The sequence below is a fragment of the Agelaius phoeniceus genome, chromosome 19, assembly GCF_051311805.1.
Source record: "Agelaius phoeniceus isolate bAgePho1 chromosome 19, bAgePho1.hap1, whole genome shotgun sequence".
NCBI classification, from domain to species: Eukaryota; Metazoa; Chordata; class Aves; order Passeriformes; family Icteridae; genus Agelaius; species Agelaius phoeniceus.
Genome location: NC_135283.1, coordinates 6558565 through 6630054, shown reverse-complemented (window position 1 = coordinate 6630054; position 71490 = coordinate 6558565). Strand labels below are relative to the sequence as shown.

Below are 71490 nucleotides of genomic sequence, written 5' to 3'. Positions count from 1 at the left end.
GCTTGGTTCCTCGCCTTTGGGAAGCTGCCTCTCTCTCTGTCTCCCTGAGGCGAAAGAGCGGCTTCTTCGAGCACAGAGCTTTGTGCCAGTCGCAGGCAGCTCCGAAGAGCACCTTGTGCCAAACGTGCCCGGGTCCGACACTTAGCTTCGGAGAGCTCTGTATCTCCGTCTTCTTCCTCTCTTGTCGCCTAACAGTCAGCAAAATGCGTTTCCACTGTATCTTGCAAGGAGAAACTGTGCCAGTACAGAAAACACCCTATCTCTCGTTCTAGAAGTCTCACGGAGGTCTGCAGAGCGTTTAGCAAGAAGCAAAAATAGTTGTCCAAAACTCCTTCTTTTCCAGTAGCATGTGAATGCAAAAGCCAAGAGAGTGGTCAAGTACTGTTTTCTCTCTGTTTCAATGCTACCCACACTATACTGGTCTGGTGCGGCTTGCTTGTTCGCCGTTGGGAAGCTGCCGCCCTTTCCCGCTCCCGGAGGGGAAGAAGCGGCTTCTTCGCGCATACAGTATTTGGCCGGTCGCCGTGCGTTCCAGAGAGCGCCTTGTGCCGAAAGACGCCCGGGAGCGGCACTTAGCTTCATGGAGCTGCGTATCTTCGTCTTCTGCCTCTCTTGTCACCTAAAACATACTAAAAAGCATTTCCACTATATCTTGCAAGCAGAAACGGTGCCAGTACAGAAAACACCCATATTTTGTTCTAGAAGTTGCAAGGAGGTCTACAGACTGTTTAGCAAAAAGCTGAAGATAATTGTCCAAAACGCCTTCTTTTCCAATAGAATATGAATTGAAAAGGCATAAAGTGCTCAAATACTGTTTTCTCTCAGATTGAATGTTACCCACACTATACTGGTCTGGTGCGGCTTGGTTGTTCACTGTTGGGAGGCTGCCACTCTCTCTCTGTCTCCCGGAGGGGAAGCGGCTTCTTCGCGCATACAGTATTTGCCCGGTCGCAGCGCGTTCCAGAGGGCGCTTTGTGCCGGGCGATGCCCACGACTGGCACGTAGTTTCAGAGAGCTCCTTATCTCCGTCTTCTGCTTTTCTTGACACCTAACACTTAGCAAAAAGCTTTTCCACTAACCTTGCAAGGAGAAACGGTGCCAGTAGAGAAAACCGCCCATATCCTGTTCTAAAATTGCTAAGACCTCTGCAGAAGGATTGGCAAAAAGCAAAAGGTAAGTTGTCCAAAACGCCTTCTTTTCCAATAGCATGTGAGTGGAAAAGGCAGGAGAGTGGTAAGGTGCTGTTTTCTCTCAGTTGGAAAGCTGCCCACACCACGGGTGCGTGGTGAGGCTTACTTCTTCTCCTTTCAGCAGCATCCGCCCTCTCCGGCTCCCGGAGGCGAAGAAGCGTCTTCTTCGCGCATAGAGCATTTGGCCGGTCGCCGTGCGTTCCAGCGAGCGACTTGTGCCAAAAGACGCCCTGGACGAGCACTTCACTTCATAGAGCTGCGTATCTCCGTCTTCTGCCTCTCTTCTCACCTAACACATAGCAAAAAGCTTTTCCACTATATCTTGCAAGGAGAAAATGTGCCAGTACAGAAAACACCCCATCTCTTTTTCTAGAAGTCTCACGGATGTCTGCAGAGCGTTTAGCAAGAAGCGAAAATAGTTGTCCAAAACTCCTTCATTTCCAGTAGCATGTGAATGCAAAAGCCAAGAGAGTGGTAAAGGACTGTTTTCTATAAGTTTGAATGCTACGCACACTATGCTGGTCTGGTGCGGCTTGGTTCTTCGCCGTTGGGAAGCTGCCGCTCTCTCTGTCTCCCGGAGGGGAAGAAGCGGCTTCTTCGCGCATATACTATTTGGCCGGTCGCAGCGCGTTCCAAGAGGGCGCTTTGTGCCGGGCGATGCCCACGACTGGCACTTAGTTTCGGAGAGCTCCGTATCTTCTTCTTCTGCCTCTCTTCTCACCTAACATATAGCAGAAAGCTTTTCCACTATATCCTGCAAAGAGAAACTGTGCCAGTACAGAAAACACCCCGTCTCTTGTTCTAGAAGTCTCACGGATGTCTGCAGAGCGTTTAGCAAGAAGCGAAAATAGTTGTCCAAAACTCCTTCATTTCCAGTAGCATGTGAATGCAAAAGACAAGAGAGTGGTCAAGTACTGTTTTCTCTCTGTTTCATTGCTAGCTACACTATACCTGTCTGGTGCGGCTTGCTTGTTCGCCGTTGGGAAGCTGCCTCTCTCTCTGTCTCCCTGAGGCGAAGGAGCGGCTACTTCGCGCACAGAGCTTTGTGCCAGTCGCAGGCAGCTCCGTAGAGCACCTTGTGCCAAAAGATGCCCGGGACCGACACTTAGCTTCGGAGAGCTCTGTATCTCCGTCTTCTTCCTCTCTTGTCGCCTAACAGTCAGCAAAATGCTTTTCCACTGTATCTTGCAAGGAGAAACTGTGCCAGTACAGAAAACACCTTATCTCTCGTTCTAGAAGTCTCACGGATGTCTGCAGAGCGTTTAGCAAGAAGCGAAAATAGTTGTCCAAAACTCCTTCTTTTCCAGTAGCATGTGAATGCAAAAGCCAAGAGAGTGGTCAAGTACTGTTTTCTCTCTGTTTCAATGCTACCCACACTATACTGGTCTGGTGCGGCTTGGTTCTTCACCGTTGGGAAGCTGCCACTCTCTCTCTGTCTCCCGGAGGGGAAGCGGCTTCTTCGCGCATACAGTATTTGGCCGGTCGCAGCGCGTTCCAGAGGGCGCTTTGTGCCGGGCGATGCCCACGACTGGCACGTAGTTTCAGAGAGCTCCTTATCTCCGTCTTCTGCTTTTCTTGACACCTAACACTTAGCAAAAAGCTTTTCCACTAATCTTGCAAGGAGAAACGGTGCCAGTACAGAAAACCGCCCATATCCTGTTCTAAAATTGCTAGGACCTCTGCAGAAGGATTGGCAAAAAGCAAAAGATAAGTTGTCCAAAAGGCCTTCTTTTCCAATAGCATGTGAGTGGAAAAGGCAGGAGAGTGGTAAGGTGCTGTTTTCTCTCAGTTGGAAAGCTACCCACACCACGGGTGCGTGGTGAGGCTTACTTCTTCTCCTTTCAGCAGCATCCGATCTCTCTGGCTCCCGGAGGCGAAGAAGCGGCCTCTTCGCCCATAGAGCATTTGGCCGGTCGTAGTGCGTTCCAGCGAGCGACTTGTGCCAAAAGACGCCCTGGACGAGCACTTCACTTCATAGAGCTGCGTATCTCCGTCTTCTGCCTCTCTTCTCACCTAACACATAGCAAAAAGCTTTTCCACTATATCCTGCAAGGAGAAACTGTGCCAGTACAGAAAACACCCCGTCTCTTGTTCTAGAAGTCTCACGGATGTCTGCAGAGCGTTTAGCAAGAAGCGAAAATTGTTGTCCAAAATTCCTTCATTTCCAGTAGCATGTGAATGCAAAAGACAAGAGAGTGGTCAAGTACTGTTTTCTCTCTGTTTCATTGCTAGCTACACTATACCTGTCTGGTGCGGCTTGGTTCTTCGCCATTGGGAAGCTGCCGCTCTCTCTGTCTCCCGGAGGGGAAGAAGCGGCTTCTTCGCGCATACAGTATTTGGCCGGTCGCCGTGCGTTCCAGAGAGCGCCTTGTGCCGAAAGACGCCCGGGACCGGCACTTAGCTTCATAGAGCTGCGTATCTCTGTCGTTTGCCACTCTTGTCACTTTACGCATAGCAAAAAGCATTTCCACTATGTCTTCCAAGGAGAAACGGTACCAGTAGAGAAAACATCCCCAATCTTGTTCTAGATGTTGCAGGGAGCTCTGCAGACTGTTTAGCAAAAAGCTGAAGAGAGTTGTCCCAAACGCCTTCTTTTCCAATAGCATGTGAGTGGAAAAGGCAGGAGAGTGGTAAGGTGCTGTTTTCTTTCAGTTGGAAAGCTGCCCACACCACGGGTGCGTGGTGAGGCTTACTTCTTCTCCTTTCAGCAGCATCCGCTCTCTCCGGCTCCCGGAGGCGAAGAAGCGTCTTCTTCGCGCATAGAGCATTTGGCCGGTCGCCGTGCGTTCCAGCGAGCGACTTGAGCTAAAAGACACCCTGGACGAGCACTTCACTTCATAGAGCTGCGTATCTTCGTCTTCTGCCTCTCTTCTCACCTAACACATAGCAAAAAGCTTTTCCACTATATCCAGCAAGGAGAAACTGTGCCAGTACAGAAAACACCCCGTCTCTTGTTCTAGAAGTCTCACGGAGGTCTGCAGAGCGTTTAGCAAGAAGCAAAAATAGTTGTCCAAAACTCCTTCTTTTCCAGTAGCATGTGAATGCAAAAGCCAAGAGAGTGGTAAAGGACTGTTTTCTATAAGTTTGAATGCTACGCACACTATACTGGTCTGGTGCGGCTTGGTTCTTCGCCGTTGGGAAGCTGCCGCTCTCTCTGTCTCCCGGAGGGGAAGAAGCGGCTTCTTCGCGCATATACTATTTGGCCGGTCGCAGCGCGTTCCAAGAGGGCGCTTTGTGCCGGGCGATGCCCACGACTGGCACTTAGTTTCGGAGAGCTCCGTATCTTCCTCTTCTGCATCACTTCTCACCTAACACATAGCAGAAAGCTTTTCCACTATATCCTGCAAGGAGAAACTGTGCCAGTACAGAAAACACCCTATCTCTCGTTCTAGAAGTCTCACGGATGTCTGCAGAGCGTTTAGCAAGAAGCAAAAATAGTTGTCCAAAACTCCTTCTTTTCCAGTAGCATGTGAATGCAAAAGCCAAGAGAGTGGTCAAGTACTGTTTTCTCTCTGTTTCATTGCTAGCTAAACTATACCTGTCTGGTGCGGCTTGCTTGTTCGCCGTTGGGAAGCTGCCTCTCTCTCTGTCTCCCGGACGCGAAGGAGCGGCTACTTCGCGCACAGAGCTTTGTGCCAGTCGCAGGCAGCTCCGAAGAGCACCTTGTGCCAAAAGATGCCCGGGACCGACACTTAGCTTCGGAGAGCTCTGTATCTCCGTCTTCTTCCTCTCTTGTCGCCTAACAGTCAGCAAAATGCTTTTCCACTGTATCTTGCAAGCAGAAACTGTGCCAGTACAGAAAACACCCCGTCTCTTGTTCTAGAAGTCTCACGGATGTCTGCAGAGCGTTTAGCAAGAAGCAAAAATAGTTGTCCAAAACTCCTTCTTTTCCAGTAGCATGTGAATGCAAAAGCCAAGAGAGTGGTCAAGTACTGTTTTCTCTCTGTTTCAATGCTACCCACACTATACTGGTCTGGTGCGGCTGGGTTCTTCGCCGTTGGGAAGCTGCCGCTCTCTCTGTCTCCCGGAGGGGAAGAAGCGGCTTCTTCGCGCATACAGTATTTGGCCGGTCGCCGTGCGTTCCAGAGAGCGCCTTTTGCCGAAAGACGCCCGGGACCGGCACTTAGCTTTATAGAGCTGCGTATCTCTGTCGTTTGCCACTCTTGTCACTTTACACATAGCAAAAAGCATTTCCACTATGTCTTCCAAGGAGAAACGGTACCAGTAGAGAAAACATCCCCAATCTTGTTCTAGATGTTGCAAGGAGGTCTGCAGACTGTTTAGCAAAAAGCTGAAGATAGTTGTCCGAAACGCCTTCTTTTCCAATAGCATGTGAGTGGAAAAGGCAGGAGAGTGGTAAGGTGCTGTTTTCTCTCAGTTGGAAAGCTACCCACACCACGGGTGTGTGGTGCGGCTTGCTTCTTCCCCTTACAGCAGCATCCGCTCTCTCCGGCTCCCGGAGGCAAAGAAGCGGCTTTTTTGCGCACAGAGCTTTGTGCTGATCGCAGGCAGCTCCGTAGAGCACCTTGTGCCGAAAGACGCCCGGGACCGGCACTTAGCTTCATAGAGCTGCGTATCTCTGTCGTTTGCCACGCTAGTCACTTTACACATAGCAAAAAGCATTTCCACTATGTCTTCCAAGGAGAAACGGTGCCAGTAGAGAAAACATCCCCAATCTTGTTCTAGATGTTGCAAGGAGGTCTGCAGACTGTTTAGCAAAAAGCTGAAGATAGTTGTCCGAAACGCCTTCTTTTCCAATAGCATGTGAGTGGAAAAGGCAGGAGAGTGGTAAGGTGCTGTTTTCTCTCAGTTGGAAAGCTACCCACACCACGGGTGTGTGGTGCGGCTTGCTTCTTCCCCTTACAGCAGCATCCGCTCTCTCCGGCTCCCGGAGGCAAAGAAGCGCCTTTTTTGCGCACAGAGCTTTGTGCCAGTCGCAGGCAGCTCCGTAGAGCACCTTGTGCCGAAAGACGCCCGGGACCGGCACTTAGCTTCATAGAGCTGCGTATCTCTGTCGTTTGCCACTCTTGTCACTTTACACATAGCAAAAAGCATTTCCACTATGTCTTCCAAGGAGAAACGGTACCAGTAGAGAAAACATCCCCAATCTTGTTCTAGATGTTGCAAGGAGGTCTGCAGACTGTTTTGCAAAAAGCTGAAGATAGTTGTCCGAAACGCCTTCTTTTCCAATAGAATGTGAGTGGAAAAGGCAGGAGAGTGGTAAGGTGCTGTTTTCTCTCAGTTGGAAAGCTACCCACACCACGGGTGTGTGGTGCGGCTTGCTTCTTCCCCTTACAGCAGCATCCGCTCTCTCCGGCTCCCGGAGGCGAAGAAGCGTCTTCTTCGCGCATAGAGCATTTGGCCGGTCGCAGTGCGTTCCAGCGAGCGACTTGTGCTAAAAGACACCCTGGACGAGCACTTCACTTCATAGAGCTGCGAATCTTCGTCTTCTGCCTCTCTTGTCACCTAACCCATAGCAAAAAGCTTTTCCACTATATCCAGCAAGGAGAAACTGTGCCAGTACGGAAAACACCCTGTCTCTTGTTCTAGAAGTCTCACGGATGTCTGCAGAGCGTTTAGCAAGAAGCAAAAATAGTTGTCCAAAACTCCTTCATTTCCAGTAGCATGTGAATGCAAAAGCCAAGAGAGTGGTCAAGTACTGTTTTCTCTCTGTTTCAATGCTACCCACACTATACTGGTCTGGTGCGGCTTGGTTGTTCGCCGTTGGGAAGCTGCCTCTCTCTCTGTCTCCCGGACGCGAAGGAGCGGCTACTTCGCGCACAGAGCTTTGTGCCAGTCGCAGGCAGCTCCGTAGAGCACCTTGTGCCAAAAGATGCCCGGGACCGACACTTAGCTTCGGAGAGCTCTGTATCTCCGTCTTCTTCCTCTCTTGTCGCCTAACAGTCAGCAAAATGCTTTTCCACTGTATCTTGCAAGGAGAAACGGTGCCAGTACAGAAAACACCCATATTTTGTTATGGAAGTTGCAAGGAGGTCTGCAGACTGTTTAGCAAAAAGCTGAAGATAATTGTCCAAAACGCCTTCTTTTCCAATAGAATGTGAATTGAAAAGGCATAAAGTGCTCAAGTACTGTTTTCTCTCAGATTGAATGTTACCCACACTATACTGGTCTGGTGCGGCTTGGTTGTTCACTGTTGGGAGGCTGCCACTCTCTCTCTGTCTCCCGGAGGGGAAGCGGCTTCTTCGCGCATACAGTATTTGGCCGGTCGCAGCGCGTTCCAGAGGGCGCTTTGTGCCGGGCGATGCCCACGACTGGCACGTAGTTTCAGAGAGCTCCTTATCTCCGTCTTCTGCTTTTCTTGACACCTAACATTTAGCAAAAAGCTTTTCCACTAACCTTGCAAGGAGAAACGGTGCCAGTACAGAAAACCGCCCATATCCTGTTCTAAAATTGCTAAGACCTCTGCAGAAGGATTGGCAAAAAGCAAAAGGTAAGTTGTCCGAAAGGCCTTCTTTTCCAATAGCATGTGAGTGGAAAAGGCAGGAGAGTGGTAAGGTGCTGTTTTCTCTCAGTTGGAAAGCTGCCCACACCACGGGTGCGTGGTGAGGCTTACTTCTTCTCCTTTCAGCAGCATCCGCTCTCTCCGGCTCCCGGAGGCGAAGAAGCGTCTTCTTCGCGCATAGAGCATTTGGCCGGTCGCCGTGCGTTCCAGCGAGCGACTTGTGCCAAAAGACACCCTGGACGAGCACTTCACTTCATAGAGCTGCGTATCTTCGTCTTCTGCCTCTCTTCTCACCTAACACATAGCAAAAAGCTTTTCCACTATATCCAGCAAGGAGAAAATGTGCCAGTACAGAAAACACCCCGTCTCTTGTTCTAGAAGTCTCACGGAGGTCTGCAGAGCGTTTAGCAAGAAGCAAAAATAGTTGTCCAAAACTCCTTCTTTTCCAGTAGCATGTGAATGCAAAAGCCAAGAGAGTGGTAAAGGACTGTTTTCTATAAGTTTGAATGCTACGCACACTATACTGGTCTGGTGCGGCTTGGTTCTTCGCCGTTGGGAAGCTGCCGCTCTCTCTGTCTCCCGGAGGGGAAGAAGCGGCTTCTTCGCGCATATACTATTTGGCCGGTCGCAGCGCGTTCCAAGAGGGCGCTTTGTGCCGGGCGATGCCCACGACTGGCACTTAGTTTCGGAGAGCTCCGTATCTTCCTCTTCTGCCTCTCTTCTCACCTAACACATAGCAGAAAGCTTTTCCACTATATCCTGCAAAGAGAAACTGTGCCAGGACAGAAAACTCCCCAATCTTATTCTAGACGTTGCAAGGAGGTCTGCAGACTGTTTAGCAAAAAGCTGAAGAGAGTTGTCCAATACGCCTTCTTTTCCAATAAAATGTCAATGCAAAAGGCACGAGAGTGCTAAAGGACTGTTTTCTCTCTATTTCAATGCTACCCCCACTATACGGACGTGTTGCGGCTTGGTTCCTCGCCTTTGGGAAGCTGCCTCTCTCTCTGTCTCCCTGAGGCGAAAGAGCGGCTTCTTCGAGCACAGAGCTTTGTGCCAGTCGCAGGCAGCTCCGAAGAGCACCTTGTGCCAAACGTGCCCGGGTCCGACACTTAGCTTCGGAGAGCTCTGTATCTCCGTCTTCTTCCTCTCTTGTCGCCTAACAGTCAGCAAAATGCGTTTCCACTGTATCTTGCAAGGAGAAACTGTGCCAGTACAGAAAACACCCTATCTCTCGTTCTAGAAGTCTCACGGAGGTCTGCAGAGCGTTTAGCAAGAAGCAAAAATAGTTGTCCAAAACTCCTTCTTTTCCAGTAGCATGTGAATGCAAAAGCCAAGAGAGTGGTCAAGTACTGTTTTCTCTCTGTTTCAATGCTACCCACACTATACTGGTCTGGTGCGGCTTGCTTGTTCGCCGTTGGGAAGCTGCCGCCCTTTCCCGCTCCCGGAGGGGAAGAAGCGGCTTCTTCGCGCATACACTATTTGGCCGGTCGCCGTGCGTTCCAGAGAGCGCCTTGTGCCGAAAGACGCCCGGGAGCGGCACTTAGCTTCATGGAGCTGCGTATCTTCGTCTTCTGCCTCTCTTGTCACCTAAAACATACTAAAAAGCATTTCCACTATATCTTGCAAGCAGAAACGGTGCCAGTACAGAAAACACCCATATTTTGTTCTAGAAGTTGCAAGGAGGTCTACAGACTGTTTAGCAAAAAGCTGAAGATAATTGTCCAAAACGCCTTCTTTTCCAATAGAATGTGAATTGAAAAGGCATAAAGTGCTCAAATACTGTTTTCTCTCAGATTGAATGTTACCCACACTATACTGGTCTGGTGCGGCTTGGTTGTTCACTGTTGGGAGGCTGCCACTCTCTCTCTGTCTCCCGGAGGGGAAGCGGCTTCTTCGCGCATACAGTATTTGCCCGGTCGCAGCGCGTTCCAGAGGGCGCTTTGTGCCGGGCGATGCCCACGACTGGCACGTAGTTTCAGAGAGCTCCTTATCTCCGTCTTCTGCTTTTCTTGACACCTAACACTTAGCAAAAAGCTTTTCCACTAACCTTGCAAGGAGAAACGGTGCCAGTAGAGAAAACCGCCCATATCCTGTTCTAAAATTGCTAAGACCTCTGCAGAAGGATTGGCAAAAAGCAAAAGGTAAGTTGTCCGAAAGGCCTTCTTTTCCAATAGCATGTGAGTGGAAAAGGCAGGAGAGTGGTAAGGTGCTGTTTTCTCTCAGTTGGAAAGCTGCCCACACCACGGGTGCGTGGTGAGGCTTACTTCTTCCCCTTTCAGCAGCATCCGCCCTCTCCGGCTCCCGGAGGCGAAGAAGCGTCTTCTTCGCGCATAGAGCATTTGGCCGGTCGCCGTGCGTTCCAGCGAGCGACTTGTGCCAAAAGACGCCCTGGACGAGCACTTCACTTCATAGAGCTGCGTATCTCCGTCTTCTGCCTCTCTTCTCACCTAACACATAGCAAAAAGCTTTTCCACTATATCTTGCAAGGAGAAAATGTGCCAGTACAGAAAACACCCTGTCTCTCGTTCTAGAAGTCTCACGGAGGTCTGCAGAGCGTTTAGCAAGAAGCGAAAATAGTTGTCCAAAACTCCTTCATTTCCAGTAGCATGTGAATGCAAAAGCCAAGAGAGTGGTAAAGGACTGTTTTCTATAAGTTTGAATGCTACGCACACTATGCTGGTCTGGTGCGGCTTGGTTCTTCGCCGTTGGGAAGCTGCCGCTCTCTCTGTCTCCCGGAGGGGAAGAAGCGGCTTCTTCGCGCATATACTATTTGGCCGGTCGCAGCGCGTTCCAAGAGGGCGCTTAGTGCCGGGCGATGCCCACGACTGGCACTTAGTTTCGGAGAGCTCCGTATCTTCTTCTTCTGCCTCTCTTCTCACCTAACATATAGCAGAAAGCTTTTCCACTATATCCTGCAAAGAGAAACTGTGCCAGTACAGAAAACACCCCGTCTCTTGTTCTAGAAGTCTCACGGATGTCTGCAGAGCGTTTAGCAAGAAGCGAAAATAGTTGTCCAAAACTCCTTCATTTCCAGTAGCATGTGAATGCAAAAGCCAAGAGAGTGGTCAAGTACTGTTTTCTCTCTGTTTCATTGCTAGCTACACTATACCTGTCTGGTGCGGCTTGCTTGTTCGCCGTTGGGAAGCTGCCTCTCTCTCTGTCTCCCGGACGCGAAGGAGCGGCTACTTCGCGCACAGAGCTTTGTGCCAGTCGCAGGCAGCTCCGTAGAGCACCTTGTGCCAAAAGATGCCCGGGACCGACACTTAGCTTCGGAGAGCTCTGTATCTCCGTCTTCTTCCTCTCTTGTCGCCTAACAGTCAGCAAAATGCTTTTCCACTGTATCTTGCAAGGAGAAACTGTGCCAGTACAGAAAACACCTTATCTCTCGTTCTAGAAGTCTCACGGATGTCTGCAGAGCGTTTAGCAAGAAGCAAAAATAGTTGTCCAAAACTCCTTCTTTTCCAGTAGCATGTGAATGCAAAAGCCAAGAGAGTGGTCAAGTACTGTTTTCTCTCTGTTTCAATGCTACCCACACTATACTGGTCTGGTGCGGCTTGGTTCTTCACCGTTGGGAAGCTGCCACTCTCTCTCTGTCTCCCGGAGGGGAAGCGGCTTCTTCGCGCATACAGTATTTGGCCGGTCGCAGCGCGTTCCAGAGGGCGCTTTGTGCCGGGCGATGCCCACGACTGGCACGTAGTTTCAGAGAGCTCCTTATCTCCGTCTTCTGCTTTTCTTGACACCTAACACTTAGCAAAAAGCTTTTCCATTAACCTTGCAAGGAGAAACGGTGCCAGTAGAGAAAACCGCCCATATCCTGTTCTAAAATTGCTAAGACCTCTGCAGAAGGATTGGCAAAAAGCAAAAGGTAAGTTGTCCAAAACGCCTTCTTTTCCAATAGAATGTGAGTGGAAAAGGCAGGAGAGTGGTAAGGTGCTGTTTTCTCTCAGTTGGAAAGCTGCCCACACCACGGGTGCGTGGTGAGGCTTACTTCTTCTCCTTTCAGCAGCATCCGATCTCTCCGGCTCCGGGAGGCGAAGAAGCGTCTTCTTCGCCCATAGAGCATTTGGCCGGTCGCCGTGCGTTCCAGCGAGCGACTTGTGCCAAAAGACGCCCTGGACGAGCACTTCATAGAGCTGCGTATCTCCGTCTTCTGCCTCTCTTCTCACCTAACACATAGCAAAAAGCTTTTCCACTATATCCAGCAAGGAGAAACTGTGCCAGTACAGAAAACACCCCGTCTCTTGTTCTAGAAGTCTCACGGAGGTCTGCAGAGCGTTTAGCAAGAAGCAAAAATAGTTGTCCAAACTCCTTCTTTTCCAGTAGCATGTGAATGCAAAAGCCAAGAGAGTGGTAAAGGACTGTTTTCTATAAGTTTGAATGCTACGCACACTATACTGGTCTGGTGCGGCTTGGTTCTTCGCCGTTGGGAAGCTGCCGCTCTCTCTGTCTCCCGGAGGGGAAGAAGCGGCTTCTTCGCGCATATACTATTTGGCCGGTCGCAGCGCGTTCCAAGAGGGCGCTTTGTGCCTGGCGATGCCCACGACTGGCACTTAGTTTCGGAGAGCTCCGTATCTTCCTCTTCTGCATCACTTCTCACCTAACACATAGCAGAAAGCTTTTCCACTATATCCTGCAAAGAGAAACTGTGCCAGGACAGAAAACTCCCCAATCTTATTCTAGACGTTGCAAGGAGGTCTGCAGACTGTTTAGCAAAAAGCTGAAGAGAGTTGTCCAATACGCCTTCTTTTCCAATAAAATGTCAATGCAAAAGGCACGAGAGTGCTAAAGGACTGTTTTCTCTCTATTTCAATGCTACCCCCACTATACGGACGTGTTGCGGCTTGGTTCCTCGCCTTTGGGAAGCTGCCTCTCTCTCTGTCTCCCTGAGGCGAAAGAGCGGCTTCTTCGAGCACAGAGCTTTGTGCCAGTCGCAGGCAGCTCCGAAGAGCACCTTGTGCCAAACGTGCCCGGGTCCGACACTTAGCTTCGGAGAGCTCTGTATCTCCGTCTTCTTCCTCTCTTGTCGCCTAACAGTCAGCAAAATGCTTTTCCACTGTATCTTGCAAGGAGAAACTGTGCCAGTACAGAAAACACCTTATCTCTCGTTCTAGAAGTCTCACGGATGTCTGCAGAGCGTTTAGCAAGAAGCAAAAATAGTTGTCCAAAACTCCTTCTTTTCCAGTAGCATGTGAATGCAAAAGCCAAGAGAGTGGTCAAGTACTGTTTTCTCTCTGTTTCAATGCTACCCACACTATACTGGTCTGGTGCGGCTTGCTTGTTCGCCGTTGGGAAGCTGCCGCTCTCTCTGTCTCCCGGAGGGGAAGAAGCGGCTTCTTCGCGCATACAATATTTGGCCGGTCGCCGTGCGTTCCAGAGAGCGCCTTGTGCCGAAAGACGCCCGGGACCGGCACTTAGCTTCATGGAGCTGCGTATCTTCGTCTTCTGCCTCTCTTGTCACCTAAAACATACTAAAAAGCATTTCCACTATATCTTGCAAGCAGAAACGGTGCCAGTACAGAAAACACCCATATTTTGTTCTAGAAGTTGCAAGGAGGTCTGCAGACTGTTTAGCAAAAAGCTGAAGATAATTGTCCAAAACGCCTTCTTTTCCAATAGAATGTGAATTGAAAAGGCATAAAGTGCTCAAGTACTGTTTTCTCTCAGATTGAATGTTACCCACACTATACTGGTCTGGTGCGGCTTGGTTGTTCACTGTTGGGAGGCTGCCACTCTCTCTCTGTCTCCCGGAGGGGAAGCGGCTTCTTCGCGCATACAGTATTTGCCCGGTCGCAGCGCGTTCCAGAGGGCGCTTTGTGCCGGGCGATGCCCACGACTGGCACGTAGTTTCAGAGAGCTCCTTATCTCCGTCTTCTGCTTTTCTTGACACCTAACACTTAGCAAAAAGCTTTTCCACTAACCTTGCAAGGAGAAACGGTGCCAGTAGAGAAAACCGCCCATATCCTGTTCTAAAATTGCTAAGACCTCTGCAGAAGGATTGGCAAAAAGCAAAAGGTAAATTGTCCGAAAGGCCTTCTTTTCCAATAGCATGTGAGTGGAAAAGGCAGGAGAGTGGTAAGGTGCTGTTTTCTCTCAGTTGGAAAGCTGCCCACACCACGGGTGTGTGGTGAGGCTTACTTCTTCCCCTTTCAGCAGCATCCGCCCTCTCCGGCTCCCGGAGGCGAAGAAGCGTCTTCTTCGCGCATAGAGCATTTGGCCGGTCGCCGTGCGTTCCAGCGAGCGACGTGTGCCAAAAGACGCCCTGGACGAGCACTTCACTTCATAGAGCTGGGTATCTCCGTCTTCTGCCTCTCTTCTCACCTAACACATAGCAAAAAGCTTTTCCACTATATCTTGCAAGGAGAAAATGTGCCAGTACAGAAAACACCCCGTCTCTTGTTCTAGAAGTCTCACGGATGTCTGCAGAGCGTTTAGCAAGAAGCGAAAATAGTTGTCCAAAACTCCTTCATTTCCAGTAGCATGTGAATGCAAAAGCCAAGAGAGTGGTAAAGGACTGTTTTCTATAAGTTTGAATGCTACGCACACTATACTGGTCTGGTGCGGCTTGGTTGTTCGCCGTTGGGAAGCTGCCGCTCTCTCTGTCTCCCGGAGGGGAAGAAGCGGCTTCTTCGCGCATATACTATTTGGCCGGTCGCAGCGCGTTCCAAGAGGGCGCTTTGTGCCGGGCGATGCCCACGACTGGCACTTAGTTTCGGAGAGCTCCGTATCTTCTTCTTCTGCCTCTCTTCTCACCTAACACATAGCAGAAAGCTTTTCCACTATATCCTGCAAAGAGAAACTGTGCCAGTACAGAAAACACCCCGTCTCTTGTTCTAGAAGTCTCACGGATGTCTGCAGAGCGTTTAGCAAGAAGCGAAAATAGTTGTCCAAAACTCCTTCATTTCCAGTAGCATGTGAATGCAAAAGCCAAGAGAGTGGTCAAGTACTGTTTTCTCTCTGTTTCATTGCTAGCTACACTATACCTGTCTGGTGCGGCTTGCTTGTTCGCCGTTGGGAAGCTGCCTCTCTCTCTGTCTCCCTGAGGCGAAGGAGCGGCTACTTCACGCACAGAGCTTTGTGCCAGTCGCAGGCAGCTCCGTAGAGCACCTTGTGCCAAAAGATGCCCGGGTCCGACACTTAGCTTCGGAGAGCTCTGTATCTCCGTCTTCTTCCTCTCTTGTCGCCTAACAGTCAGCAAAATGCTTTTCCACTGTATCTTGCAAGGAGAAACTGTGCCAGTACAGAAAACACCTTATCTCTCGTTCTAGAAGTCTCACGGATGTCTGCAGAGCGTTTAGCAAGAAGCAAAAATAGTTGTCCAAAACTCCTTCTTTTCCAGTAGCATGTGAATGCAAAAGCCAAGAGAGTGGTCAAGTACTGTTTTCTCTCTGTTTCAATGCTACCCACACTATACTGGTCTGGTGCGGCTTGGTTGTTTGCCGTTGGGAAGCTGCCACTCTCTCTGTCTCCCGGAGGGGAAGAAGCGGCTTCTTCGCGCATACAGTATTTGGCCGGTCGCCGTGCGTTCCAGAGAGCGCCTTGTGCCGAAAGACGCCCGGGACCGGCACTTAGCTTCATAGAGCTGCGTATCTCTGTCGTTTGCCACTCTTGTCACTTTACACATAGCAAAAAGCATTTCCACTATGTCTTCCAAGGAGAAACGGTACCAGTAGAGAAAACATCCCCAATCTTGTTCTAGATGTTGCAGGGAGGTCTGCAGAAGGATTGGCAAAAAGCTGAAGAGAGTTGTCCCAAACGCCTTCTTTTCCAATAGCATGTGAGTGGAAAAGGCAGGAGAGTGGTAAGGTGCTGTTTTCTCTCAGTTGGAAAGCTGCCCACACCACGGGTGCGTGGTGAGGCTTACTTCTTCTCCTTTCAGCAGCATCCGCTCTCTCCGGCTCCCGGAGGCGAAGAAGCGTCTTTTTCGCGCATAGAGCATTTGGCCGGTCGCAGTGCGTTCCAGCGAGCGACTTGTGCTAAAAGACACCCTGGACGAGCACTTCACTTCATAGAGCTGCGTATCTTCGTCTTCTGCCTCTCTTCTCACCTAACACATAGCAAAAAGCTTTTCCACTATATCCAGCAAGGAGAAACTGTGCCAGTACAGAAAACACCCCGTCTCTTGTTCTAGAAGTCTCACGGAGGTCTGCAGAGCGTTTAGCAAGAAGCAAAAATAGTTGTCCAAAACTCCTTCTTTTCCAGTAGCATGTGAATGCAAAAGCCAAGAGAGTGGTCAAGGACTGTTTTCTATAAGTTTGAATGCTACCCACACTATACTGGTCTGGTGCGGCTTGCTTGTTCGCCGTTGGGAAGCTGCCGCTCTCTCTGTCTCCCGGAGGGGAAGAAGCGGCTTCTTCGCGCATATACTATTTGGCCGGTCGCAGCGCGTTCCAAGAGGGCGCTTTGTGCCGGGCGATGCCCACGACTGGCACTTAGTTTCGGAGAGCTCCGTATCTTCCTCTTCTGCCTCTCTTCTCACCTAACACATAGCAGAAAGCTTTTCCACTATATCCTGCAAAGAGAAACTGTGCCAGTACAGAAAACTCCCCAATCTTATTCTAGACGTTGCAAGGAGGTCTGCAGACTGTTTAGCAAAAAGCTGAAGAGAGTTGTCCAATACGCCTTCTTTTCCAATAAAATGTGAATGCAAAAGGCACGAGAGTGCTAAAGGACTGTTTTCTCTCTATTTCAATGCTACCCCCACTATACGGACGTGTTGCGGCTTGGTTCCTCGCCTTTGGGAAGCTGCCTCTCTCTCTGTCTCCCTGAGGCGAAAGAGCGGCTTCTTCGAGCACAGAGCTTTGTGCCAGTCGCAGGCAGCTCCGAAGAGCACCTTGTGCCAAACGTGCCCGGGTCCGACACTTAGCTTCGGAGAGCTCTGTATCTCCGTCTTCTTCCTCTCTTGTCGCCTAACAGTCAGCAAAATGCTTTTCCACTGTATCTTGCAAGGAGAAACTGTGCCAGTACAGAAAACACCCCGTCTCTCGTTCTAGAAGTCTCACGGATGTCTGCAGAGCGTTTAGCAAGAAGCAAAAATAGTTGTCCAAAACTCCTTCTTTTCCAGTAGCATGTGAATGCAAAAGCCAAGAGAGTGGTCAAGTACTGTTTTCTCTCTGTTTCAATGCTACCCACACTATACTGGTCTGGTGCGGCTTGCTTGTTCGCCGTTGGGAAGCTGCCGCCCTTTCCCGCTCCCGGAGGGGAAGAAGCGGCTTCTTCGCGCATACAGTATTTGGCCGGTCGCCGTGCCTTCCAGAGAGCGCCTTGTGCCGAAAGACGCCCGGGACCGGCACTTAGCTTCATGGAGCTGCGTATCTTCGTCTTCTGCCTCTCTTGTCACCTAAAACGTACTAAAAAGCATTTCCACTATATCTTGCAAGCAGAAACGGTGCCAGTACAGAAAACACCCATATTTTGTTCTAGAAGTTGCAAGGAGGTCTGCAGACTGTTTAGCAAAAAGCTGAAGATAATTGTCCAAAACGCCTCTTTTCCAATAGAATGTGAATTGAAAAGGCATAAAGTGCTCAAGTACTGTTTTCTCTCAGATTGAATGTTACCCACACTATACTGGTCTGGTGCGGCTTGGTTCTTCGCCGTTGGGAAGCTGCCACTCTCTCTCTGTCTCCCGGAGGGGAAGCGGCTTCTTCGCGCATACAGTATTTGGCCGGTCGAAGCGCGTTCCAGAGGGCGCTTTGTGCCGGGCGATGCCCACGACTGGCACGTAGTTTCAGAGAGCTCCTTATCTCCGTCTTCTGCTTTTCTTGACACCTAACACTTAGCAAAAAGCTTTTCCACTAATCTTGCAAGGAGAAACGGTGCCAGTACAGAAAACCGCCCATATCCTGTTCTAAAATTGCTAGGACCTCTGCAGAAGGATTGGCAAAAAGCAAAAGATAAGTTGTCCAAAAGGCCTTCTTTTCCAATAGCATGTGAGTGGAAAAGGCAGGAGAGTGGTAAGGTGCTGTTTTCTCTCAGTTGGAAAGCTACCCACACCACGGGTGCGTGGTGAGGCTTACTTCTTCTCCTTTCAGCAGCATCCGATCTCTCCGGCTCCGGGAGGCGAAGAAGCGGCCTCTTCGCCCATAGAGCATTTGGCCGGTCGTAGTGCGTTCCAGCGAGCGACTTGTGCCAAAAGACGCCCTGGACGAGCACTTCACTTCATAGAGCTGCGTATCTCCGTCTTCTGCCTCTCTTCTCACCTAACACATAGCAAAAAGCTTTTCCATTATATCCTGCAAGGAGAAACTGTGCCAGTACAGAAAACACCCTGTCTCTCGTTCTAGAAGTCTCACGGATGTCTGCAGAGAGTTTAGCAAGAAGCGAAAATAGTTGTCCAAAACTCCTTCATTTCCAGTAGCATGTGAATGCAAAAGACAAGAGAGTGGTCAAGTACTGTTTTCTCTCTGTTTCATTGCTAGCTACACTATACCTGTCTGGTGCGGCTTGCTTGTTCGCCGTTGGGAAGCTGCCTCTCTCTCTGTCTCCCGGACGCGAAGGAGCGGCTACTTCGCGCACAGAGCTTTGTGCCAGTCGCAGGCAGCTCCGTAGAGCACCTTGTGCCAAAAGATGCCCGGGACCGACACTTAGCTTCGGAGAGCTCTGTATCTCCGTCTTCTTCCTCTCTTGTCGCCTAACAGTCAGCAAAATGCTTTTCCACTGTATCTTGCAAGCAGAAACGGTGCCAGTACAGAAAAGACCCATATTTTGTTATGGAAGTTGCAAGGAGGTCTGCAGACTGTTTAGCAAAAAGCTGAAGATAATTGTCCAAAACGCCTTCTTTTCCAATAGAATGTGAATTGAAAAGGCATAAAGTGCTCAAGTACTGTTTTCTCTCAGATTGAATGTTACCCACACTATACTGGTCTGGTGCGGCTTGGTTGTTCACTGTTGGGAGGCTGCCACTCTCTCTCTGTCTCCCGGAGGGGAAGCGGCTTCTTCGCGCATACAGTATTTGCCCGGTCGCAGCGCGTTCCAGAGGGCGCTTTGTGCCGGGCGATGCCCACGACTGGCACGTAGTTTCAGAGAGCTCCTTATCTCCGTCTTCTGCTTTTCTTGACACCTAACACTTAGCAAAAAGCTTTTCCACTAACCTTGCAAGGAGAAACGGTGCCAGTACAGAAAACCGCCCATATCCTGTTCTAAAATTGCTAAGACCTCTGCAGAAGGATTGGCAAAAAGCAAAAGGTAAGTTGTCCGAAAGGCCTTCTTTTCCAATAGCATGTGAGTGGAAAAGGCAGGAGAGTGGTAAGGTGCTGTTTTCTCTCAGTTGGAAAGCTGCCCACACCACGGGTGTGTGGTGAGGCTTCCTTCTTCCCCTTTCAGCAGCATCCGCCCTCTCCGGCTCCCGGAGGCGAAGAAGCGTCTTCTTCGCGCATAGAGCATTTGGCCGGTCGCCGTGCGTTCCAGAGAGCGACTTGTGCCAAAAGACGCCCTGGACGAGCACTTCACTTCATAGAGCTGCGTATCTCCGTCTTCTGCCTCTCTTCTCACCTAACACATAGCAAAAAGCTTTTCCACTATATCTTGCAAGGAGAAAATGTGCCAGTACAGAAAACACCCCGTCTCTTGTTCTAGAAGTCTCACGGAGGTCTGCAGAGCGTTTAGCAAGAAGCGAAAATAGTTGTCCAAAACTCCTTCTTTTCCAGTAGCATGTGAATGCAAAAGCCAAGAGAGTGGTAAAGGACTGTTTTCTATAAGTTTGAATGCTACGCACACTATACTGGTCTGGTGCGGCTTGGTTCTTCGCCGTTGGGAAGCTGCCGCTCTCTCTGTCTCCCGGAGGGGAAGAAGCAGCTTCTTCGCGCATATACTATTTGGCCGGTCGCAGCGCGTTCCAAGAGGGCGCTTTGTGCCGGGCGGTGCCCACGACTGGCACTTAGTTTCGGAGAGCTCCGTATCTTCCTCTTCTGCCTCTCTTCTCACCTAACACATAGCAGAAAGCTTTTCCACTATATCCTGCAAAGAGAAACTGTGCCAGGACAGAAAACTCCCCAATCTTATTCTAGACGTTGCAAGGAGGTCTGCAGACTGTTTAGCAAAAAGCTGAAGAGAGTTGTCCAATACGCCTTCTTTTCCAATAAAATGTCAATGCAAAAGGCACGAGAGTGCTAAAGGACTGTTTTCTCTCTATTTCAATGCTACCCCCACTATACGGACGTGTTGCGGCTTGGTTCCTCGCCTTTGGGAAGCTGCCTCTCTCTCTGTCTCCCTGAGGCGAAAGAGCGGCTTCTTCGAGCACAGAGCTTTGTGCCAGTCGCAGGCAGCTCCGAAGAGCACCTTGTGCCAAACGTGCCCGGGTCCGACACTTAGCTTCGGAGAGCTCTGTATCTCCGTCTTCTTCCTCTCTTGTCGCCTAACAGTCAGCAAAATGCTTTTCCACTGTATCTTGCAAGGAGAAACTGTGCCAGTACAGAAAACACCTTATCTCTCGTTCTAGAAGTCTCACGGATGTCTGCAGAGCGTTTAGCAAGAAGCAAAAATAGTTGTCCAAAACTCCTTCTTTTCCAGTAGCATGTGAATGCAAAAGCCAAGAGAGTGGTCAAGTACTGTTTTCTCTCTGTTTCAATGCTACCCACACTATACTGGTCTGGTGCGGCTTGGTTCTTCACCGTTGGGAAGCTGCCACTCTCTCTCTGTCTCCCGGAGGGGAAGCGGCTTCTTCGCGCATACAGTATTTGGCCGGTCGCAGCGCGTTCCAGAGGGCGCTTTGTGCCGGGCGATGCCCACGACTGGCACGTAGTTTCAGAGAGCTCCTTATCTCCGTCTTCTGCTTTTCTTGACACCTAACACTTAGCAAAAAGCTTTTCCACTAATCTTGCAAGGAGAAACGGTGCCAGTACAGAAAACCGCCCATATCCTGTTCTAAAATTGCTAAGACCTCTGCAGAAGGATTGGCAAAAAGCAAAAGGTAAGTTGTCCAAAACGCCTTCTTTTCCAATAGAATGTGAGTGGAAAAGGCAGGAGAGTGGTAAGGTGCTGTTTTCTCTCAGTTGGAAAGCTACCCACACCACGGGTGCGTGGTGAGGCTTACTTCTTCTCCTTTCAGCAGCATCCGATCTCTCCGGCTCCGGGAGGCGAAGAAGCGGCCTCTTCGCCCATAGAGCATTTGGCCGGTCGCCGTGCGTTCCAGCGAGCGACTTGTGCCAAAAGACGCCCTGGACGAGCACTTCACTTCATAGAGCTGCGTATCTCCGTCTTCTGCCTCTCTTCTCACCTAACACATAGCAAAAAGCTTTTCCACTATATCCTGCAAGGAGAAACTGTGCCAGTACAGAAAACACCCTATCTCTCGTTCTAGAAGTCTCACGGATGTCTGCAGAGCGTTTAGCAAGAAGCGAAAATAGTTGTCCAAAACTCCTTCTTTTCCAGTAGCATGTGAATGCAAAAGCCAAGAGAGTGGTCAAGTACTGTTTTCTCTCTGTTTCATTGCTAGCTACACTATACCTGTCTGGTGCGGCTTGGTTCTTCGCCATTGGGAAGCTGCCGCTCTCTCTGTCTCCCGGAGGGGAAGAAGCGGCTTCTTCGCGCATACAGTATTTGGCCGGTCGCCGTGCGTTCCAGAGAGCGCCTTGTGCCGAAAGACGCCCGGGACCGGCACTTAGCTTCATAGAGCTGCGTATCTCTGTCGTTTGCCACTCTTGTCACTTTACACATAGCAAAAAGCATTTCCACTATGTCTTCCAAGGAGAAACGGTACCAGTAGAGAAAACATCCCCAATCTTGTTCTAGATGTTGCAGGGAGGTCTGCAGACTGTTTAGCAAAAAGCTGAAGAGAGTTGTCCCAAACGCCTTCTTTTCCAATAGCATGTGAGTGGAAAAGGCAGGAGAGTGGTAAGGTGCTGTTTTCTTTCAGTTGGAAAGCTGCCCACACCACGGGTGCGTGGTGAGGCTTACTTCTTCTCCTTTCAGCAGCATCCGCTCTCTCCGGCTCCCGGAGGCGAAGAAGCGTCTTCTTCGCGCATAGAGCATTTGGCCGGTCGCCGTGCGTTCCAGCGAGCGACTTGTGCTAAAAGACACCCTGGACGAGCACTTCACTTCATAGAGCTGCGTATCTTCGTCTTCTGCCTCTCTTCTCACCTAACACATAGCAAAAAGCTTTTCCACTATATCCAGCAAGGAGAAACTGTGCCAGTACAGAAAACACCCCGTCTCTTGTTCTAGAAGTCTCACGGAGGTCTGCAGAGCGTTTAGCAAGAAGCAAAAATAGTTGTCCAAAACTCCTTCTTTTCCAGTAGCATGTGAATGCAAAAGCCAAGAGAGTGGTAAAGGACTGTTTTCTATAAGTTTGAATGCTACGCACACTATACTGGTCTGGTGCGGCTTGGTTCTTCGCCGTTGGGAAGCTGCCGCTCTCTCTGTCTCCCGGAGGGGAAGAAGCGGCTTCTTCGCGCATATACTATTTGGCCGGTCGCAGCGCGTTCCAAGAGGGCGCTTTGTGCCGGGCGATGCCCACGACTGGCACTTAGTTTCGGAGAGCTCCGTATCTTCCTCTTCTGCATCACTTCTCACCTAACACATAGCAGAAAGCTTTTCCACTATATCCTGCAAAGAGAAACTGTGCCAGTACAGAAAACTCCCCAATCTTATTCTAGACGTTGCAAGGAGGTCTGCAGACTGTTTAGCAAAAAGCTGAAGAGAGTTGTCCAATACGCCTTCTTTTCCAATAAAATGTCAATGCAAAAGGCACGAGAGTGCTAAAGGACTGTTTTCTCTCTATTTCAATGCTACCCCCACTATACGGACGTGTTGCGGCTTGGTTCCTCGCCTTTGGGAAGCTGCCTCTCTCTCTGTCTCCCTGAGGCGAAAGAGCGGCTTCTTCGAGCACAGAGCTTTGTGCCAGTCGCAGGCAGCTCCGAAGAGCACCTTGTGCCAAACGTGCCCGGGTCCGACACTTAGCTTCGGAGAGCTCTGTATCTCCGTCTTCTTCCTCTCTTGTCGCCTAACAGTCAGCAAAATGCTTTTCCACTGTATCTTGCAAGGAGAAACTGTGCCAGTACAGAAAACACCCTATCTCTCGTTCTAGAAGTCTCACGGATGTCTGCAGAGCGTTTAGCAAGAAGCAAAAATAGTTGTCCAAAACTCCTTCTTTTCCAGTAGCATGTGAATGCAAAAGCCAAGAGAGTGGTCAAGTACTGTTTTCTCTCTGTTTCAATGCTACCCACACTATACTGGTCTGGTGCGGCTTGCTTGTTCGCCGTTGGGAAGCTGCCGCCCTTTCCCGCTCCCGGAGGGGAAGAAGCGGCTTCTTCGCGCATACAGTATTTGGCCGGTCGCCGTGCGTTCCAGAGAGCGCCTTGTGCCGAAAGACGCCCGGGACCGGCACTTAGCTTCATGGAGCTGCGTATCTTCGTCTTCTGCCTCTCTTGTCACCTAAAACGTACTAAAAAGCATTTCCACTATATCTTGCAAGCAGAAACGGTGCCAGTACAGAAAACACCCATATTTTGTTATGGAAGTTGCAAGGAGGTCTGCAGACTGTTTAGCAAAAAGCTGAAGATAATTGTCCAAAACGCCTTCTTTTCCAATAGAATGTGAATTGAAAAGGCATAAAGTGCTCAAGTACTGTTTTCTCTCAGATTGAATGTTACCCACACTATACTGGTCTGGTGCGGCTTGGTTGTTCACTGTTGGGAGGCTGCCACTCTCTCTCTGTCTCCCGGAGGGGAAGCGGCTTCTTCGCGCATACAGTATTTGCCCGGTCGCAGCGCGTTCCAGAGGGCGCTTTGTGCCGGGCGATGCCCACGACTGGCACGTAGTTTCAGAGAGCTCCTTATCTCCGTCTTCTGCTTTTCTTGACACCTAACACTTAGCAAAAAGCTTTTCCACTAACCTTGCAAGGAGAAACGGTGCCAGTACAGAAAACCGCCCATATCCTGTTCTAAAATTGCTAAGACCTCTGCAGAAGGATTGGCAAAAAGCAAAAGGTAAGTTGTCCGAAAGGCCTTCTTTTCCAATAGCATGTGAGTGGAAAAGGCAGGAGAGTGGTAAGGTGCTGTTTTCTCTCAGTTGGAAAGCTGCCCACACCACGGGTGTGTGGTGAGGCTTACTTCTTCCCCTTTCAGCAGCATCCGCCCTCTCCGGCTCCCGGAGGCGAAGAAGCGTCTTCTTCGCGCATAGAGCATTTGGCCGGTCGTAGTGCGTTCCAGCGAGCGACTTGTGCCAAAAGACGCCCTGGACGAGCACTTCACTTCATAGAGCTGCATATCTCCGTCTTCTGCCTCTCTTCTCACCTAACACATAGCAAAAAGCTTTTCCACTATATCTTGCAAGGAGAAAATGTGCCAGTACAGAAAACACCCCGTCTCTTGTTCTAGAAGTCTCACGGAGGTCTGCAGAGCGTTTAGCAAGAAGCGAAAATAGTTGTCCAAAACTCCTTCTTTTCCAGTAGCATGTGAATGCAAAAGCCAAGAGAGTGGTAAAGGACTGTTTTCTATAAGTTTGAATGCTACGCACACTATACTGGTCTGGTGCGGCTTGGTTCTTCGCCGTTGGGAAGCTGCCGCTCTCTCTGTCTCCCGGAGGGGAAGAAGCGGCTTCTTCGCGCATACACTATTTGGCCGGTCGCAGCGCGTTCCAAGAGGGCGCTTTGTGCCGGGCGATGCCCACGACTGGCACTTAGTTTCGGAGAGCTCCGTATCTTCCTCTTCTGCCTCTCTTCTCACCTAACACATAGCAGAAAGCTTTTCCACTATATCCTGCAAAGAGAAACTGTGCCAGGACAGAAAACTCCCCAATCTTATTCTAGACGTTGCAAGGAGGTCTGCAGACTGTTTAGCAAAAAGCTGAAGAGAGTTGTCCAATACGCCTTCTTTTCCAATAAAATGTCAATGCAAAAGGCACGAGAGTGCTAAAGGACTGTTTTCTCTCTATTTCAATGCTACCCCCACTATACGGACGTGTTGCGGCTTGGTTCCTCGCCTTTGGGAAGCTGCCTCTCTCTCTGTCTCCCTGAGGCGAAAGAGCGGCTTCTTCGAGCACAGAGCTTTGTGCCAGTCGCAGGCAGCTCCGAAGAGCACCTTGTGCCAAACGTGCCCGGGTCCGACACTTAGCTTCGGAGAGCTCTGTATCTCCGTCTTCTTCCTCTCTTGTCGCCTAACAGTCAGCAAAATGCTTTTCCACTGTATCTTGCAAGGAGAAACTGTGCCAGTACAGAAAACACCTTATCTCTCGTTCTAGAAGTCTCACGGAGGTCTGCAGAGCGTTTAGCAAGAAGCAAAAATAGTTGTCCAAAACTCCTTCTTTTCCAGTAGCATATGAATGCAAAAGCCAAGAGAGTGGTCAAGTACTGTTTTCTCTCTGTTTCAATGCTACCCACACTATACTGGTCTGGTGCGGCTTGCTTGTTCGCCGTTGGGAAGCTGCCGCTCTCTCTGTCTCCCGGAGGGGAAGAAGCGGCTTCTTCGCGCATACAATATTTGGCCGATCGCCGTGCGTTCCAGAGAGCGCCTTGTGCCGAAAGACGGCCGGGACCGGCACTTAGCTTCATGGAGCTGCGTATCTTCGTCTTCTGCCTCTCTTGTCACCTAAAACGTACTAAAAAGCATTTCCACTATATCTTGCAAGCAGAAACGGTGCCAGTACAGAAAACACCCATATTTTGTTCTAGACGTTGCAAGGAGGTCTGCAGACTGTTTAGCAAAAAGCTGAAGATAATTGTCCAAAACGCCTTCTTTTCCAATAGAATGTGAATTGAAAAGGCATAAAGTGCTCAAGTACTGTTTTCTCTCAGATTGAATGTTACCCACACTATACTGGTCTGGTGCGGCTTGGTTGTTCACTGTTGGGAGGCTGCCACTCTCTCTCTGTCTCCCGGAGGGGAAGCGGCTTCTTCGCGCATACAGTATTTGCCCGGTCGCAGCGCGTTCCAGAGGGCGCTTTGTGCCGGGCGATGCCCACGACTGGTACGTAGTTTCAGAGAGCTCCTTATCTCCGTCTTCTGCTTTTCTTGACACCTAACACTTAGCAAAAAGCTTTTCCACTAACCTTGCAAGGAGAAACGGTGCCAGTAGAGAAAACCGCCCATATCCTGTTCTAAAATTGCTAAGACCTCTGCAGAAGGATTGGCAAAAAGCAAAAGGTAAGTTGTCCGAAAGGCCTTCTTTTCCAATAGCATGTGAGTGGAAAAGGCAGGAGAGTGGTAAGGTGCTGTTTTCTCTCAGTTGGAAAGCTGCCCACACCACGGGTGTGTGGTGAGGCTTACTTCTTCCCCTTTCAGCAGCATCCGCCCTCTCCGGCTCCCGGAGGCGAAGAAGCGTCTTCTTCGCGCATAGAGCATTTGGCCGGTCGCCGTGCGTTCCAGCGAGCGACTTGTGCCAAAAGACGCCCTGGACGAGCACTTCACTTCATAGAGCTGCGTATCTCCGTCTTCTGCCTCTCTTCTCACCTAACACATAGCAAAAAGCTTTTCCACTATATCTTGCAAGGAGAAAATGTGCCAGTACAGAAAACACCCCGTCTCTTGTTCTAGAAGTCTCACGGAGGTCTGCAGAGCGTTTAGCAAGAAGCGAAAATAGTTGTCCAAAACTCCTTCTTTTCCAGTAGCATGTGAATGCAAAAGCCAAGAGAGTGGTAAAGGACTGTTTTCTATAAGTTTGAATGCTACGCACACTATACTGGTCTGGTGCGGCTTGGTTCTTCGCCGTTGGGAAGCTGCCGCTCTCTCTGTCTCCCGGAGGGGAAGAAGCGGCTTCTTCGCGCATACACTATTTGGCCGGTCGCAGCGCGTTCCAAGAGGGCGCTTTGTGCCGGGCGGTGCCCACGACTGGCACTTAGTTTCGGAGAGCTCCGTATCTTCCTCTTCTGCCTCTCTTCTCACCTAACACATAGCAGAAAGCTTTTCCACTATATCCTGCAAAGAGAAACTGTGCCAGGACAGAAAACTCCCCAATCTTATTCTAGACGTTGCAAGGAGGTCTGCAGACTGTTTAGCAAAAAGCTGAAGAGAGTTGTCCAATACGCCTTCTTTTCCAATAAAATGTCAATGCAAAAGGCACGAGAGTGCTAAAGGACTGTTTTCTCTCTATTTCAATGCTACCCCCACTATACGGACGTGTTGCGGCTTGGTTCCTCGCCTTTGGGAAGCTGCCTCTCTCTCTGTCTCCCTGAGGCGAAAGAGCGGCTTCTTCGAGCACAGAGCTTTGTGCCAGTCGCAGGCAGCTCCGAAGAGCACCTTGTGCCAAACGTGCCCGGGTCCGACACTTAGCTTCGGAGAGCTCTGTATCTCCGTCTTCTTCCTCTCTTGTCGCCTAACAGTCAGCAAAATGCTTTTCCACTGTATCTTGCAAGGAGAAACTGTGCCAGTACAGAAAACACCTTATCTCTCGTTCTAAAAGTCTCACGGAGGTCTGCAGAGCGTTTAGCAAGAAGCAAAAATAGTTGTCCAAAACTCCTTCTTTTCCAGTAGCATATGAATGCAAAAGCCAAGAGAGTGGTCAAGTACTGTTTTCTCTCTGTTTCAATGCTACCCACACTATACTGGTCTGGTGCGGCTTGCTTGTTCGCCGTTGGGAAGCTGCCGCTCTCTCTGTCTCCCGGAGGGGAAGAAGCGGCTTCTTCGCGCATACAATATTTGGCCGATCGCCGTGCGTTCCAGAGAGCGCCTTGTGCCGAAAGACGCCCGGGACCGGCACTTAGCTTCATGGAGCTGCGTATCTTCGTCTTCTGCCTCTCTTGTCACCTAAAACGTACTAAAAAGCATTTCCACTATATCTTGCAAGCAGAAACGGTGCCAGTACAGAAAACACCCATATTTTGTTCTAGAAGTTGCAAGGAGGTCTGCAGACTGTTTAGCAAAAAGCTGAAGATAATTGTCCAAAACGCCTTCTTTTCCAATAGAATGTGAATTGAAAAGGCATAAAGTGCTCAAGTACTGTTTTCTCTCAGATTGAATGTTACCCACACTATACTGGTCTGGTGCGGCTTGGTTCTTCGCCGTTGGGAAGCTGCCACTCTCTCTCTGTCTCCCGGAGGGGAAGCGGCTTCTTCGCGCATACAGTATTTGCCCGGTCGCAGCGCGTTCCAGAGGGCGCTTTGTGCCGGGCGATGCCCACGACTGGCACGTAGTTTCAGAGAGCTCCTTATCTCCGTCTTCTGCTTTTCTTGACACCTAACACTTAGCAAAAAGCTTTTCCACTAATCTTGCAAGGAGAAACGGTGCCAGTACAGAAAACCGCCCATATCCTGTTCTAAAATTGCTAAGACCTCTGCAGAAGGATTGGCAAAAAGCAAAAGGTAAGTTGTCCAAAAGGCCTTCTTTTCCAATAGAATGTGAGTGGAAAAGGCAGGAGAGTGGTAAGGTGCTGTTTTCTCTCAGTTGGAAAGCTACCCACACCACGGGTGCGTGGTGAGGCTTACTTCTTCCCCTTACAGCAGCATCCGCTCTCTCCGGCTCCCGGAGGCGAAGAAGCGTCTTCTTCGCGGATAGAGCATTTGGCCGGTCGCAGTGCGTTCCAGCGAGCGACTTGTGCTAAAAGACACCCTGGACGAGCACTTCACTTCATAGAGCTGCGTATCTCCGTGTTCTGCCTCTCTTCTCACCTAACCCATAGCAAAAAGCTTTTCCACTATATCCAGCAAGGAGAAACTGTGCCAGTACGGAAAACACCCTATCTCTTGTTCTAGAAGTCTCACGGATGTCTGCAGAGCGTTTAGCAAGAAGCAAAAATAGTTGTCCAAAACTCCTTCTTTTCCAGTAGAATGTGAATGCAAAAGCCAAGAGAGTGGTCAAGTACTGTTTTCTCTCTGTTTCATTGCTCGCTACACTATACCTGTCTGGTGCGGCTTGCTTGTTCGCCGTTGGGAAGCTGCCTCTCTCTCTGTCTCCCGGACGCGAAGGAGCGGCTACTTCGCGCACAGAGCTTTGTGCCAGTCGCAGGCAGCTCCGTAGAGCACCTTGTGCCAAAAGATGCCCGGGACCGACACTTAGCTTCGGAGAGCTCTGTATCTCCGTCTTCTTCCTCTCTTGTCGCCTAACAGTCAGCAAAATGCTTTTCCACTGTATCTTGCAAGGAGAAACGGTGCCAGTACAGAAAACACCCCGTCTCTTGTTCTAGAAGTCTCACGGAGGTCTGCAGAGCGTTTAGCAAGAAGCAAAAATAGTTGTCCAAAACTCCTTCTTTTCCAGTAGCATGTGAATGCAAAAGCCAAGAGAGTGGTCAAGTACTGTTTTCTCTCTGTTTCAATGCTACCCACACTATACTGGTCTGGTGCGGCTTGCTTGTTCGCCGTTGGGAAGCTGCCACTCTCTCTGTCTCCCGGAGGGGAAGAAGCGGCTTCTTCGCGCATACAGTATTTGCCCGGTCGCAGCGCGTTCCAGAGAGCGCTTTGTGCCGGGCGATGCCCACGACTGGCACGTAGTTTCAGAGAGCTCCTTATCTCCGTCTTCTGCTTTTCTTGACACCTAACACTTAGCAAAAAGCTTTTCCACTAATCTTGCAAGGAGAAACGGTGCCAGTACAGAAAACCGCCCATATCCTGTTCTAAAATTGCTAGGACCTCTGCAGACGGATTGGCAAAAAGCAAAAGATAAGTTGTCCAAAACTCCTTCTTTTCCAATAGCATGTGAGTGGAAAAGGCAGGAGAGTGGTAAGGTGTTCTTTTCTCTCAGTTGGAAAGCTGCCCACACCACGGGTGCGTGGTGAGGCTTACTTCTTCTCCTTTCAGCAGCATCCGCTCTCTCCGTCTCCGGGAGGCGAAGAAGCGGCCTCTTCGCCCATAGAGCATTTGGCCGGTCGCAGTGCGTTCCAGCGAGCGACTTGTGCCAAAAGACGCCCGGTATGGGCACTTCACTTCATAGAGGTGCCTATCTTCGTCTTCTGCCTCTTTTCTCACCTAACACATTGCAGAAAGCTTTTCCACTATATCTTGCAAGGAGAAAATGTGCCAGTACAGAAAACACCCCGTCTCTTGTTCTAGAAGTCTCACGGATGTCTGCAGAGCGTTTAGCAAGAAGCGAAAATAGTTGTCCAAAACTCCTTCTTTTCCAATAAAATGTGATTGGAAAAGGCAGGAGAGCGCTAAAGTACTCGTGTTCTTGAAGTTTGGATACTGGCCATAGGCTGCCAGTGTCGTTCGTCTTCGTTGTTCGACTTTCGAAACCTGCTTCTCTCTCCGTCTCCCGGAATCGAAGAAGAGGCTTTTTTGCGCACAGAGCATTGTGCTGGTTGCAGGGATCTCCGTAGAGCACCTTGTACTGAAAGATGCCCGGGGCCGGCTTTTAGTTTCGGAGAGCTCCGTATCTCCGTCTTCTGCTTCTCTTGTCGCCAAACAGCAAAATCTTTTCCATTCTATCCTTCAAGGAGAAAGTGTGCCAGTACAGAAAACACTTCCAACTATGTTCTAGAAGTTTTTAGGTGGTCTTCAGAGTATTTAAAAGATGCAAAATATAGTTGTCCAAAACTCCTTCTTTTTGAATATAACATGAATAGAAAAAAGCAAGTGAGTGTCAAAGTACTATTTTCTATAAATTTGAAATCTGACCACAATATTGTCTGCTGTCTCGGGCACAGAGGTTTTGCCGGTCGCGGTGTGGTCCAGAGAGCGCCTTTTGCCGAAATGGAGTGCCAGCTTTGTTCTCTGCTTCAGAGACTAGTGGAACCAATTCAGGAGTGTCCTCCCGTGAAAACAGCTGACAGATCTTTCTGCACAACAGTTAACAACCGGCATCAGAAATGTGTGAAAATAAAATACTAGCGACTACAAGTTTGTCATCCAGGAGTGGAAGGGCCACGCAGACTCATGGTAGTGGTCTTGCTGCTTTGCCTGGTAAACAGAAAAGAATTAGGAAAACAAATTTTTCCATCTAGTTTGTTTCAGTATTGGTACAAAGGCTATTTTCCTGCCCTCAGGAGACAGCAAAAACAGTCAACAACTGAAATGCTTCAGAAATGGAAATGATCTGAATCACAAATATTTCTTTTCACATCAAATTTAAAGCCTAAGTCATAACTGTAAAACAGATAGAGCTATTTAAAGATGAATGTACTATACATACTAAAATATTCCCAGAGATAACTATTGTGTCCTAAGTCTGTTTAAAAGTCTAGACTTCCTGGTGAATAACTTGTACACAGTTGAGGTAGCTCCATGATATTCTCTTTTCAGATTAATTATGCTCTTAGTCTCACCACCTCTACCAATTGATTTCCATAAGTCCTTAGAAAACGGTAATTTCCCTTTTTTCGTTCTATGAAAAAAAATGACAGTGACAAGAATTACTTGCACTCCCTATTTTCTGAAAAGCCTGAACATCAAGCCTTAAGAACTTTATCATGAGTTTTTTTCATATCAAACTAAATTTTAAGGGACTGGCAGAGAGAATGGGAGCCTCAAGCAAAAGAATTTAGGCTTCTAATTCTTGTATTGTCTTCTTACTTACCTAAGACAAGAAGTGGAAAGAGAATAGATTAGAGTTAGCAGCTGTTTGACATTTGCACATACTCTTCCACTAAAGAAGAGGTCAAGGATGGTTTTCTGGCCCTCCCTCCACAAGCTGCAGCTTCCTTCAAGCACATTCACCTACTGTGGCATGGAGCCCTCCATGAGCTGCAGTGTCGGGATGTCTTCCTCCACTGTTCTCCAGGGAAACAACTACTGGGAGACAACCTGCTTCAATGTGATGTCCTTCAGGGACTGCAGGGGATTCTCTGCTCTGTCAAGTGGAGCACCTTCTCCTCCTTCTTGTCTCACTATAGTATCACAGACCTGCTTCTCATACTCTTTTTTTCCCTCACTTGTCACTGCCTATTCATATGTTTTGTGCTTTTGACAATATATTTTCATTGAGACTGATGGACACAGTTGCAGAAATGTGTCTTGCTAGAAAATTGGATGCTATACAAAACCATGATTTTACAGAAAAGAATAGTGGAAGTACAAATATACTGCTAAAGAACTGGAAAATTGACAATGCTTCATTGTAATACGTCCCCTCGTTTTGCCTTCTTTCTCCATAAGATCTGGAAAGACTACTGGGCAGGAGATGGTGTTGTTTTAAGGAAAAGACTTTTTAGGATGCTAGGGTGCATGTTCCAATTTCTTGAGAAAATTGAAAAAAAGGCACTTTGTCTCCTGTGATTAATATCATTAGCCAGTAGTGATAAAGTCTGATCAACAAGAGCAGATCAAAATCTGATGAGGCCAAGCAATATACCCTGAGTGGCCAGGACAGAACCATATAGTCATCGAATCAGTTGAATTGGAAGGGGCCCTTCAGGATCATCAAGTACAACTCCTGGCCCTGCATGGGACCATCCTCGAGAATCACACCATATGCCTGAGATCAATGTCCAAAACTCAAACAGGCGTGATGCTGTGACCACTCCCTGGAGAGACTCTTCCAGTGACAAGCCATCCTCTGGATAAAAAACATTTTCCTGATACCCGAAAACTTTTTCCTAAACCTCCCCTGACTCAGCTGCATGCCATTTCTTTGAGTCCTGTCCTTGTAGACCCCATTTGAGAACTTTCTAATACCAAGTTGAGGCTGCCCCAGAGTAGAGCAGAGCAGAGCAGAGCAGAGCAGAGCAGAGCAGAGCAAGACAATCCCCTCCCTTGCCCAGCAGGTGATGCTGTACCTGATGCACTCCAGGACAGGCTTGACCCTCCTGGCTGCCAGGGCACTGCTGATGCACATTCAGCTTGCCATTGGCCAGGAGCCTGGGTCCCTTTCTGCAGTGCTTCTCTCCAGTCTCTTGCTCCCTAATCTATACACCCACCAGGATTGCCCTGCCACAGGTGCTGAATCCAGCACTTGACCTTTTTCAACTCCATCTGGTTGATGATGGCCTGTGGAAATCCTCTAAAACAGATGGGTTTGGAAAAGCTGCAAAAGGCAGGCCTCAGAGACAGCAGAACTGTCATTGAAGCTAAGCAGTAGTCATAAGGTTTGTCAGCAGAAAAATTATATAAGAAGTAGAAAAGTAAGGACAAATGGAACAATGGTCTGTGTATTAATGCTTGTCTAGAATAACTCCCTAAGCTACAGCAAAGTATATCTAGCCAGATGTTAGGTAGTTCTAAGTTTAATAATGGAGCTCTGTGCATTGTATCTTAAGGCTTGCAAGCAGGTCTTTTATTCGATAGAAGCAAGCATTGTTTTAACCAAAGGTACGTGTACTTATAGTGGTTGGATAGAACTACTGTCAATATGCTTTTGCTTTGTGTGATTGGTCAAAAAACTTTTCAAGTAAGTTGTAACATTAAGTTCTTTGTCTGCTGTTGGGGACGTGAGCTGCTGGCAGCTTCCCATTGTAGTCATCACCATGTAATGAGACTGATGCTGGAAAATACAACGGCTTGAGACGCTGTCCCCAGCAGTCCCGCCCCTTTTGTGATTTGTGCATAGACTCCTGGTTGGCGATAATTGCCCATCTCTCTTATTTGACAAGATCTCTCTGCAAGGTCTTTCTGCCCTCAAGGGAGTTAGTTCACAGCTCCTCCCAATTTAGTGTCTTTGGCAAACTTTCTTAATATTCCTTCAAGTGCTGTGTCTAGGTTGTTCAAAAGATGTTGAAGAGAACTGGCCCAATGATGATACTGTCTTAGCCACTGAAATTAGTGCTTCATACTTCTTCTTTTTCCTTAGTGCAGAAATCACAACAAATGTCTTGTTTCTTTTCTATCCATGCAGATATCTTTGCTTATGCTCATGCTTTTTATCCCAACAGCAGCTGACACCACATTTACAGGCACAGCAACAGCACACTTTTCCTGCTCTTACTAGACTTAACAATTTTGCAATCTGTCGATCAGTGACCTTTGCAACTAAAGTCAGACCTTCAACATTTCTCATAAAAAGAGTATAATGTCCTCAGAAGAAAACTTTGCTGCATACTCTGTAAGACTGAAGAATAGATTATAATGAGTTAACATCACAATCATTTAAGCACAGACCCTGTACTTTAGCAGGGAAAAAATTAAAAGACGAGCTATTTTATGCAGCAACATATCTGAGAAACAAAACAATTAGGATCTTCCAAACTGTTCCCTGCAATAGAAATGTACTTGTAAGAATACAGAAGATTAAAAAATGTGGTTTTGAAAGGCTATATTATGAATTCAAAAAGCATGGCTATTAACTGCTTTATACGAACACAGAATAATGGCAACCAAAATACACTCAAAACAGGGGTTTTTCCATTTTCTCTCAAGCCCCACACATTGGGCACCAAATTTTGTCCTGTTTTAGGGCAAATTTGGGAGAAAACCTCCAAAAGGGGGCTCCTCCAGAAAGCAAACCCACACAGCCCCTCCATCCAACTGGGTCCAGAAGGATTCCATGGAGACAAGTGGAAAGAACCTGTTTATTGAACAGGCAAAGCACCCCTCAGCACACAAAATGAACAATACCAGATGACACCACTCTTTCACCGCTCTGAAAAAGTAGACAACTTCAGAAAGTCTCTCTTGGGAGTGGTCGCTCTGTTATCAGTCTGTCCTGTGCTGGGGTAGCTGCTGCAGGCCACAAGGTGCAAACTCTCAGTGTTTCCCAGGTCCCAGTCCAGAGCAGTTTCAAGTAGGTTGAAAAAAGGGAAAGGAATAACAGTCCGGGGAAAATTTGGACTTAGCTAAACTAATTAATGAGCAGAAACAAAAAAGCAAGAGCAAAGCAGAAGCAAAGCAGAAGCAAGAGCAAAGCGAAAAGCAAAGCAAAAGCCGCACTATGTACTGCCCTGTCTTTGTGTCCCTCCAGCCATGGGGGAGTGGCTAAAAGCAAAACCAAAACAAAACATTTGCTCTTCAGAGTCAGTCTTGAAGGCACAGAACATGATATCCAGCATAAACAGAACACACAGATGAGCATACAAGCATCATTACGTCACCTTAGGGCAGTAGTAGTTTGTGAATCCGTGTTTAATTGGATCGTAAAAGGTAATGGGAGGTAACTGGGGCTTCTGAAGAAAAATCACGTCCTGCAATTTTGTGAAGTTACAAGCACAAAAATTTGAATGATTTTTACTATCCACTACTACATTTTCTATGAATACCACATCACAAGCAGTTCTAAAGCATGCACACCCAATGCCTATATATTTAAGGACTGTTTTGAAAGTCTCGTTATGATGAATTTCAAAATGACACATATTTGTTCTGTGTCCAAACAAACGTCTTGAGCTATAATTGCATTACTTTCACAGATGAAGCCTTGTTCTTGGACAATCCAAGATTCCAAATTAACATATTGCCATTTTTCACCAATTTGACGGGCCCATTCTCTATGTTCAGAAAGATAGGGAATAGCTCCACCATGATTTAGCCCTAATGCAGTAATAGGAAATCTCAAATGCACTGAGGCATTGCGTATGGTTAACACAGGAGCTGTGGCTGTGTTTGTAATGGGGTCATAAATAAAATTCACCAAGTGCCACCAGGATTGGAATTCTCTTTCAAAATCAGTGGCACTGTCCCAAACTATTTTCCGAATTTCAGTAGGAAAAGTGCCTTCTTCACATTCTCTTATCATTGAGGCAGCAACTGACTGCATCAACAATTGTGTCTGGATACAGCTAAGAGCCAGAGAAAGGTTGTTTTGTGTAGCACTGAGTGCATCAGTTACCAATTTGTGATCATTTACATTAACCTTTTCCCAAGCTGGTAATATGTTTGATAGCAAGCACTGCTGTGTTCTCAAAGCCAATAAGGATGATTGCAGTGGTTGTTTTAATTTGGTCAAATCTCTATTTGTGGCAGACAATTTATCCATTTGTACTTCTGAATCAATACTATTTAGAATTCCCAAACCTGTTCCCACAACACTGGTTATAACTCTTAGTGTTCGTTTTTAAAGAAAAAACGGATTTCCATTTTTGGTGGTCCAACCCTCAAAGGAAGTCTGCAAAAAAGGGAAACAGGCCAGCTGAATTTCTGAGACATTGTTTTGCATCATCAGCAATTTGACTTGTTTAAGAGACCATGCCAGATTGAACAATATGTGTTGTTGACCAGTTTTCCTGATTATATATGGTCCAATTTCAAAACTTCTCGGGCTAAGCATAAGCAGTGGTTGGGCTGGAGTGGTGGTAGTAGAAGGTTGGGTCATTACCATTTATTATCGACTTAAAAGAAAGGTCTTCAGTATTTTTGGACCAAAGACAAACTACCTCTGCAGTTTGTGTTAATGTAAAATTGTGTCAACAGTCTTGTATGCTTAGGGGTGTACAAACCTGTTCACACTTATTTGTCTGATCTGTCAAAACAATGATTGAGATTGCTTTACTATAAGTAACTCCGCAAATCATTCAGCTGATTTTTTCTCCCACTACCCCTTGAAGCTGCCAGGTTTTTTGTCTTTCCCATTCCTGCAAAGTGAACAAAAGCCTGTGACCAAAGCCATTCAATAACACATTGACTAAGGGGACTCTCAGCCCCTTCTACCAATTGGGGTATAACTATTGTACTTAATGTGGGCTTCATAGTCTCAGTCCCTTCTACCCACTAGGATGTAACTACTGTACTCAATGTCAGCTTTGTGCTCTCAGTTCCTTCTACCCATTGGGGTGTAACTACGGTACTCAGTGTGGGTTTTGTTATAGCATCTATTTTCAATTTATGAACTAAGCCTTTTCAACCTAATGGGTCAGTCAAATTATTTTGCCAGCGGCATGTCACATAAGTGAGTTTAGGTAAAGCAAAATTATGCCAGCAATCAATTAGTTCATTTTTACAATCCTTTGTACTTGCAACATTGTTCATTTTGCGACCTAGAGTGTAATGCCCAACATGCTCTTGGCGGCAACACAGAGTAAGGGGAATTTGTTTGGCACACTCCCACTTGTTTATAGGACACAGTCTTGCTGAAGGTTGTCCTTCATTTTTCCCACCTGGTTCCATAAAATTTCCGGCAACTGTGATGGAGGTGGATTTCTCATAGAGAGATCCTTCCATTTTTCTGCATGCTTCCACAATCGACTCACCAATTATTCCAGTTAGGGTTCTAGTCCAGTCCTTCTGATCTCATCCCCACTCACTTGGATGATATACCTCAGAGTCATGCAGCACTATAGACTCTAGGTTCGGGTGGCCACCCTTGGGATATGCTCCTAGAACATTAGCGTGATGGAGGGTGGCTTCAGACCACGACCACTCAGCAGGATCCTGTCCATGGAATTGTAGTAGGATGCAGAAAAGCATCACCAGTGTTATCATGGTTCAGATGATTCTCATGTCCCTCAGGGTTCTTCTGTAAAAGTAAAAACAACAGCAATCCTTCTACTGAGGGGCAGAAAAGAGTTAAAATGATGGGATTATCCAGCATGTATTTATCTGATGCTCTTTCCCTAGAGCATCAGAGGCTAGCCATGCATATTTCTTCAGAGGGGTTTTCAGCACTAGTGCTACTTCCCCTACAGTAGGGAGGTCCACCAGAACAGGTTGTCCAGGGTAATGTGCTGGACTTTTTGAATTGTCAGGTCCCCGTAGTGAGGGAATGATGCTTGGAGCTGTTGAGCAAAAGACAGTGATTTTGGGACATCCATTCACCCCCCATCTACTGTTCACTCTTTTAACAGCTTCCCATAACCTAATGTCCCAATTTCCTTCCCGTGGCTTCAGAAGTCCTTTCAAAAAACCATTGGTCCTTTCTAAGATCCCCTTAGCTTGAGGGTAGTAAGGGGTGGGGAAAGTCTGCTTAATTCCTTCACCTTTTGCCCAATGCTGTACACCTCTAGCAGTGAAGTGGGACCTGTTATCAGATTGAATTTCCTGTGGCTTTGGGCAAGTTCCAAACCACCCCTGCAAAGCTTTAACCGTATTATCACCTGTAGCTCTTTTCAAAGCATCAGCTTGAGCCAACTCAGATACAATTTCTACTCCTACTAGCACAAAGTGTTTACCTCCTGACTTCTTAAAGGGACCGATGTAGTCTACCTGCCACATGTCCCATAAACCTTTGCCCTTTCTTAAATGGGTCATCTTCTAAAGGACGTCTCTCCAGTCGCCTGCGACATTGCTCGCAGGCTGATACGCATGTTTTACACATTTCCCTGGTAACGGGCCAACCACAAGCATGAGCTTCTTTGTACAAATCTTTCACACCTGTGTGCTGCCTTTTTACATGCAGCAATTCTAATAGTTGATCCCAGTCCTCACTAATGAGTTCCTTTTTCAGAGGGTTGAGCCTTGCTAGTTCATCAGCTCTATTATTCCACTCTCCTGCTGGATTTCCATCTGTTTGGTGAGAAGCTACCCAACCAACAGCAAAATTTCCTTGGCTTGCGGCATCTAAAATTTCTTGCCACTTTTCCTTTTGCCACACTGGAATTCTGTGAACTTCCCAATTATTTTGCTGCCAGAAGGGAAGCCACTTGGTACAACCTTTGTACACTGCATAAGAGTCGGTGTAAATGCAGACAAGAGAAATGTTCTGTGCCTCACGTCGGAAAACACTCCATACAGCTATGAGCTCCCCAGCCTGAGCGCTGCCTTCCCCTTTGGTAATGATTCTTTCACCAGATGAAATGTGTAAGGCAGCTGCTCTATATCTCCATACCTTCCCTTCCCATTTTGCAGAGGCATCTGTGAACCAAGATCTTGCTGCTAGTTCGGGGGAGAAAGGAAGGGCAGCTTTGATTACGGAGGCAGATTTATCTTGGCTGCTAACCAGGCTCTCAGCGTCTTGGATTGTTAGATTTTTAGCAGCATCTTCCGTTATTGAGACGATATTACAGTAGGCTTCCATCTGAGCATACCATTTCCTAACTGAGGCCCTTTGGGCTACCCCGTCAGATGAGAGGGGGGGGTCCCATTAGTGACAATTTTGATAACTTTGAAAGCATCTCTTAATACAATAGGGTCTTGTCATGCAATTTTTTCCTCTTCTAGGAGAGCTAAGCTAACCACAAACAACCCCTTTTCCCAGGTAGTGTATCTTTTCTCAGAATCTTTGAAACCACAGGAATAAAAACCAAGTGGCCCCGTTGGACCCTCGGGACCCCACTGCCAAATGTGTACTGATAGCCCTGAGGAGGCAAATCCCCATTCCACCTGAAAGGGATCTGTGGGATGGGTAGGGCCTAGTGCTTGGTGAGCTGTTGCCTCAAAAATCAGTAATTGCAATGCTTCTTCCTGAGAAGGAGTCCAATTCCATTTTACCCCTTTCCTCATCAAGTCATAAAGCGGCCTAGCAATTACTGAGAAATCTGGGATTATTGAGCAATTATTGAGAAATCTGTTTTCTCCAGAACACTAATAGTCCTAGAGCTTGCTGGAGATCTTTCCTCAATTCAGGCATTTGAATCTGATCTAAAGAGTTTAGGGTATCGGGTGGAATACATGTCATACATCCTTTCCACCAAATTCCCAAAAACTTCACTTCCTGAGAAGGCTTCTGAGTTTTCTCTGGGGCCATCTGCAAATCAAGACTTTCTAAGTGAGAGATTATTTTCTGCTGATGTTTCCCTACTACCTCTATTTCATCCTCCCCCCACCCCACCAGAACGTCATCAATGTATTGATAAACAGATACAGGATCAGGTTTGGGTATTTTTTCTAATTCCTGGGCTAAAGCATGGTGGGCCAAAGTGGGGGAGTGTTTGTAGCCTTGGGGAAGCCTAGTGAAAGTGTATTGCTGTCCTTTCCCACATGAAGGCAAAGTGGTCCATATCTTCTGGCTGTATAGGTATCATAAAGAAGATGTCTTTGACATCTATAATTGCCATTGCCATGATTGAGTGAGCCTTTTCTTGAATTGATGTTATTAATTCAGCTAAGTTTGGGACCGCTGCTCTAAGAGTATCTGTGTTGGCATTCAGCCTGTGAAAATCTATTATTAATCTCCACTTTCCATTGGCTTTTTGGACTGGCCATACCGGTGAATTAAAAGGAGAATGTGTGTAAATGATTACCCCTTGGTTTCTCAAGTCCTGTAGAACTGCTTTGATACCTTCTCTGGCACCAGAAGGTAGAGGGTATTGCTTTACATTAGTTGTTTTATTGTAGGGTAGGGAGGGTGCGGTTTGAAGCAGCCTAATGTTATGTGGCAGTGTGCCAAAAGACCACACAAATCCCTCAGAGTCTTCCCACTGCCTCCCAGCAAGGACATCCACTCCTAATCAATTATTTGGAATGTTCCCAATTACCATTTTGATGACTAGTTGATGGTCATCTCCAGGGAGTGTCAGTTTGGCTAAGGCAACATTCATAGATTCTGTAGTTCCCAGAGCATTAAGAACACAGTATTGTCTCTTAGTTGGAACAATTCCACACCTCTGGGCATCCTTTTTTGTTAGTACAGAGATTTGAGCCCCAGTGTCAATCAAAAAGGTTACTAGTAGCCTTTTGAGGCCCATGATAGCTGGAATTAATATATCTCCTGATTTATTTTTAGTGAGCATTTTTAAATAAACCCAAGCTACACCCCTTTGCCCGCCTGTAAGTGGCAGAGAGATTAGATTCCTGAAAACCCCGTTGGTTTTGGTTCACTGCCTGTTTTCTGAGGAAGAGGCTGGGGGAGGGTTAGTTTTGGTTCCTGAGAAGGGAGGGGTGCACTGGGTTGAGCCGATGGATTCGGTTTTCGCTGGTGCCAATTATTTATTATTTTCTGCAATTTATCAAGGGGCAAACCATCCATCACCTCTTTGGGGACCCCCTTTTTAATTCCCAACAACCATCAACAGTGGTGGTTAGAGATCTGTTTTCCTTTCTCTGTATTTTCACTGTGAGGAGCCCCAATAAATCAAACATCTTTGGTTTTTTCTGATTTCTCCTCTGGGGTTTTTATAGGTCCATATTGTCTACAATAATTAATCATATCTACTGCAACTTCACCCCATGTCCAAACTTTATGGCTGCTGGCAGGTGAATCAGATTGAGAAGCTAAGGGCTGTGAGGAGGAAGAGTACGGAGTGAAGCCAGGATGTCTAGATCCACTTTGGTAAGTGGAGTTCCTGAGGAATCTATCTAGTCTTTCTACAGGATTCAAAGCCATTATTGCTTTCTGTAGAGTGATTGCTGTAGGTTTAAGCATTTCTGGAAGCCCATGAATTCAAGGGGTCATTAGTTTTGGCTTCACAAGTAATTGCATTGGGCATTCAAAACCAGGAAGCAATTTCTTTTCATGAATCATTTGCAGGCAGGCAGCTTTGTGAACACTTTCTAAGAGCTGGTCGGGGGTTCCAACGATTGCCAGGGGGTCACCCCTTTCAAAGGATTCATTCTCCCGGCCCAGAAAGATGCGCCCTGTGTCAGGGACCATGCGTCACGCTTATCTCCTGTTGTTAAGAAGACTCCACATCCCCAGTACCCACTGGCCTCCTGTTCGGTTAATTTAATTTGATCTCCACCACTGAGGGACACTCTGAAGTCATATTCTGTCTCCAATTCTTGTGGGAGGCACCCAAATTCTTTTTTCAGCTTAGCTAATTTGGTAGCGCTGGATGGTATTTGTTTAGTTGTGATATGTGGGTCAAGATCCTCTTTCGGTGATGGAGAGAGACAGGGAGACTGACTCGGTGATAAGAATCCAATTTTATTGTGGGATACAAGGGTTTATATACTATTTCAGGGAGACTAGTAATGTGTACTACAACGATTAGGTTAAAATCACATACACAAACTTACGCATATAACAACATCTCTTGCTTGCAGAGTTTAATGGGATTTTCTTTTTCCGGTAAACCCATTTGATTTAATCTTCTTGCAATCCAGGTCTAATTTTCAAAGTTCCATTTGTTTATGCCAAGGCATCCTGTTATCAGATCTCTTATGTTAACCAGGTCCAAAGTCCATAATCTGTCCTGTGTCCCCCAAACATTCCAATGATCCTCATCATTAATATAGTTCTATTCTGTTTGAACCAAGGGTCTCAAGTGAGGACAGCAGTATTCTCCCCAATTTTTTACTGCCTCAAGTTCCTGATGGGGATAGATTTGTTTAATGTCAGGAGTTTCCTTTCCCTCTGCCTCTGTAGAGGAATCAGTATGATGTGAATTCTTAGCAAGTTCCTCTCTAAGGGCAGCTCGCAACATATAGATCTCATTTCCCTCTTCCTTTAATTCTTTCTGCAAAATTTCAACTAGGTTTTGAAGGGAATCTATTCTTGCTATTTCCTCATTTCTTCGCTTAAAATGTGTTTCTATGCCTGCTGTGAGACAAGCTCCCAAAACTGAGCAGGGGATGGTTTTATTTTTGCCTAGTTTAACTTCTGTTTCTTGTTGTAAAGAACAAATTCTATCTATGACATTTTCTAAATTAAACCAGTTGTTCTCTGTCCAAACCTCCTCCCCTTGGAGAAGGCTTGGCATTGTATTTAGCAAGCAGAGCAGAAAATTCAGCTTTAACTTTTGCGCTGGAGTTTTCGGTCATTTTGTGAAGGGACTAAAACCACGACAGGGAGGTGCAAACTTAAGTTAGACAATCTCACAGCCTTTGCTGTGCTCCCCTTTGCTTCCCTGGCTGGGTGAAGAGACAAAATCTGCCTGGGAGGCCCTGCTTAGTTCCTTCAGGTTGTCCCTTCCTTCCCAGACAGTCCGAATTCACACATAGACAAAAACAGTTTCCCCTTTTGCACTAAGAGATCTTTTGGGAAATTCTAAAGACAGAACCCTCAATAGAGTATGGGGATGTATTTCATCTGGGCGTGTGCAGTTTGTGGGAAATTCGAAGAGCTTTCCTTGCTTTCCAGCCTCGTTCAACCCTTTCACAACGAGGGGCTAGGTGTGGCTGAAGCAAATTGTCCTTCCCCTGTTACAGACTACAAACAGCCCTACAGACCCCTCTGTCTATCAGAATCCTGTCCATGACGCCAATTTAATGTCACGATCCGCTCATACCAATGGGGGTGGTGATGGTTGGTTAACTGATCTCGGAGTGCAGCACACAACACGGAAAGGGGATTTCAGTATCAATCAAAACAAATGCACCTTTATAGAATGACCACAGTAAATGTGTGAAAGGAATTAGGGGGAGGAAAAGAATAAAAAGAGAGGGAGAAAGAGAGAGGGAGTTGTCCTAGGTTGACTATATGATGCTTTTATTCCCAATCGTCTTGTTCTGTTTATGCTGAATAATAAGTTTTGCACCTTTAAGACTTGTTGCAGAGAGTGAAGGGGGGAGAGAAGAAGCGTGCAGTTTGTTTTCAGACACTGCACTCACTCCTCCACATTTCTGCTCCTGGACTGTGTTGTCTGTGGATGAACAGACAGTGGGACAGAGCTCTCCTTTGCTTTTAGTTAGTTTTAGCTTGCTGAGGCAAGGAAGTTCCCTGGACTGTGGTTTTTTCTCTTTTTTCCCTTTTCTTTGGACCTCTTGAAACCTGCAATGGACTGAACACCCAGAAGAGCACCAGCAGCTGCACCTGTGGCCCACCGGGCCGGGCCTGGCCCACAACATTTCCAGCACCAGAGGGACTGATAAGAGCCTGAGCGAGCTGAACTGCAACCCAGGGAGGGGACTTTCTCAGTTTGTCATCTCTTTTGGAGCAACAAAAAATTGTTTTATATTGTTTAGGTTTTATTGTTTAATAAACAGGTTTTTTCCACTTTTTTCCAAGGAGCTATTTTCTCCTGGACCGGTTGAGTGGAGGGGCCAAATGAATCTGCTTTCCTAGAGGAGCCCCTTTGGGGGTTGTCTCCAAAATTTGCCCTGAACCAGGACAGGAGTATAGCTACCAAACATGAAGAGAGTAAGTCCTCATAGTCCAACCGATAGAGTTTGCCTAGTCACGTTGGGAAGATCTCAAAGTGCTGGTTAACTCAAGGTTCTATTATAGTCCATTGCTGAGGGGGGAAACAGATCTTGAAATGGCTGAGGGGGAACAGATACAATCAAGAAGAAGAAGTCTATTGAAATTGCTGAGGGGGAAAAAGGTATTGAAGACGGGTACAGACAGTCCATGTTCTCAGCAAGATAAGTCAGTATCAGCAGTGAGTGGGACCCACTGTTTCAGGACTGCTTTCTATGGGAAACCAGTCTAGGTCCAGTGAACACATCTGTAGGCAACACTTAGCAGGCATCCTGTTTCAGTCAGGCCAACACCCCTGCATCAGAATTACGGGGGTCTCAGTCCTCGGTAGGGGGGCTTCAATCTCCATCCCTCACGGTGGTAGTTGAGCAGATGAAGGATTTTCCATGGGGGGGCTACCAAGTTGCCCCAGCAAGTTCATCTGGCCAAGAGGTGGGAAAATTCCTGGCCTATTGTTGCGAAGCAGGTGCAAGCATATAGGCCGCGTCGCCCTTTGGCAGGCCCTGCTAGAAGCTGTCACTGTAGACACAGCTGTGAACAATCACTTGGCAGGCCAGAATTCTGCTCAGGGGCCTCAGGATTTTTGGCGTTCATCCACCTATGGCAGGCCAGAATTCCCATCAGGGTCTTAGGGTCCCAATGTCTGTCCTGGGAATGGTTGTGAGGCAAATGAGGGGAACTTCAGACAGTCTTTCACACGTATCAGAAAATCTGTTTACTGAAATGGCCAAAAAGAATGCATAACATTTAGAATTGAGTGGGAAAAAAAACCCAAACTCAAACCGTTAGAGCAATATCATTCTAGAGAATGCCATGTATCTATGAAAAATACAAAAAAACTTCTATTTTCAAACGCACCTACAAATCACCATTTTGCTTTTTTTTTTTTTTTTTTTTTTGTTTTAAAGCTCTGGCACTTATCTGGTTCCTTTTTGAGCTAGTTCAGCTCATTAATCTGGTAAGAAAGCAGCTAAAAATAAGCAGAAAAACCTATGGGGAACAGGATGCCGCTTCAGCCATGTTGTAGTGAAGCATTAGGTCAGCCTTCTGTGTTGTAGAAATATGTCTGTCATATATGAGAATCAATACATAGCACAATCAAATATGTCTGTCATATATGAGAATCAATACATAACAATACATCACTTATTTTGAACTTTCTCATTGCTACTGGGTTCCTGAATGATCAAAATGGTTTCAAACCAAACAACACCCAGCCCTCTAACATACTCCCCAAACTATTGCAATGGAATAACTTGATCAGTTGAAGAGCTCACTATGCAAAAGCTGAATATGAAGTCAAGAATGCTTTGTTGTGGATTACCATTGTTTGGGAGAATTTATCCCCTACCCTCCCATGTAGGTATAGGAAAAAATTAAGTAGCTACAAGGTTTTTACAGCTGTTCTTGTATTTTGGGATAGTAAGGACTCAGGGTAGTAAACAAAACTGTGGTGAGTTTTACTATTGGCTTTATTGCTGTTTCACTTTGAATTAACTGCTTTGCATTTCAGCTTACCCATCAGTATAATGAGAAGAATAATAATATCTTCCTTCCTGCCCAAAAGATGTTGAATTATGCCTGTGATGTCACAGACTTAAAAACGAAAAACATTGTGATTGAAAGGAAGTATTGGCATGCCACAAGGTAACTGGAGTGAGCTCTGTTTCCTCCTCAGCTTCACTGTGATAGTAGAATTTTAATTAGCAGTTCCAAAACTTTGTCTTAGCATAGTCTGGTGACATATCTTAATAGAGCAGTGTCCTAGGGTGACTTCATGATGCTTGTATCCCCAGTCATCTGTTCTGTTAATGCTGGATATTATATTCTCTGCCTTCATGACTGGTTCGGAGAGCAAAGGTGGGGAGAAGAAGCATGGAGTTTGTTATCAGAGGCTGCACTCACTCCTCGAAAAGCAACACTGCTCCACATTCTGTGCTGCGCTGTGTTGTCCAGGCACTGACGGAGCAGAACAGAGCACTCCTTTGCTTTTTAGTTGGTTTTGCTGGCTGAGGCAGAGTTTTCCCTGGACTGTCTTTTTTTCTTTCCCTTTTCTTGGAACTGTTCAAATCTGCTCCGGACGGGGACCTGGGGTACACTGAGAGTTTGCACTCTTTGGCCTATGGGAGCCTACTCTGGGTAGCAGCCTTTCCCAGTGCCGGAGGGATTGATAACAGAGCGAGCATCCACAGGAGAGACTTTCTGAATTTGTTGTCTCTTCAGAGCTGCGAATGAGTTTTGTCATCTGGTATTGTTCATTTTTTGTGCTGAGGAGTGCTTTGCCTGTTAAACAAACAGGTTTTTTTCACTTCTCTCAGAGGAAATGTTTCCCAAACCAGTTGAGAGGAGGGGCCGTGTGGGTGGGCTTTCTGGGGGGGGGGCCCCGGAGACATAAACTTTTAGGAATTTGGGGATTTTAGAGAAGCTGTGGTTTTAGTTAGAGATAAGCCTTATTAGAATTCATCAAAATAAATAGGTAGGCCTTGATGAAGTTAAGAGTTAGTAGTTAACTAATAATTGATTGCTTGTCAGCATAATGTTTGGTTAGCTGGGTTTATAATGAAGAATATATAAACTGATAAATTGCTTTTAGGAACATTAAGACAATTGTAGGCCTCCTCTGTTCTGAAACCAATTGAAGATGGGGAATGGGAGTTCTACCAATGGGTTCATTTGTCATATTTGCATTGAAAATGTAGAAAGGTCAGAAGGAGGAAGACTTCATTTATTTCCTCATTTTGGGACCCATCCCCATGAAAGGGACCACCGACTCATTTTGAGGAACAAACTCCGCATGCTTAATAGCTTTTGAACTAATTACCATATGAAGTGGGGAATGGGATGTACCAAAATTATGAATATATATTTGTATTTTGGGTATTCAATACTTGTATAGATAAAAGGACTCTATAATCACCTGTAAATCACAGTGTGTATTTGGGAGCTATCCTGCATGCTGCCCGGCATTGCAATAAACGTACACTTTCTAACTTTAAACTGTTAGAGAGCCTTTGTCCATCACAGTTGGATATCAGTACTAGATCAATACTTTTAATAAATCACCCCTTTTTGAGGTTTGCTGCCAAATTTACCCTAAACCAGGACAAGCAGGATGTGCAACTTAGAGAATGATGGAATCACTTTGGTTGGAAAAGACCTTTAAGAACATTGAGTCTAAATGTAATTAGCAAATGCAACCACCAAGAAATGTTTTGCTGTCTGAAGAGAACATGGTTTATCTGGTAAACTTTGCAAGTATTTGTGTCATCACAAGCATGCATGCCCAATGCATTAGATGGGAATATAATAAGAAACCTGTGCAAATCAACAGAATGATTCTCAGGGTAGGATATTGGCATGTTTCATCCTTCTTCCTGACTTCTTCAAATGAATTATTTTTATAAAGTAAGGATTGGAATTGTTACTCTTTTGACAGTTCTTACTGTATTGCTGACATTTTTGGCATACGAATGCCGAATGGGTCAATTCACCTAGTTTTTCAGATAAAGACCAAGATTTAGTGTTGCTTAAGCTGGAGGCAGAAATACTTAAATCCTCCAGCCTCCTTCTTAGTACCTTATTTCTATTACAAAATCAGTGCACAATCTTGTCCCTTAAGGTCCAGCAAGCTCAGTTTATACCGATAGGGTGACATTAGTAGGGCTCACGTGATGCTGCACACAGAAGCCCTCAGGGTGCACCTCTAGCAGACAGTAATTCCATGCAGTTGGACAATCCCAGTGCTGACTCTGGATCACCTGAAGAGTAGAACTAGAGAGATTTGATGGAGAGCTCTCTGGAGGAAGGAAGTGGCCTGAAGAAGACAGCAGAAATCCCATCTGTGTGTTTGTACAAATAATGTGAATGCCATTTACAGGAAAAGATCTTCAAATCTATCTAGCTTTTTCTGCAGATTATTTGTCAACTATACGCATTACATGGACAGTTTCACTGAGCATCTGAAATACAACTGTGTTTAAGTTAATTGATTCAGGGTTGGGAATCAGGGAAATAAAGCTTTTCAGGAATACCTGACATCTAAGTCCTGCAGAAATGTATCTATTTTTAATGTCCAGATGCTTTTTAAAATAATAGATGACCATTTAGTTTCCTAATAGTTTTAATCAGAAATACAAAGAAAATTTTAAACTCACATCTTTTATAGCTTGAATATCTTTCTTCGTTTATTTCCTGGTTTCCAATTCAGTGATACAAATCATATGATTAGGTAATGAGAACTTAATGCTGTATAAAAATATTTAATGCTATACTTCCAAGTCAAGGCCATGTTTTTCCTGGAACTGTTTAAAAAAAAATTCTAGCTGGATTCTCTCTACCCCTCATCGTTATATGAAAATCATTTAAATATTATATTTTGACTTTACATGCTGCAATTATATTCAGAAATTCAAGGCTCTCTTGTTAGATTGTTTTCATGGTTTTCTGGCTCTGCTAACTTCCCACCACCATTCTTGGCAGCTATATATTTTTGCAGCAAGGCATCACAGGGGTCTGTGAGAAGTTTTAATGTGAAGCAGAACTAACATGCAAAATACACATGACATACTCAACATATTTAACTTCAGAAAATTACCGTATGCTTAGATGGAATGAAATATGAAATAAATAAACCTCACACAACATTTCTAAATCTTGGAAATCTATTACCTGAACTTTGAGTCAGTTTGCAGGACAGGACTCTATAGAAATGCAAATGTGAAGTCCAAGGAATAGAGCAGAAGGTGTATTGGGCAGGGGTACAGAAGATTGCTCTGAAGGGTGATGGAAGCAAGATTGCATCCTATAAAGATAGCAGCTGCTTCTGCTGGTGCCAACATAGAGAATTTGTGCCACCAGCCTAGTTTTCTAGGGACATTTGACCTGTACACTCTTGAGGGCTTGCAGATGTGAATGAATCTGTCCTTTGATCTTATTCTTCTTTTGAATCTCTATGACCTGATTTGCTATTGTGTACTGTACCGTATTGTTTTATAAACAGACATGTTTCAACTGTTTGAAAGCTGTAGTTGAAAGTGAGCTTGCAATCATGAGTTGGCTGTCAAAAGAATTAATTTTCTGCTTTAAGCAAAATATCAATAGAAACATTCAATCCACTCCTATGATACAGATTCATTTTGAATTTACAGGGTAATTTGCATTAGTGATTATACTGCATGTGCAATAAATACAACTTGCTTGGTTTCTAATGATGATAATAGTCCTCTTTGTATTACTATATGGATTGAATCCACCATCATTATTTTCCTGATGTTATTGTGCTGTAAAGGAAAAATAGTTTTGCATTAACCAAGGAGTAAAATGCATGCATTTAGCATCATTCTTGAAGGTAGTCCTCAATTCTGAAAATACCTCTCAGAAGCTGCATCAAATAGGAAAGCTAGACAGATGGCAGAATGCAGAACCTGCCATTTAGGATCCAGTACAAAATAACACCCAAGAAATTCTTCATGGATGCTGCATAAGTACAAAGACGCCACTATTTAAAGGTGAAAAATCGTCAACATGAAACTTGTTTGATGAATAAAAAACTATGCTAATCAATAGACTACAGTGCCAAGTGTGCTACAAGGCTTTTTTGTAATTAACATCATTCCCAGCATGAAAAAATACTATTTTTATTGTAGATTGCTTAAGAGTGCACAACAGTTTGGAAAAAAAGTGCTTTTCTTTTTCTATTAATAAGAACTGTGCATCATTCTAAGAAATACTGTAAACAGGTTTTTGAAAACAATGTTATTTTGAAGGTTCATTCTATTCATAAATACTTCACATGAAAAAATTTGATCTGCTCTCCATCCTGAAGACTCCTAAAGGAAAATGTCTTTGTTGGATTCTCTTCTCATTAGTTCAGGAGCTCAGTCTTACCTGCATTCTAATGTTTTATTATGTTCCTGATGGCACGGCTTAGACATCCTTGTCTCCATTACCATCATGATTTCCATATCAAGTGATGAGAATTTTTCTTCAGGATTGGTGAAGTTAAGTGTCATATCATTTATGTCAAGTCAATTTGAAGTTTTTTCCCAAAGGAATCTCTTCCTTCCTAATAAAAACCATTGGCAATAGCAAACCTACTCAGTTGTTCAGGAAGTGAAATAATACATCTCCACTATGCAATGTCCTCCATTTTTTTTTCACCAGAAGAAAACTGCTGTTTTCTTCTTCTTCTATCACCTTAGACTTACTTTCTTCAAAATCTTTTTAAACCTTTAGATTTCTCTTTATAGCTAATTCCTTTCACAGTGTGCTATAGCATATGTATTTTAAAAGGCCATTTGTACATATTCAAATGGCTTACTTCTATTCTATTAAGAAATGGCTGTACTTCTATTAGGGAAACATAAAGCTGCAGTAATATTTTATCTTATACAAAATTTTAAAAACCCTAACGATTAAAAATGATACCAGAAAATGATGTCTGTAAGACTGTGGCAGGAGGCTTTTTCCAGAACAATGTGCAGTTCTTCCCAATTCTATTTTTCCCTCCGATTACTTTGTACAAAAATATTTTTACGCAGTCTTCCAATAGTGGTATGTTACTACTGGGGTAGAGTATTGCCCTGCCAGCATTGGAATTGACTCGACTGTAGTTGTGTTCCAATTTGCTGATGGGGCAAGGTTTTTTTTGCTGAACACACTTTAGCAAGCAAGAGAGCTTCTTAGTCTTTAGATGCTATGAGTTCCAGAAGAAGATGAATGAGGTGATGACATGCCTTGTGTTCTGAAGAGAGATCAAAAACTTATTTCTGGTAACCCCCTCTTGGTACAGAAAGGGCACAGAGGGCTTTGAAGCAGCACTTTCACCCTCTTTGCATTCACTAGTAAATCGGAGACAGAGCTTGCCCCAGGGTTTGTGCAAAAATACTCTTTTGATGCAACTCTTAACCAGACAATATGTCTGGGAAAATTTGCAGTGGCAGAAAGCAAGCCCTTCTTGGGAAATCTACCAAAATGGTTCAGAAGTTATTCCCATTCACTGTTGCTAACCTCTGCTGTCTAGCTGTCAGATATGTTTGGGACCATGTTGAAATCATTCTAAACAATGTACTGATGCTGCACTGTTGAGTAAACATAGGTATTTTCCATAGGTATCAGGGAAATATATTTCTATTGGTAAAAATGATAGAAAACAATAACAGCATGGCAGAAAAAAAATACATCAATAGAATGAAGATGCCCAGAATTCTTATTTTGAAGTTACACAGAGTCAATATTTTCTAAAGGAGGTTGTAAAACTTATTAAGAAGTAGGAGTGCATTCCATGTGACTGGTGCACAAGTTCATGTTTCTAACTCACAAAAAACATATTATTAAAAGAAAAATGTTCTGTCTTGTAGAAAAGTAGCCCATTAGTAATTTTATCAAAGATAGTATTAGATCAAGTATTCCTACAAGACAGTAGTAGTACTACGAAAAGCCTTTTGGCATCTATTTAACTACAGGAAACTTGAGAAAGAAGAAGAGTGTCTTTCTCTGCTGTAAGCAGTACTTCCTATTTGCTAGTGCTGCTTCAACATTGTCTAAAGAAAACTTGTCAAAATAAGACTATTTTATATAAGCAACTGTAACTATCCATTCCATTCCAGGCAATTTTAACTAGCAAGTATGAGACACACACTCTAGTTAGAGTATATTCTAATGCATAGATGAAGTATACCATCACTAATTAATGGGGACTCTGGACAAAGGAGCAAATGCAGATGAATTTCAGGGAAGGAAATTATTGGAGACCTAACTGCAGTCCCTTGACTTTACAAGAAATGATGTCCAGTAATCCCAACCAGAAACATATAGAACTCCTTGCATTTGTGGTCCTCTGTTCTTCCTATATGAAGGAACTGTGTTTCGAATCAATCTTCAAAATGGTATGGCTAAAGACCTTAGATGCCTCCAATTTTTTTTTTTTTTCCAGAAGCAACTGTCTCAAAACATCTTTAAAGCTGACTTTTTCCCTTTAGATGCCATATTTTAAAAGAGCATCTAAAATAACATTTTATATAACAGGTTATTCTAAATATCATTTAGAAATTTAGACTAAAAGTAACACTCTTCCTAGTAATCTTTCATTTTTTGCAGCTCAGTGCTAACATAGGCAGCAAAGAAGAGAACAGACCACAGCTCTTTCTGGAGCATCTTGAACAAATGCCCTTGCTTATGTTCTAGTCATTCACTTCACCAAAATACCTAATGATGAAGAAAAGGTTGTGAAGGCATTACTAGTAGTGTTACATGGCAATGTATAGGTGTGATTTCTCAAGTAGAATTTGTATCACATAGATGATACTTGGCAAACAGCAAATGAAGGGGTTTTTCTTCAGCTCTCAGACTGATGTTACATGTCAGTAGTTTAATAAAAAAAACCCAAGAAGGATATTTTTTAACATGTGAACTTAATTACACCCCTACCATACCATGGACATCTGAATCTTATGAATAGACAGCGTCTGATTTAGAAAAACATAAAGAATTATCACAGTTTAAAGAAACATATGGTCATAAAACCTTTGCTGATGGAATGTAGCCTATTCATTGGTTGAAATGAAGCAGGTAGACAGGACATATGAAATATTTTTTTGTGGATCAAACATTTATTTTCTAAAGTGATGCTGACAGATGGTGAACTCACCAACTTAGATATTACGCAGTAGATAAGGGTACATAACTTTCTACGTCAAGGGTTAGAGTTAGGGTTAGGGTGCAATAATTCAAATACCTGGTAAAAAAATTCTGTTTAATATCTACCTCCTATTTAAAACACAACTTTTCATTTAATTATATTTGCGGAATATTATAATTTCATTTGTTTCTTTAAAATTACTTAGCTTTTATTTCAAACTAAGTTGTGGTTTGCGTAGAACACTAGTACTAGTGAAGGTTTTTCCGGGCATAGGGGGAACACCTTCTCATTGGATTTGTGTGCACAATACATTTTATCCAAACTGAAAAATTGATCCCAGCTGTGTTCTATTCATCATTCTTACTGCATCAGGCCTGAAGATTCTGTGAAAATTAGCCTGTGGACCTTGAACATAGCTCATGTGAAACATATGGCCAGCGCATAAGTCCAGTAGAGAATGGAGACTGACAGTAGATTACTGCGGCCTGAATGAGGTCACACCACCAGTGAGTGCTGCCGTGCCAGACATGTTGGAGCTTCAGTACGAGCTGGAGTCCAAGGCAGCAAAGTGGCATGCGACCATGGATATTGCCAATGCCTTCTCCATTCCTTTGGCAGCAGAATGCAGGCCTCCGTTAGCCTTCACCTGGAGGGGAGTGCAGTACACCTGAAACTGACTGCCCCAGGGGTGGAAGCCTGGTCCCATCACCTGCCACGGACTGATCCAGACCGCACTGGAAAAAGGCGAGGCTCCCAAACATCTACAGGATATTGATGACATCATTGTATGGGGGAGCACAGCAGGGGAAGTCTTTGAAAAAGGAAAGATTATCCAGATTCTGCTGAAAGCTGGTTTTGCCATTAAGAAAAGCAAGGTTATGGGACCAGCTCAAGAAATCCAGTTTCTAGGGTCAAGTGGCAGGATGGACGTCGTCAGATCCCGACAGAGGTAATCAACAAGATCACCGCTATGTCTCCACCTACCAACAAGAAGGAAACACAAGCTTTCCCAGGTGCCATAGGCTTTTGGAGAATGTACATTCCCAATACAGCCAGATTGTGAGCATTCCTGGTCACCTGCAAGAAGAACAATTTCCACTGGGGTCCTAAACAGCAACAAGCCTTCACTCAGATCAAGCAGGAAATTGCTCATGCGGTTGCCCTTGGCCCAGTCAGGGACCAGAGGTGAAGAATGTGCTCCACTCAGTGGCTGGGAACCACAGTCTGTTCTGGAGCCTTTGGCAGAAGGTGCCTGGTGAGACTCGGGGTTGACCAGTGGGATTCTGGAGACGGAGCTACAAAGGCTCTGAAGCACTCCCACAGAGAAGGAAATCTTGGCTGCCTGTGAAGGAGTTCAAGTTGCCTCAAAAGTAATTGGCACCAAAACGTAGCTGCTTCTGGCACCACAGCTACCAGTGCTGGGGTGGATGTTTAAAGGAAATGTTCCTTCCACACATCACGCCACCAATACTATATGGAGCAAATGGATTGCCCTCATCACTCAGCAAACCCGTATTGGAAATCCCAATTGAAACCCTGGGATTCTGGAAATTAGAACAAACTGGCCTGAAAGGGTGACTTTTGGATTATCTGAAGAAGAAGAAGAGGAGCAAGTGGCATGTGCCGAGGAAGCCTCACCATATAATGAGCTACTGGAGCCTGACAGACAATATGCCCTCTTCACTAATTGTTCCTGCTGAATTGTAGGCACTAACTGGAAATGGAGAGCTGCAGTATGGAGCCCCACATGATGAGTTGCACAAGATACCGAGGGACAAGGTGGATCGAGTCAGGTTGCAGAGCATAAAGCTGTCCAGCCGGCTTTGGATATTGCCAAATGAGAGAAGTGGCTGAGGCTCTATCTCTACGCTGACTCATGGATGGTAGCTAATGCTCTGTGGGGATGGCTGGGTTGCTGGAAAAAGGCCAACTGGCAGTGCAGAGGGAAACCCATCCAGGCTGCCAAGATTTGGCAAGACATTGCCACCTGAGTAGAGAGGCTGACCATGAAGATTCGACACATGGATGCGCACACATCCAAGAATAGGGCTAATGAAGAGCATCACAATAATGAACAGGTGGACCAAGTTGCCAAGGTGAAAGTATCACAGGTGGATCTAGACTGGCAGCACAAAGGAAAATCATTCCTAGCTTGTTGGGCCCATGATGCCTCTGGTCATCAGATACAATGTACCGATGGGCCCATGAGCGAGGGGTGGACCTTACTATGGACAACATCTCACAGGTCATCCACAACTGTGAGACCTGCGCTGCAATCAAACAGGCCAAGCGGGTGAGGCCTCTGTGGTACAGTGGGCGATGTTTAAAGTACAGGTATGGGGAAGCCTGGCAAATTGACTACATCACGCTTCCCCAAATCTGCCAAGGCAAGCGCTACGTGCTGACCATGGTAGAAGCTACCACAGAATGGTTGGAAACCTACCCTGTGCTTCACGCTACTGCCCAGAACACCATCTTGGGCCTAGAAAAGCAAATCCTGTGGAGACATGGCACCCCTGAGAGAATTGAGTGGGACAATGGAACCCATTTCAAGAACAGCCCTATAAACACCTGCGCCAGAGAACATGGTATGGAATGCATCTATTATATCCCCTATCATGCACCAGCTGCTGGGAAAGTTGAACGATGCAACGGACTACTTAAGACTACTCTGAAGGCACTTGGCGCAGGAACCTTCAGGAACTGGTAATTGAACTTAGCAAAAGCCACCTGGATGGCCAACACCCGAGGATCTATCAATCCTGCTCCCGCCCAGTCTGAACCCCTGCACACAGGGGATGGAGATAAAGTTCCTGTAATACACGTGAAAGGTATTTTGGGAAAGACTATTTGCATTAATCCCACTGCACGCAGGGGCAAACCCATCCGTGGGATTGTTTTTGCACTAGGACCTGATTACACTTGGTGGGTAATGCAGAAGGATGGGGAAACCCGTTGTGTACCACAAGGAGACCTAATTTTAAGCTAGAGGTGAGCGTAATGTTTCATTTTCTATTTTATGTATATATATATATATGTATATATGTATATACACATATATACGTATAGATGTAAGAGGATATTAGTTTGGGTATAGATGGTAATAGAATAAGGGGAGGATTATGTCCTAGGTTACAATATAAAAATGTATTCTGTTCCCATCCTCAAGAGCTGCTGAAACCAGGAGGGGGGTTGTTTTTTCCTTATCTCCTGTTAATGGGCGCATCAATGTCTTGCTACATGACTCACAGATAACTTCCTCTGGGAGCCATTTCTTTTTAATGGGTAATCAAGGACCCACTGCATGACTAAGAACGATTTCAGCCCATTGTGAGATGCTCCACCCAGGGGGGAGGAGCTAAGCATCCCCAGCTGGATATAATCTGGGTTTTGGGACACCACAAGCAGTCTTTCCACTGGATTCCCAGAAGAACCGTCACCCTTACCCACTGGTTTTCCAGAGGACAAGAGCTACCAGATGGTTTCTACAGGATCACCACTTCAACAAGACCATTTCATCCGGACTGCTGCCACCACCCTAACTAGCAGGGTGTCAGGTTGTATTCTAACTCTGTCAGTGGTTTTTCTTTTATATTATTGCATGTATTTGGGTTTTTTCCACTCCTCCTAATAAATTATATTTCTAACTTGGAGTGTCTCGCTGGTTTTGCTTTCAAACCAGAAGAGGTGCCAACCGAAAAATTTGCAAACTTAAGAGTTAACTGGCTGCAGTTTTGATTTCCTTCTTAAATATATCACTGAGGCACTACCAGCTTCTCTAATTGGCTTAGCAGCATGTCTGTTCTTAGTGCCAAGCAGGGACTCACTTTGCCAGGCATGGAGGAAGCTTCGAGGAGCTTTTCACAAAAGATTCACTTCTGTGGCTGGCTTCTTCCCTCCCCACCAAAAACCAAGCCATGCAAAACCAACACCTTAACTAATCCGTAGTACTTAGTATGCATCCAATAATTTATTTTAAACTATACTTTACATTTATTACCAAATGCACTAAAAAGAAATGGATCAATAATATTGATCAAAATAGTTCCAGTTCAATAGAAATATTGGGTCATGCAACTCTGGTTTACACAGCTATTTTTTGTACAATCAACAGGAGCTTTTTTCGCCTCTAAAGAAATGTTTCCTGATGGTTTGGATCAGAAGATCCAGTGTTGCCATTCTGAGATTTTTGTTTTGAAGGCCATAAGCTGTGCTCAGTGTTTTGGGTATGTTCTTTGTTGTGCCTTGCATATATTTTGGATAGAAAGCCAGTATAGATAGTGTCCTTGCTGCAGTAGCCATGCTAAATAAGGCAGAGTGTCTGGCTGATGTACTGGGGCTGTAGACTATCCACCACTCGCCCAGGGCGGTGAGGATCTCTAAAGGAATATAATATTGGCTATGCTCTGGGGGTTTTACAGAGAGAAAGATCCTCATAGCTCTAATGATTTGTCTCCTGAGTTCTGAGCAATATGTTGTAAAGAAGAAGGCTGCTGTCTTTTCCAACCATCTTCCATGCATTTGAGAGGATTATTTAACTTCTTGTCTGAGAATGAATGAAATAATAGTCGTAATAAGTTCTTTTTCTCTGTCGGTGCATCACTGATTGAGTTTGGGTAGGTTACACTTTATTTCTTTTTTTTCTTTAAATATTACATCGTAAAGTGTTCCAAATTCCCAAATTCTGCTTCACTTTATTTTGTAGGCCAGACTGGTTCATCTTCTCTCAGCTGTATTATTGCAGACCATATCTGAATGGATTTTTTTTTCCATTTTGAACATTATTAGATTTAAACTGTATGAACAGAATACTTTTATCATTAGTGTACCAGTTTGCAAAGAAATACTAAATTTTGAAGACAAGTGACGCAACTCCACTTGTGGTTTTCAATGGAAGAGAAGAATTACAATGTCCTACAGTCACAGCATTGTTTGCAGTAATATTGCAGCTAGTTTCCAGCAACTTATGTCAGGTTGTCGAAGCAGGCACCCATGATAGTATAGAAGTCTAAAAAGTTTTAGTTTGGTGGCTTTTCTTGAAAAATAGCTAATATGTCTCAATGTTGTGCTGATTCATGTTGTACAGACACTCCTTTTGACGTATGAAATTCTGGACTTTTGTATCTCAGAATCAGCTACAGTAAACCTGTGTTTCCTTATAGCTTTAAGAATTTGGTTCTAATCTATAAAAGCAAGAAAAGGCCATATTAGTACAACATAAAGAATATGTTAAGAAAGCAGTTAATGGACTGCTTTTTTTATACAAATTGGAGCAGAGATTTAGCTGTTTGATGGGTTTTTTTTTGCTTCTCAATCCAATTTTAGAAGTGGTGGGGTAAGAAAGTGTGGCTTTTTACAGGTTTACCTTAAAAGATGAATTACAGGGGAAACTCTTGAAAAGAATTAATCCAGAACTCTATGCCTTTCATACAGAGTTTCAGAAGTGAAAAGCAAGAGGAGAGAGTGCAGACAAGATGATTTAATAGAATGAATTCAAAATAGCATTCTTTTCTCTCTGAATTACAGCTCTAAACCTCTCTAAGCCTTGGGGTATTAATAGGAAATGCATCGCAATGTCTAAGATTTAAAAATGAATGATGAAGTTTTATATCCAGTAAAGTGTAAGGCTTTGCATTTTAATTTGATTTGTATCTTGGTGAAAGCCTGGAATCTTTTGCAATTTGCAAAATAACAAGGGATTTAGAACAGTAAGTATGCAAGTAATCTTTTGGACCTTTCATCTCCCTTCTTATGACAATAAATACATTTATTATGTTCCTATTTTTATTCCATCAGAGGATTTGATCATACAAATGTCTAGTCATTTTTTTCTTGTTTTCAACCACTCAAAGAACATTAATCAAAACTATTCAGAAGTTTTTGATCTGCAACAGTGACAAGCACTAGACTGGTAAGGGTCAGTGGGCATCAGCAGATCCCCTATGACAGCACATGGCAGGCTGTTCTGGCAGGACTGATGTTTGAGGGGCTCAAATTCTATGAAATATAACATTCGAGGTTTGGGAAAAATGGAAACAGATTCTGAACTTTTAACCCAACACATGAACAAGTAATAAGGCAGGTAATTTTCTGTGGAAATTTCTTTAGCCCCAGTGTTGTGGATGATGATTACTCTTCCTACCTCCTTTGGCCAGCTACCAGATGCATTACTCCCCTCATGGACAGAAAACCAGAAGAAGTGATTTTTGACCAAAACACCTATCAAGACCTTAGAGTGTTTTTTGCTCCAAAATGTTTCAAGGCAGTTAGGGAAACAATTCCATTTTTGAGAGTGTGTTGAGAAGATAAGATTGAAAGTTAAAAACCATGGGTTCTGTTTCTATATATGTTACTGATTGTGCTTATTATCTTAGTAATGTTAAATATATATATATATATTTGGTAAGATGTTTTTCTTTTTCCTTTTTCTTGTTTTCTTTTTCTTTTTTTTTTTTTAATGCACCCTTGAGATTAAAGCTTAACATAGAAAAGTACTGTAAGGTTAAAATACTTTTTAGATGCCTCATGCTTAAAAACTTGTAGCTACTGCTAAGGCCCATTGGCCAACTCCTGCTTCATTTCTGAGAAGCTATAAAATTCCCATCTGTATTTTAGTTCTAACGGTCTGCTGTTATGGTGGAGATGCAAATTAAGAACAACCATTTTTTGAATCTGTAGGGATGAATTTACCGTTTTGTAGCTGCCTTTTCAGTTTCTGAGCCATTAATGAAAAAAAGGAGACGTATCTACACTGTTTTCAACCTGTAGACCATCCACTACAGTCCATATGCTCAGATTCAAAGCCAAACAATCCTGTCTGGCCTCATTGGGAGGAATTATTTGCATTCAAAAGACTAGACTAGTATTTGATTTCCACCAGCAGAGTCCATTGGCCAGCTTCTATCATCTTAATTTCAATATTTAATCCTCCTCTATGTTTACCGTGCAAAGCTCTTTCAGGATGATGGTGTGCCCACTGTCTCACCAGCTGTGATGTTTGCACCAAGTCTCCCACGGAAAGGAGCTGAAGAAAAGGCAAGCCAGGGCAGTGATTTCTGTTGCTCACTTGCAATACCCACAAATCAAAGCTATTTAGCCTAATTTAAGGCTGAAAAAGAACATGCCTTCAAAGGATTAAAAAAATCATCATTTAATACTGCAGTTCAGTATTCAGGACAAGAGCAAAACCCACAGGCTGAGAGAATTAAGGCTGTTAACCTGGTGAAGAGAAGGTTGCATAGAGACCTGAAAACACCTTCTGGTATCTGAAGGGAAGCAGGAGAGGGACACTTCATTAGGAACTATGGAGACAGGACAATGGGCAATGCGTTCAAACTGAAAGATACTAGGAAGAAATTCTTGCCTGTGAGGGTGGTGAGGCACTGGCACAGCTTGCCCAGAAAAGTTACAGACACCCCAGCCTGGTGTTCAAGGCCAGGCTGGATGGGGCTCTGAGCAACTTGGGCAGGTAAAAGGTATCCCTGTCCATGTCAGAGGGTTGGAACTAGATGGCCTTTAAGGTCTTTTTCAACCCTCACCATTCTGTGATTCTGCTATGGCAGTGTTCAGAATAAAGCGTGTTCTGCGTGTTGGCCATTTTCAATACACCATTGGTTCCAGGTGCCGTACACCAGCTTGCTACCTGAAAATTCTGTCAGAATGAAGAACATATTATGTATCTTATAAAAAATGAACAAACAGGTTGTGAATTTTCTTTTGGTTTTCTTGTTTGCTCATGAGGCCAATGGTCTTTGTGTCAGCTGCCTCAAAGGCAGCTTATGCCTTTTCCTCCCTCCTCACTCTTTCAATTTCTTTCTGTCAACAATTTAATGTGGTTTTCCCTTTCATACCTGAAAATCCCTGCATGCTTCTGGGTTTTCTCCTTTTTCATACAGATCTTCTTCCATCCTTGACAATCCACACTTTTTGTAACATGTTTGTAGGCATAAAAGACTTTGATTTCTTATTATATCTATGGGATTTAGTTAATAGCTTCATGCCTTTTCACAGAAACAGTAGGGAATTGATAACTTGTTCCCTGAAGTACATTAGGAAGAGAATGAAACATAAAGCATGTGGAGTGGAAAAGCTGCTATTTATTTTCTTCCAAGAACTACCCCAAAATATGCAGGGGGTGATGAAGCCTGGCTAGATGAGTTTCCCTTCTAATGGAAGGAAACTACCATGCCAATCAGGGCTCTCTGCTGAGGTCTCAGAAGAGGGAAGCATATATGTTTGGAAAGTGGAATGTCTGTTGGGCACTTCCCTCTTCAAAGCAGCATGTTCCATGCCAAGTACACAACAAAGAAACAAAAGACAAGTGTGTCTCCGCATTCAAATCATGCAATGTTCCCATAAGTGAATTTCTCTCTTCTATAGGACTGACTTGTATGAAGATACACCGTGAAGTGTAGCAAATGTCTACTCATTTACATGTTTACCCTTTGTCTAATAAGAACCTTAAGTATAAAAATAATGGTTACTTTCCTCACTCAGACACTACACTCCTGTGGCTTTAATCCAGCTGAAGTTACCCATCATTGACAACAAGTTTGCTATTAGTTCTCTGATTACACAGATGCTTCTCATGCCAGTAACAAACCCATTGCAGTATCAGCTTCTAGACACCCATGCAAATCTTCCCTCTTCAACCATTCTACACTTGTTTCATTTGTGGAAAGATTAATACATAAAGCAAGCAATTGCTGTGCTATTGAAATGTGCCCTGTCAATACCTTTTCCTTCTCTCCAAGGAGCTATAAATTTGTGGGAAAGGTAAAGTTATTCCAAAAAGGGAATGAATTGCCCCTATGAAGATTAATATTCTAATAAGAAGTCACTCTTTGTATAGAATATTAATCCTGATGTTTCCGGGTGTGGGGTGCCTGGCTTCGTCTGGCCTCGCTGCTGGACCAAAGGCTGCAGCTGTGGTGTTTTCACCTCAGAGATACCTTTGGCCGGCTGGATGCTGCAGCTAGGCACTCAGAACAAATCCAGGCAAAGTAGGAACTCAGTTTACCTCTGGTGGAAAAGGTTCAGGTGACAGTGAAGAGAAAAGGAGTGGGTTCTATCGTAGAGTCTTAATCCAGAGTTTTATTTCAGCATGGTAGACCTCTGAATGTGGTAACAGCTCGCAATAGAACTCCTGGCCGCATGGTCTCGTGTCCTTTTAAGCCCCGGGGACAGGGGGAGGGGAAGGGACAGGTAGGGGCCAACCAGGTGTGAGGAGGGGAAGGCTCAAGGGATATAGATGCTTAGACAGGCCAATGAACCCAGACCTGAAGGACATCTTTTGAAATTCTGCCAACCACATGACACCCTTGCTGGAATGTTAAGATTGATTGACAGCTCTTAGGCAGGAGGGCAAAAGGGGGAGGGGGAAGGTTGGCACACCTGGGGGGGTTGGGGTAGGTGAAACAGGAAATCACACTGCAACATCTCCCCCTAGTTTTGTTTAAAAAGAAGAGGACTGGGTTTGTGGTGCAGAGTGCTTGCCAAACCATGGTTGGTAAATCGGTTCCTCCTCTACAGGAGGTTCGGTGCTTTCCACTGAAGGTTCCATGTCATTCATTGGAGCACTAAGGGCTTCCAAATGGTAAACTTCAGGAGGGGGAGATGAGCTTGAAATCAACTTGAGAACCATGTGTTTGACTAGTCCAAAAACAATGCTAACAACTGCAACAACGATAACTAATATAAACAGTACTAAAAACACAGTTTTCAGAATAGATCTCAACCAGCCCGAGAGTCCCCAGCCTTTGAACAGTCCACTCAGGCAGTCATCAGTTTCTCTCTTGATGTCCAAGGTCTTTTGCCAAGGTAGTCCATACGTGCTTTGGGCTGAGGGACTATCCAGGAGATCGCTGGTGGGATGATCGTGAGTAGGACGAGGAACAGGCTTGGTCTCACGGTGTCTTGAGGCTACACGCAAACCATGGGATCTAAACTGGTACAAGGAACTTAAGACAAACATATTACAAACTATTCCAGATAGAAGGCTTAAATGGAATTTCCTCCAGAGAACACGTGTGGCGTTTCCTTCTCCAGGCAGCATTGGCAACCTGGGGCACTTCTGTCAATTTCTCTGAGACCTTGGGAACATAGGGCCTTACCCATTTGGAAGGAACCCACTTTAACCCAGAGGGGGTGGACACACAGGCATATCCACATCCCCATGTAACCAATTTGTAAGGTCCCACCGTCTTCAAAGTCTCAGGGTCCTTTACTAAAATCGGAGGCTTTTCTTTCATCAACGTATGACTGCTCCCCCCAAAGTGGCGTAGGATGGGTGGGTTCAGGCTGTCAAAGGAACAATTCAGAAAATTGATTGTGAACAGAGCCCTGGACGACCGGGATGTGGGGAGGTTCCACCTTCAGAACCTGTTGTTGCTGGTCCAGGACTCTTTTAATATTGCAGTGAGTTCTTTCTACAATGGCTTGACCTGTAGGGGAGTAGGAGATGCCAGTTTTGTGCTCTACTCCCCATTGCTGCAGGAAGCTCCCAAATTCCTTGGATTTATAGGCAGGCCCATTATCAGTTTTCAACTCCTTGGGGATGCCCATGAAAGAAAAAGCCTGTAAGAGGTGCTTAGTGGCATCATTAGATGACTCTCCTGTGTGGGCAGAGGCATAGACCACTCCAGAAAAGGTATCTACACTAACATGAAAGTATTTCTGCCGTACAAATGACTGTATGTGTGTAATATCTGTTTGCCACAGTTCACAACTGTTCAACCCCCAAGGGTTTGCTCCCGTACTCACTGTAGGGAGTGCATGTTGTTGGCAATTTGGGCATGTGTCCAACATCGCTTTGGCCTGTTCTCGAGTGATGTGAAGCTGACGAACCAGGCCAGGTGCATTTTGGTGGAAAAGCTGATGGCTGATTTTTGCCTGTTCAAAAACATTTGGGAGAGTGGCCATCACTGCAGGTGCAGCAAGAGCATCTGCCCTTCTGTTGCCCTCAGCGACAAACCCTTGCAAATCAGTGTGTGACCTGACGTGCATCACATAAAATGGTCACTCTTGGTGAGTGACTAACTTTACAAGTTTTGAGAGCAATTCAAAAAGTGTGATGTTAGATACTTCTTGCAGTATTGCTTGATCTGCCCTGGACACTACTCCTGCCACATATGCAGAATCCGTAATCAGATTGAATGGTTCTGAGAACCTTTCAAAAGCCCTAACAACAGCAGCCAATTCAGCAACCTGAGGTGAACCTTCCACCTCAGCAATGTCCATCTCCCACTGCTGGGTTTGAGGATCCTTCCAAGTAATAACGGACTTGTGGGACCTCCTGGATGCATCTGTAAAGACAGTCAGAACCTTTTTTAAAGGTCTCCTACTCTAAGCACTTCTTAATTTCAGAATAAATTGAACATCTTGTTTGAACATTTTGTGGGCAGGCTGGTGGACAGAAATTTGTCCTGAGTAGGAATCCAGAGCAAACTGCAACACTTCATTTTCTCGAAACAATTCTTCCAATATTTGTATAGTATTTTGGCCTGATTTTAACTCAAATTGGAATGTGAATGCACTTAAAGTCACATCCTGCTAACTCCCTGATCCGGGTTCTTGCTTTCCGGATCAGTTCTGCTACCAGCTCCTGAGGCTTTGTCATTCTCTTGGACCTTTTGTGACTGAGGAAAACCCATTCTATGATCAAGAGAGGGTCCCTCTGGTCCTGGCCCTTTTTAGGTGTGCCCTTTGCCTTAAGTGTTTGTTTTTCCTCCCACTGGAAAATTATTCCATGGAGGTGTGGCAACTCACCTAAGATGATAAATTTGAATGGCAGGTCAGGCTGACATTGGTGGGCCTGTCTTGTGGACATTGCAATCTGAACTTTTTCTAGAGCTTTCCGTGCCTCTGGGGTAATAGACCTAGGAGCACCCGGGTCCTCTCCCCCTTTCAATAAATTGAAAAGAGGGGCAAGGTCTTCATTAGTCAGACCGAGCCATGGCCTTACCCAATTCAAAGACCCACACAACTTGTGGACATCCGCAAGGGTCTTGATGCTTGGATTGATTCCTAGTTTTTGAGGAACAATGGTCCTATTTCCAATTTCTAGGCCCAAATATTTCCAAGGTGGCATCTTTTGAATTTTCTTTTCCTGGAGCTCAAACCCTGCAACAATCAATGCATGGATCGTTAGGTCAAGTGCATGTGTGAGTAAATCATCACTGGGGGCACACACAAGGATATCATCCATATAATGATAGATGATGGCCTTCTCTGCGGCTGCACGCACTGGGGAAAGCAGGGAAGAGACATACCACTGGCAGATCGCTGGCAAGACCTTAAGGCCCTGAGGAAGAACTGTCCAATGGTACCTTTTCATAGGGGCTTCCATGTTGATGGTGGGGACCAAGAATGCAAAATGCGGTGCATCATCAGGGTGTAGGGGAATATGGAAAAAACAATCTTTTATATCAATAACAGCTAATTTCCAATCCTGGGGAAGCATTGTTGGGGATGGCATACCAGGCTGGGGAGCGCCCATATCTTCAATGACGTTATTAATTTGTCGGAGGTCGTGGAGGAGCCGCCATCTCTTTTTGTCAGCTTTCTGAATGACAAACACTGGAGAGTTCCACGGGGACGTGGTCTCCACAATGTGACCCTTTTTCAGTTGCTCTTCCACTAGCTCCTCAAGCGCCTTTATTTTTTGTTTACTGAGCGGCCACTGTTTCACCTCAACTGGTTTGTCTGTTTTCCACTTCAGTTTTTGGGTGGGGCACTTTTGCTCAAAGACCGCTGTACAAAAATGCTGTGGAGAGTCTGGAATATCAATTGTGACACCACACTGGGCCATTAAATCTCTCCCTAACAAAGGTTCCAAATAATCTAACACAAATGGACGGATATTTGCCAATTGTCCGTTTGGTCCCTCAATTTGGATGATGTTTTTGGATTGTCTTGCCAATTGCAGGCCTCCTACACCTCAAACGTGACCAACAACGTTTTGCAAAGGCCAATGTGCAGGCCAGTCTTGTACTGGGATCACTGTGCAGTCTGCACTCGTGTCTACAAGCATCTCAATGCGTTTTGACTGCCCATCCCCACTGACATTATACCATAATTTAGGTTTGTCTCTCCCAATAACTTGGACCCAGGCGACTGTGGGCCCTTGTTTTTTGGTGCCTTCAGGCAAAAACTGCACAGGGATAGCTTGTGCAACAATTTGTCCTTTAGGAAGAAACAGGGGTGGGTGGAAACAGTGCAGCCCAAGAACGAATTGCTCAGGATCTGATGTTGTCATTCCTGGAGCAATTTCAATCTCATGTGGTGTGTGTTTGGTGTCCCCAATGACGATGTACGTACAGTGAATACGGTGCCAAGTACCCTTCTGTTCTGGGTTGACAGAGACAAAATGCCAGTCAGTGTCTTTTAGGTGGAGTGGTTCTGTCAGCTGCAACCTGAAAGGCTCATTGACAGAAGACGTGGTTAACATAGGTTCACCTAAATCATAACAAAGGTTATTCTGTTGCATTTTTAACAGTGGACCAGCAGACGTGGTCTTTGAAGCATCTGCTTCACTTAAGAAATAGTAATATTACTGCGCGCTTGGTTTGTTTTGCTTCCCTTATTCCCTTGGCCTGCTCTTTTTATGTCTGCACGCCTGACAGGCCGGTGCTCTCAGTTTTTTTGTTGTTGTTGACCCCCTGGGAGTGCTTGTAATTCTCCTCCTGTGCAATTTCTAAATTTATCAAATTGCTTTTTCAGGGGGCACTGGTTACTCCGATGTCCAAGGTTATTGCAAAGCAGGCATGGCTTTGTGGTGTCAACCATTGGTGGTCGTTGCTGCTGTCCAGGGTACTGCTGTGCTGAGGGAATGGGCGCAGGGCTGGCAACGGCGACACGCTGTGGTGGTCTTGGCAGCAGCCTTGGTCTGGTGTCTTCAGCAACACTCATCAGAGGCACCTTCCTGTTACAGACTAGAAGCATATCTTTTAGTGTAGGGGGCGGTTCTAGAGGGAGACTCAAAATTGCCGCTCGACACTGTTCATTTGCATTTGTAAATGCCATTTCCTCTAAAACTTCTTCCCTTGCATTCTCTTTTTTAACTTGGATTTCAATGGCTCTAGTTAACCTTTCTACAAATTTCAGAAAGGGCTCTGATGGTAGCTGCTTAATCTTACTGTAGGGCTCAAGGGGCCCCTCAGGTTGGAGGGAAAAGAATGCTTTTTCAGCTGCTTCCTTCACCTTCTCAAGTGTTTCCACAGGTATTGCAGTAGCTTAGATTGAGGGTGAAGACCACTGGCCTACACTGGAGAGATGCTCAATGGTAATTGGCATGCCATTAGTATCTTTCACTGTGTTTGGATCAGCATGCAAGCCTGGGAGAGCCTCCTTTAACAGTTGTTTCCATGCTACTTCCCATAATTTGAATTCTGTAGAGGTCATGAGACATGAGAAAAGCTGTTTTAAATCATGTGGGACTACTACAGTCCTACTCAGTTCAGAATTTAAAAGGCCACGGAAATATGGACTGTGTGGGCCATACTCCCAGTGAGCTTTACAGACCTCTTTAATCAATTGTCGTCCAAAAGAGCTTCAACTAGCAGTTGGGGCTGCTCCTCCTTGTGCTGCAGGCTGATACGAAACAGGAGCAAATGACAAAGTGGGACCCTGTATTGGGTCTGCAGCTTCCTGCCCTGTATCCCTTGCATTGGAATTATTGGGAAAACAGAAGCAGGTTTGGGGACATGCAGTGGGTGTGGCCCCACCGTGGGAACCCATGGAGAGGGCGGGGATGCAATGGGAACACGGCGCAGGGACAGGGGGGAGGCAGGGGGCGGGGATACCGTGGGAACAGGGGGCGGGGGGACACCTGGTGACATCACATAGGCAGATGCCCCCTGGGAGGAGCAGAGGGGCGGAGCTGAGGGTATGGCAGGTGAGGGAGGGGGAGGGAAGGTGTCACGAGGAACAGGAGGGGAGGGGGAGGGGGATGGGGAAGGAATTTTGGAATACTCAAGGGGATCTTGGGAAGAAGACGACCAGGTTTGGGAAGGTGCCACGTGGCATCCTCCATCTTGGGTACCCCCTAGGGACTGGGGGCCATTTTGGGGATCACTGCTCTCCAAAAAACTAACACGTGCTCTGGGATTCAGGGCAGGGGAAGCAGGGTTTTGGGATGTTTTCCACGAGACCTGGCCAGGGCCCTGTGGACAAGGGAACTCAGGCATTTTAACCTGTTCTGGGAGTCGATTTCCCAGCGCATGAGCAGGATTTGCTCTCTTTAAAATACCAAGTTTTGGGGTAAGAGGTTTAGGGCTGGAAGGGGGGGAAACAGAGAGAGCAGAGGTACATGGCTTGATATTTGGTTTTTTCTTCAATTCCCTTTGTTTGAGCAAGGCTGTCTGAATTTGTAAGCTCCAGAACACAAATTTAGCTGAAGATGTATTCCCAGACTGTTCCAAGGTTATCAATTAATGCCCTACTTTATCCAAAAATTTAATATTGTGGACTTCCTCAGGAGAAGTTGGTGGGAAGTGTAGAAAAAGCCACCTTATAAACTGTTTCAATTTTCCTTTAGAGAACTTTACATTTGCACTAACTAAAATTCCAATAATATGATAATACACTCCTTTTTGTGCTGTGCTTAACTTCGAGCCCATCTTAGATGTAAATGGCACAGAACAAAGTCCCGCCAACTGAATACAAAGCCAAAATCAGCTACTGATTTCTAAAAAGACCACGGTTAAAAATTGGTATCAGACGAAAGCTTTCACAATGCAGCTGTATATACTGCTTTTAAAACTGCCGCGGCAGCAGCAGCAGGGAAACGGGGCCCTCCCCGGCCGCATGGAGAGATAGACAAAGCCTCCCCCACTCGTGAACGCAGCCCCCCCTCACCACGTGGGGAGCCGAAACCGGGGCTGCCCCGCGCCGCGTGTAGGGAGCATCCCCCGCCCCTGCACACCAAGAGAGAGCTCCCCCCCCACACCGAGAGCCAAGAGAGCTCCCCCCCTGCACCGAGAGCCGAGAATGCCGCGCTGCTGAGCCAGGGGAAGGGGCAGACAGGGTTGTCCTGCTCCTCCGAGCTGATGGCGTGAATTCTAAAAACGGTGAAAACACGCCGCAGAGTTAAAGCTTTACACCGGGAACCGCCTTAGCTCCACAGGGCTGCGCAGCCTTAATGCAAGAGCAAAAAAGAACAAGTCTCACAGCAGAGACAGAATTTGAGCTTCTACGCCCCCAAGGAGCAGAAATACTCACCGAAATCGAAGCTGTTGCTGGCAAAGTCAGGCAGGCTGGTCTCTTCACTGAATGGGACCCCTTGGGCAGGAGGAGCTCCCCTATTCTCCCCTGGAAAATTCTCTCACCAGAAAGGAGCTGCACTTTTCAGAGGCGCAATGCATTCCTCGAGGCTTCTTGTGGGTTCAGTCCCAAAGTCTCTCTGGAGAGCTGCGCAACCACAGCTCTTCAGTGGAAGCAAAGCTGCTGTAATGCTTTTCCAAGGTTCTGAGGTTCCTTCTGGGGCTGGAGGTTCGAGCAGCCACACGTCTGGGCACCAATATATAGAATATTAATCCCGATGTTTCCGGGTGTGGGGTGCCTGGCTTTGTCTAGCCCCCGCTGCTGGACCAAAGGCGGCAGCTGTGGCGTTTTACCTCAGAGATACCTTTGGCCGGCTGGATGCTGCAGCTAGGCACTCGGAACAAATCCAGGCAAAGTAGGAACTCAGTTTATCTCTGGTGGAAAAGATTCAGGCGACGGTGAAGAGAAAAGGAGTGGGTTCTATCGTAGAGTCTTAATCCAGAGTTTTATTTCAGCATGGTAGACCTCTGAATGTGGTAACAGCTCGCAATAGAACTCCTGGCCGCATGGTCTCGTGTCCTTTTAAGCCCCGGGGACAGGGGGAGGGGAAGGGACAGGTAGGGTGTGACTGCGGTCACAAGGGTTTTCAGGATGAAGAAGAGATGAGAATGTTGACTCCATGATCAGAAGACTTGATTTATTATTTTATGATATATGTTACATTAAGACTATACTAAAAAGCAATAGAAAGGAAAAGGTTTCTTGAGAAGCTAGCTAAGCTAAGAATAGAAAAGAATGAATAACAAAGATCTGTGTCTCAGACAGAGCAAGAGCCAGCTCTGCCATGAGTGGTCAAGAAATCCAAACACCCACAGGAGACCAATCACGGGTCTACCTGTTGCATTCCACAGCAGCAGATAACCATTGTTTACTTTGGTTACTGAAACTGCAGCTTCTCACAAGGAAAAATCCTAAGAAAGGATTTTTCATGAAAGATGTCTGCGACAGTAGGGGCTAACCAGGTGTGAGGCGGGGAAGGCTCAAGGGATATAGACGCTTAGACAGGCCAATGAACCTGGACCTGAAGGGCATCTTTTGAAATTCTGCCAAAAACACGACACCCTTGCTGGAATGTTAAGATTGATTGACAGCTCTTAGGCAGGAGGGCAAAAGGGGGAGGGGGAAGGTTGGCACACCTGGGGGGGTTGGGGTAGGTGAAACAGGAAATCACACTGCAACATCTTTGCATAATCACAACTGTTCTGCAGGAGACTTTCCTTTCTTTATGTGTCTCTGCCTTACTGTCCAAACATTTGACTGAGGAATACTTTTTCTTCTTGGTTTTGGTTGGGGGTTGCTGTTACATTGCTCTACATCAGTGGTTCCAGACTTCGCTCCATGCCATTGGACCCCCTGGGTTGATAGACAGGGACCTGCACCTATCACCTTCCAGCCTGGGCAGCAGGTACCTCATTAGTCAGGGGATGGGCTGTGTGAGGATCCGACCAAACGAGCTGGGAGTTTTGAACTCCCTATAAAAGTAAGCTCTGAACAATAAAACAGGTTGTTTGTCACAAGGACCTTTGGAGTGTGTATCATCTCTGTCTCCAAGCCACAGCCCTCACCATAACAGCGCTCTGTTCTCACTGCATGTGTGTGTAAGCACATACATCTCATTGATGACACACAAACCTCTGTCTACATGTTCCATAGCTGGGATATTTGATTTTTCCTTAGACAGGCAGTGTTGCATGATCTAGCCAGAAAAAGCCCACTTATGAAGACACTGAAAAACACTCCAGTTGAAATTTCCTGAGAAGATTGGAAGAGGTGTGGGAATCCCAAAAATAAAATCTTCACAGATGCAAGAGGGTTTGATTTACAGCCTTAGAAGAAGCCTAGATTGATGTGAAAGCACAGTACACAGACATTAAACATGTTTCTATAGTTATAAGAATAGGCCTTAAGTAAGTAAGAAACTGTATTAGATAAGGGAGGGTTTAAAGTATAGTAATGTAGTCATGTGATTGTAATAGAATAAACTGAGAGTTTAGATATTATAATAGAGACATATATGTGTACATGTAATCAGACCTTACTGGGCAAAGGTATCCACATTGCAGTAGAAAGAAGTAAAGGTGACAGTTTAGAAAACCAAAACATACTCTCTGGCAACTCTCCATTGGGTTAGAAAGTTCTATGGCTACAAGCATATTCTCACCTGACTGAACGAGCTCTTTCTCGACTTCAATGAGGTACACTGCACACAACATCGCAGTACTCTGCTGCTTCATTCTGTGATCTGCACAGAACTGAAGCTCAGTGATGGCATTCAGCTTTGCCTCTTTTCAGCGTCTGTGCTGCACAAATGCACTGTCACATCCCTCCGGATCTTTTGCCCTTGCGAGGCTCTAATGTGCACACCAGTACTTCAAGTTAAGAAGGAGTGGGCAGAGAGCACTGCCATCTGACAGTGGTTTGCAGGTTGTATAGGAAAGAGGACTGCCCCTTGAATGTGGTGCAAATACAAATTACCACCAGTTTCAGGGGTATGCTCCAGCCAAGCTCATTGTCCTGGCACATTTTCTCTCTGTGAAATGCTTTCCGATATGATATGGATGACAAGAGACGCAGAATACGGGGCTACGTAGTGCTGAGGATGTAAGTGCCTGGCCCGAGCGTCTTTTGGCAGAAGCAGTGGGCTAGAGCTCTTCGCTGCTGCCACAATGATCTGTGAGAGAAAAAGATGCCTATTCCCCTCTGGGAGAGTAAAAGCAGGACTGGTTACAAGAGTCAAAGAATGAAGCTACAGAGCACAGGGCTGGTGGCTGCAGCATACTGGCTGTAAAAGGAGCATGGCTGTTACTGGCCTACCAACTGAACTCACAGTGGCAGTGGTAAGGATTAAAGTTCAGCAAGAGCTACTTTTGCTGCTACCTATGCCTCTTCCAACCCTTCTGTGGAAACAACTGTGCCTACCTTTAGGTTCCAAGATCCAGAGAACACAATGGTAGATGCAGCGGAGAAGGGAAGGATGGAGTGCACTGGTGAGTTTGATGTGGCTTATGTGGGGCAGGCAGAAGGTGCAGCCCAAGGTTTGCTTTTATTTCTAGAGCCTTTTTCTATGCAAACATGTGCTGGACTTTTGCAACAAAGATGTGAGAGTGAAAAAGTGAAGGCAGGTCTATCTGGGAAAGAAGATACAGAGCATTGTGTACAGTTTAAAAGCTGTTTAGAAAAGGAGGTATTTTGAGAACATCTTCTGTCT

The 71490-nt window shown here is 45.7% G+C and overlaps 1 pseudogene; it reads right to left on the bottom strand.

Annotated features, from left to right (window-relative positions):
- Positions 1–40030: 40030 nt before the first annotated feature.
- Positions 40031–70495, bottom strand: LOC143695532 (uncharacterized; annotated as a pseudogene).
- Positions 70496–71490: the final 995 nt, after the last annotated feature.